This window comes from Lactuca sativa, chromosome 2 (assembly GCF_002870075.4).
Source record: "Lactuca sativa cultivar Salinas chromosome 2, Lsat_Salinas_v11, whole genome shotgun sequence".
NCBI lineage: Eukaryota > Viridiplantae > Streptophyta > Magnoliopsida > Asterales > Asteraceae > Lactuca > Lactuca sativa.
Window position 1 is genome coordinate 182,266,400 of NC_056624.2, and position 72,089 is coordinate 182,338,488.

The following is a 72,089-nucleotide window of genomic DNA, read 5'->3' on the forward strand; positions in this document are numbered from 1 at the left end:
GCTACCCCACATGGTCTTACATCCAATGCCACGGCTTCCCCCGGGGTCTTCATACAAAACATGCAATCACATAACAAAACACAAAATGTCTAACATATATATATATATATATATATATATATATATATATATATATATATATATATATATATATATATATATATATATCATAATCACATAATGGGCCGGCCTTGGTGCCTTAGACCCATAGGTATGGTGAGAAGACTCACCTGCCACGAATGATGAACTGACACTTTGCGACCAAATATACCCCATGAGTTGCTCCACTCGACTGCCTAAAAAGTGTCATACCATATCCAGTCATTTCCCCAAAGTCAATCATGGTCAACTACAGCCAAAATCAAGTCAACAGCCCATGTTGACCCTAACTCGCCGAGTACAACTAGTGACTCGCCGAGTTTCCCGGGATAATGTCTACTCGCCAAGTCATCGAGGTGACTCGTCGAGTTCATACGGTCTTGATTGATAATCTAAGGTCATTTGTCGAGTTTCCTTGCTTGCCACTTGACACATCTACGAACATCCAATAGTTGGTGGAATCTTACTCGACTCGCCGAGTTGTTCCTTCAACTTGTCGAGTTCTAGGTAATCTTCATCCGGCTCGCCGAGTTGTTCATCCAAATCGTCGAGTTCATGCCTGCCTTCATATGACTCGCCAAGTCACCCCGCGCGACTCGTCGAGTCCTTTCAGATCTCAGGCCATACAGACTCTTTTGAGCCATGCAATGCTTCCAAATTACAGATCTAAGCTTCTAAGGCATGCTTTCCACTTAAAGTTGCAAACATCACGTGCATGCGAGGGGAGGCACATACTAGGCACAACTGATAACTTTATGCATCCAAAGGCCAAAAGGAGTCCAAATCTTAAGTTACAACTTCAGATCTTGGCTTAAACACAAAAGCCCTTTATTAGAATCCATGCACAAGAGGGTTTTGGGTGGAAATAAGCCAAGGAATAGCTTAATACCTTCAGGGACTGCTCCACAGAAGTAGATATTGAATCCCCACGAGTCCTTAGCTTCCTCTACCTTGTTTCCTCAAGTGATTCCTTCACCAAATCCCTCCTTCAAGCTTATAATCACCAAGAAACACACACACATTCGAATCAGGGTCTTTGGGAGGTAAAGAGTTGTAAAGGGGAGGCTAGGGGAGGCTAATGGCCCCTTTAAATAGGGTGCAAGGCCCCGAAATCTAGGGTTTCATCTGTCAGCATCTACTCGTCGAGTCCCATCGGTGAGTAGGTCATTAAACTTCGCGGACAAACCCGCTACTACTCGACGAGTAGGGAGGCCAACTCGCCGAGTAGGTTCTTAAAAATTCAAACCAATATATCATTATTAGTACCTGAGGATCAAGGTGTTACATATAGATCTATACACAAGTGTCACGCTCTCCCTCCAGGAGACTCTGGTTATAATTTTAGGACTTGGTTGGTACTTAGATAAGTACTTGAAGTGTGTCTCACAAATGCTATATTATGATTACACGTAGAATAATGAAAAGTTACTTTGAAATGACTAAACTGTAAGTATATATCTTATAAACTATATTCAATATAGTTTATATGTTTGTTTACCGTAATATATTCTGAATATGTAAAATAGTGTATATGATCCATAAACTATACCTATTATAGTTTATATGTTTGTTATCCCTTTTGTAATATGAACTTTGGAAACAATATGTAAGTTTCATAAACTATACCTATTATAGTTTATATGTTTGTGTATTATTGAAATGAAAACCTTTGACTAATTTATAAAACCTATAATATGATTGTTCCTTGAAATTCAATATTTATGTCCAAATGTTACTAAAACTATTTGCAAAAATTATATTATTGTCTAACAAATTTGAAATCATTTTATACTTATATAAATATAATATTTATATAATTATGATTAAGTACAGAGTCGAATAAATAATTCAACCCCAAGCCCACAACCAAACAAGGAACAGGAAATGGAGTCAAATTATGAATTCTAAGCCAATTGAACCGAAATTATATAATTTATACATATACAAATATATATTTTTAACGACGGAAACAATTAATAAAATATTGAAAACATTTAGATATTAACACAATTTTTATTGTGTTACACTTGTATTCCCTCCCCCCCCCCCCCCCCTCTAAAACAGTGAAAATTTATGAAAACGTAGGGGTATGAACTCACCTCGGGTACGTGTTCTTGGTTAGGTACGGTGTGGTTGCGATGATTCTCGGGATAGAATACGTGTAATTAACCGTATCTAATTATAGTTTACACATAATTATATGCATAAATTAGATAGCTAATAATATTAACATGATAATTAACACTAGTTTGTATAGATCATTTACTAATTGTGGAGAAGTTCTTTTTGAAAGTTTGAAGGTTTCTGGGTTACTGCTTGTAGATGTGAAAAAAATACCAACATCATTTATGGATCCAATTAGAACATTTATATATCAAATAAGCGATGGGAGAAAAATGATATTAATCTTTGATCCCCAAAATACATGGATTCGGTTAGAATAGTTATACTAACAAATCATAATAATAGGATGTTTATAATACTAAATCAATGTTTTGGAGAGTAGTTATCAAGAGTAGATAACGTCCAAGGTTGATCCACACATAGTAGGATCAGACAATTGTTAGACTTCCAAAAAATCAACATTAAGCAATTTCTTTCTACTTAGGTTAAGATCAACACAAAAAAGGGATGAGAGAGGCAATAGTAAGCGAAAAGCTTCTTTTATAGTATGATATAGATATAGATATTGATATAGATATAGATAGATATAGAGATAGAGATAGATAGATATATAGATAGATAGATAGATATTATTTATATGCTATGAATTATGCTCTTTAAGTGTGTGATCATTTAAATTCTCATATGAACAACAATTGAGTTATTATTTTTTTCATTACACTTTAATTCCAACACATATCATTATTAATTAGCTTTCAGTCAAGGGAAGCTGGCATCATCAAAACTTGGTTAGAACCCTAATTACAAAACACTTTCCACCAATAACTTGTTCGGGTATTTGGAGATTATATCCCTAGTTTGTTGATCTTTATGTTTTTTTTCAAATAAGGGCATGTAATGGATTATGCCACTTCACTTTCTTCAACAAGATCTTTCTTTAGGAACCCAAGCACCTTTCTTCACTTTGCATTTGCTACACTTTGCTGCTCTTGCCATTTTCTCATTTTTTTTCATCCCCTGTATTCCCTATAATAATTTTCTCGTGAAATTTAAATCTAACATGAGTTCAAAACATAGAGAGAAATTGAAGTTAATTAGGGATGTACAAAAAATAGAATTTAAGCCCAAAATCTATTGGATTTGAAAATCAGATTTGAATCAAACTGAATTTTGTAAATCTAGATCATATTAATTCGATTCACCGGGTCTAAACCAAATCTAAATCCTGAGGCCCAAATTAGATTTACCCCCAGAATTTGAACCATTTTTGGCCCAAACCCATATCCAAATCCATCTAAATCCATAAAAGATGTATCTATTTATGGATTTAAATACACCTAATTCTACTCAAAACTTGATTGGGACTAGAAAAGATTTTGGGTGGATTTATTACATTTTATATCAGGGTCTATTCTATCATGAAGGTGAGTTTTCTTCACTGTACTTGTGAGTCGAAGGTACCAGTGCCGACCCACTAGATTTTGTATCCTGGTATATTGGATTGATGTTATGTTGTTTAGATGATAGATTGGTAGAGTTGTATGATTACCTGTGTTCATTGATTATGTAATAGATTGGTAGATCTGTATGATTAGCCATACTTGTTGGTTATTGATTGTTATTGTATATGTCGACATGTTATGGTTTGTTGGGTTGAGGCGGTCCTGCTTTGTGCTGAAGGCCAAGATACCCAAGGTGGTCCGGATAGACTGAAGGTCTGAGAGGCAGTCCAATCATGCCGAAGGCCCAGAGAGCGGTTCAGATAGGTTGTAGGCCTTACGAGGCGGTCCAATCAGGCTGAAGGCTCATATATGCATGTTGTTATATGTATGGTTGTATGTGGTACTTTAGGGGAACTCACTAAGCTTTAGCTTACAGTTTGATTTTTATGGTTACAGGTACTTCAGAGGACAAAGGCAAGGCGAAGGCTTGATCGCACGTCCTTCGGATTTTTATGAGATTTGATTTTGGGATACTCTGATTTATGATTATGACTTTTGAGAACTATGTTTTGTAAACATTTATGGTTTTTGGTTTGTTTTGAAAATGAAAAGTTTACCTTGACTTTTGGGATGTTATATGCTCGTTATACAAAACATTCTAAATGAAATTTGTAGTACTCTTCGATATGAAAATGACGATATAAAGAACGTCTAAAACAGAGCTCCTAAGCGAAAGATACAAACAAAACTTGTTTCCTAAGCTTGATATGCAACGTCTTTCGCAGTGTAATCTTTATAGATTTGTAAATTTTAAATAGAACGAGAATTTTTTGTCATAGTCTAAATGAAAGTTGAACTAATCTTTGATATGAAATCATCGATATAAAAAGCATCAAAACAGAGCTCGTATGTGAAAGATAAGAAAGAAAGTTGGTCCCTAATCTTGATATGCAATGTCTTTCGCGGTGTAATCTATATAAAATTGTAAATTTAAAATAGATTGAGAATTATCTAACGGAGTCTAAATGAAAGTTATATTACTCGTCGATACGGAAGTGGGGACATAAAGAACATCGAAAATAGAGTTCGTGCGTGAAAGATACAAAGCAAACTTAGCACCTAAGTTTAAGGCGTGACACCTATTAATACAAGTACTATTTTGGTTCATTCTTGCTCAACTTTTCTCCAAATTCTATCTAGAATTTCTTTCATTTCATGTCCAATTTTTCTTAAGTTCTTAGAATAATTTAGCGAGGTTTTGCGATGTCAGAGAGCCCGATGAAAAGATGTTTTGGAGTCGAATTTCTGCCTGTGACTTTCCAAGTTTTTCGCTAAATAACCTATAAGTTGAGTTATACTTATCGTACTTTAAGTATAAGTTATATTTATGTTCGTAGTCGTTATTGTGGACTTATAAATAAGACTTATCAGTAATATCAGTCATTATACTGATCGATTTACTTACGATAGCGATATTTAGGCTAAATCTGTGAGGTGTTTAAAGTGGATTTTACAAACAGTGTATCTCTATATAACGAGTTGTTCATATATCTGATACGATCTTACTTGGTTGTTCTTTATCAACTATACGTTAGTATTCTTTTGGGATTATTAATAAATATGATAAAAAGATTATAACGATTAAACTTTATAAATACGAACGAATGATAAAGCTTAGTAATATTTGTATTCAGGCCATTTTAAAGGGAAATCTGAAGTGGCAGTCAAAGTGGTGACTTTCCCGCAAATCTTCCACCTAAATTTGGTGATTGTATAGTTACTTTCATGAACACAATTTAATACAAGTAGTTATTAAAAAACATTTTTAAGTATTTGTTGAAAGTTTATATGTTAATTAAAAGTTTATTAATTGCAATATTTATTAAATGTATATTTGATAAGATACATTATGAGAACCAAAATATTGTTTTTTACATCTTAAAATGTTTATATGATACTATTAGTAATAATCTTAAAAATAAATATTATTACTTAAAAGATTAATATATATTAAAATATCTGATACTCTGTGTTAAATATATACACTAAATTACAATAATGTTGTCTAAATAAAATTAGTATTAAAAGTTGATTTCAGGGATTTTAATTTTGTCTATGTTTAAAACTAAGACGTATAAAGGATGATTAGTTTCGGTTAAGTTGTATAAAAGTGTAGTCGTATATAGTATTATGATAGTATGGTATAAATAAAAAAAATGGTTTCAAATATTGATTATAAGCATTATAGTCCTACCTACTAATGAAATAAGATTTATAAAGGATGATTAGTTTGAGTTAAATCGAAAGAATGTTTAGTTATACCTTGTAACGTAAAAATATTACATAGGCAGGAAATTGTGTTGATTGCAGACATTGTAATCTTGTCTAGTTATATACTAGGACTTAAAGTGATGCTTAGTTTAATTAAGTTTGGATATTGGGTAACATCATATAAAGGGTATGTACGATAGGAAAGGAGAGTAGAACTTTGTTATGTGACACTATTATGTGTCGATGTACAGATTATGTAGCAAAATAAGATATAATACTCCATTGGACAACCATATACGGTGGGTCCGGTCACGCAGCTGTAACGGTATGTCTTGTCATCCCCCATAATAAGATGACAACACTTGATTATTCTAGATGATCTTGTGAAATATGTTGCTAGTGTGGACTTATAACCCACAGACGTAGAAGAAATGGGATATCATATTCATCAAATACTCTGATGGCTTAAATTGCCTTTATGACTTACACCGGCCAAGGAAGCCGCTAGCTGTGTAGTCAAACCATTGCTCTAACGATTCACCATGCGAGTTGATTTTTACTGATAGTCGTGGACTATGATCTGTGATGATCGGTTGGGATGGGTATGCATGGGTTTAAGGTTTTATTAATATCTAAGTTATGAGATATATCTATATTGTTTGGTAACTAGGTTTGGTCATTATAAATTATTATCATAATAATATTATGGGGTTAAAAACCCTATGTGTATTACCAGTTTTTTCCAACCCGACCCACTCAAATTATATACATCATAGGTAACACGGTTAAAACTGCTAGAACTTGATTATGATGTCGGGTGATTAAGAGACAACCAGTAATAGTAGTGTTCAGGACGATTAGTTCTTTACATTGTAACATATGTTGTGTATTGATTATGACATCCTTATGTTTTTGTATTTTGAAACAACATATTTACTCAAGATATTTTAATAAAATGAAACAATTTCCACAAAATATTTTATTGTACTGAAATTTTCCACAAACAAAAATATTATGATTTTAAATGTAAAGAAAACTTTTTTTTTTTTGTTTTGAAAAATAGGGATGTCACACATTATGTAAAATAATAATTGATTTATTGACAGTTGACTACTTATACTACAACGAAGTTATTTATTTGATTAAAATTTTAAAATATAGTCTCTAAAAATTTAAAATTTTGATTTTAAAAGATAGTCTATAATTATTAATGAATTTAGAAGAATGCAACAAAAAGTTACTTTAAAAACATCACATATGATATATTTTACCGAGTTTGTTAGATTCATGTAACATGTTTTTCACATGGTTTGAAATTTTTTAGGTTTGGTAATTGCCAAATTGGTTTAGAAAATGGATAACATGTAACTAAAAGGTGAACTCAAAACTTGATATATTTCACAAGTCATCGTGTTCAACTATTAAATACCAGATAATTTTAGTTTTGTATAATCACACAAAAAACGATATGTAATTTAAGAAATTGATTATCTTTTTTTCATAGTCTAAAATTACAATCTAATTGCAAAATACCTTTACATTGTCAAACATGATTTCTTACATAAATTTTATTTTGCAAAAACCTTGCGAAGTTCTCAAGCATGTCAAAAATGCTTTTTTTTTATTACATAAATTTATGTAATTGCAAATTTATTTTGCCATAATTCATGGCTTAAAGGTGTATGCATTGTCGTTTGTTTCAGTCTTTTTTTGAAGACCGCATCCAACATGTTTGATGTGAAGGATAAGTTAAGTTCCAAACTTGATGATCATTTAGGATTGCATCTCGTCATCTATGACTTCTAGCCAATTATCAAATTCTGGATGTGATATGACATCTTAGAAGTAGAAAGGCTCATGATGATCCTCTAATTCCACATCATTCGTGAGAGATCTTAATATCTCAAGTTTTTGATATATACTTTACCATTTTTGTGAATGTATTGAGTTTCCCTTCGTACCTCTATAACAATTTGATTGGGCTTATCATAATATTGTGATGAGCAGTTAGTACCGAATCTCGATCCCGTACCGGTACCATACCAGAACTATGACTAAATCGTACCAAATTTAAATATATGGGGCAGTATTCGGTACTCTAAAATCACAAAATTTAGGATTCGGTACAATTGGAACCGGTACTGAAAACCGATACCATTCCCGGTACCATTACCAATAATTTCAATTCGGTTTGGTACTCGAGATTGAATTTTGAAAAAATTTGGTTTTCGAGAAATTAGGAGCAGTATCGATCGGCACCAGTTCTTTCCCACACACATCCCTATCACAATGCTCATTAATGCTAGTAAAAGGTGTTGTATTATTTTACTCTTGAATTTCTTCAACGTCAATGTTGCTTCCACTTGCTTTTCATAAAAAAAAGAGACTTTTATCTATAAACCTATCATTTAGCAACATACACTTTGTTCGTAGCAATGTCGTAGAAGTAATATCTTATAGTTTCTTTTGGATGTCCTACAAAATATAGTTTTTTGGTATGTACTCTAGTTTGTTAGATTTTTCATGCTTTACATAAGCTTCACAACCCTAACCCTTCAATTAAGTCAGTCTAGGAGCACACCCGTGTCGTAACCGAGATGTATTATTCACATTCTTAGTTGGAACCATGTTGAGAATTCACACAACATACCCTAAGGTATAACCCTAAAAGGATAAAGGTAGAGTGGACAAACTCATCAGAAAACAAACCATATTCAAGTAAGGTATGATTCCTCCATGCAAAATGGTAAACTCAATACTTAGGACTATGTAAATTTAAGATGAAAACATAATAATTATGATATAAGAGTTCCAATATGCATATGAGATAGTAAGGAAGGCAAATTCAGAAAAAACATGTCATTTGGGGTGAAAATGAAGAAGTTATGTCATTTTGAAAATGACATGTTGCTAGTTTTTTGTGAGTGCAGTACATATCAATATATGTTTGGATTATAGAACTCATGCTTTTGTGCAAAACAAAGTACTTTCTTGATTCTTAGATGTAGCAATGACAATGTAGAAAAAAGAACCAAATTATATAGTGTAACAGCTCAAAATCTCAGGTATATTTAAATTATGTTTTTGGGTGATTTAAGAGGGGACTCGGCGAGTTGGAGCCTAGACTCGCCGAGTAGGATCGCAGACTTGGTCGCGGGATCGCGACTGGACTCGACGAGTCCAGGTATGGACTCGGCGAGTCGACGCTGTTTAGCGGAAACCCTAACCGTTCAGGTTTGGGACGTATAAAAAGGACTCATTGGCCGTCATTGTTCGTTTTAGCCTTCTGAGAAGAACCCTAAATCGATTGTGTGCATCTGGAGCAAGGATCTTAGGCCATTATTGATTATAGAAGAGTGGTTGTGCAAGGAAGAGAAGGGATTGGCTAAAGGAGCAGCAAGGGGGTCACATTCTGAGGATTGGGGATACAGAGAATACATCATCCAGGTAAGAATTCGTGTATGCTCTGCTATATTGATGTATTTATGGATTTAGGGTTTATGGAACCCTTGTATGATTAGATTGACTGATACCCTAGTCCCCTAAACGAGTGTAACCCTGTATTGAGACCTATGGAGGTCCAGAATGTCCCATGTCTATGCATTTCGGGAATTGATGAAGGTTTTGGATTGGAATCCTTATGCCTTAGGTCAAAATGTAAAATATGAATCACATGGTGTATCATGAGCACTGAAATGAGGACTTCACGTGGTAGATCATCCTAGGAAGGCCAGACCTAGGAATGGTCGAAGCAGTTCTGACCTTAGGATGCAGTTTGAGCGGTTGCATGGCATGGACTCGCCGAGTTCGATGAGCAGACTCGGCGAGTAGCTTGAAGATTAACTGGGACTCGTCGAGTTGTTCTTCAGACTCGGCGAGTTGAGTCGGGGTGGCCCCGCGATTCTTCCAGGAGTAACTTGTCGAGTCAAGGAGGATACTCGACGAGTAGATAGGGAATCCCAGAGAGTTGAAGGACGTCTAGACTCGCCGAGTCGCCATGGCACTCGCCAAGTCCGGTCGAGTTGACCGTCGACCGTTGACCAGAGTTGACCTAAGTCTGACTTCTTAGGGATAGTCACAGTTAGAAGATATATGTGTTAATGAGATATGTGATGTTATAGGGAGGTTGTAGCTCGTCGGATTGTGCATGAGTGATTTCAGGATTTGTTAGCTTTCAGCATTCACGAGGTGAGTCTTCTCACTATACTGTACCCGGAAGGGTTTGACTGTATGACCGGAAGGTCAGATATGATATGTGATATGTATGCTATATGTGGTAAGATATTTGTTATATGTGCTATGTATGTTATGTGGGCCGGAAGGCAATGTGTTATGGGCCGGAAGGCGAATATGTTATGGGCCGGAAGGCGTGGTATTGATGACCGGAAGGTCAGGGCCTGGAAAGGCGTATGTGCGTAAGTGGTATATTGGGGAACTCACTAAGCATTTATGCTTACAGTTGTTATGTATGTGTTTCAGGTACTAGCGAGGACCGTGGGAAGGCGCCGGCGTGATCGATACACACTGAAGAATGCTTTTATGATCTTGGGATTTTGAATATTTGTATTTGACAGAATACTTAAACTAATTATGCCTTGTTTTGAATGAAAATAATTATATTTTAAAAATGAAAAATTTGTTTGATAATTTGAGTTGTTACATATAGAGTTTGTATGTAAATGTTATGAGGGTTTAAATTTGGTTATGGACTCATGCAGTATGTTAACCAAGAAAATGGAAAAAATTAGTTTAATTCTTGAGTATGTGTGTGTGTCTATATATATATATATATATATATATATATATATATATATATATATATATATATATATATATATATATATATATATATATATATATATATATATATATATATATATATATATATATATATATCAAGTTATATAAGTATTTCTTAATAGTAAACAAGTAGTTTATAATGCATGGAAAGATTCTTGGAGCATATGTAAAAAATAAGTGATTTCTGAAATTTCACAAAAATGACAAATTGCCTATTTGGAGCCATATAAGTTTGAATTACATGTATGATAATTGCAATTTTAATACTTCAACATGTGTCAGGATTAAAAAGAGTACAATGCAAACAGATTCATGTCGATTGGAGTTCATATGAGAAAGTTATGATGACTCTAAGTATAGGAAAAATCATTTTTAGAAAAAAATGGGCTTGGAAGTAGAAAGTGACTTGACTGAGTCGTGGTCAGGTCGGATGGCATGGACTCGCTTGGCCGTGTATCTGAGGCACGTGACATGGTTAATAGGTGTTAGGTTTTCTATGCAACTATACACAAATTTTAGGCAACAAAAACAATTAAAAAATAATCCTAAGTGTAGATGCACCCTAGATCTAGGTTTTATTATTATGTTGACCTACTTTGAAAACTATGAATATAAACTAACAAGAAGGATTATATTTCTAACCTTTCAATTATAATCATATATACTTGTGACTCCAAGAAGATCTTGAACTCTTGGTTGCTATTGGAAGGATCTAGCACCCAAAAAAAGAATGCCTATAAAGGCTCACACACAAAAGATTAAAACTCTAGAAACTTTAGGAGAGAGGAGAGAGGCTTGTGAAATATGAAAACCTTGACCATAGGGAGAGTAGGATCGAATTTAATGAAGGTTAAAAGGGTCTCTATATAGCCGAGGTAACTTTCAGATAAAGTTGATTTAAATTAATTAAATAATCAGATTTAATCAAGATTCAAATTCTTTCCTTATCTGTTACATGGATCGATTTTGGAAGCTCAATGAGCTCCCTCAAAACCGTCCACCTCTATGGAGGATCTTGAATGTTATTGTGCTCAACTATTGAACAATTAACATTCAACGCCTGTACGTTTTAAATAAATCCAGATTAATTCTAAATTAATTTCAAATAGCTTTTAACTAATTTATTAACATGTAATAAATTAATAAACAATTTATCTCACTCTCTCAAATCGTTTTTTAGTTATTTTAGCTCTTGAGGGCAACACTAAAAGGACTTTGCTATGATTCCCAAAGTTGCACCAATCAGTGATGACATTGGACACCTATTTCCCACAGTCTCCCACTTGGACAATTCATAAACTACTAGTGGTCAAATAATCTCCGAATAACGAACAAAGTGTACCTTCTACTACAATTTTCGTACTCTGATCTAATCAATAGTCAGCCCTTAGATAAGTGATCAATTATTCATTTGTTTCTACATGATATCATTGTGAGTTGAGTCATGGATAATAAATCAAACTAACAGTTCAAACTTTAGTTTCTCGAGTTCTAATTGTGAAGATCAAATCAGACCACTAATCGAACACATCAATTCAGTTCAGTATAGGCCTAACACTCTAATGTTATCTTTAAATAACCTAGGGGTCCACAATATCGTTTTTCCCATTGAGGCGAAAAGGAACAAATAAACTTCGACTGTATATTTTTTGTCTACTCATCAAATCATGCATACACTTACCTGTTATGATCACCAGTTTATGATAGGGTTAGAGTAAGACTAATACACAACCAACTTATATGCAAAGAACATAATATATCCATGTTTTAAGAAGAAAACATATTATCATCTCAAAATTACTCGTGATTGAAACCATGAAGTAATATCTATTAGTGCGAGTTTCTCCAATAACCAAATCTTTATTAAGCACTCTTGAACATTAGTTGCAATCACTAGGCTATGTCTAATTAATATAGACAATCTACTAACACTTCATGGAAATCTTAACTCAGTACTTACTCCCAAGAGTATGATCGATTGTGGAGTTTGAGTAAATTAATCGTCGGGAAGTGAGGATCTAAACACTCTAAAAAGAAACACAATAAATTAATTGTAGGTGGAAACACACTTGAATATAAATAAATCACTATTATTTAATCACCATTACAATTATAAAATTTATCATTGTTCTAAATGTTTAAAAATAATCAACTAGCTACCAAACTTAACATTATCTTTCCTTGGTGACCCATTTTGTGAACTAACCGGCCGGATTCTCCTCTGACAATACTTACTTCATAACTATATCTCCATCCTTAAATCTATCTCAAATGTAGTGGAACTTGCTCTTTATGTGCCTTGACCTTCCATCATCTTTAGGTTCTTTAGTCAAAGTGACTACACCTTCATTATCACAAAATATAACCAATGGATCTTTGTTACTTGGAACAATCCTAGGTAACCTATGAAGTTTCTAATCCAGGTATCTTCCTTGCATGCTTTACTTGCAAAAAAGTATTCTGACTCGCATGTAGATTCTGCCACCGCCTCCTCCTTGGAAGTTTTCCATGTCATCTCACAAAATGAATAACCATCAAGACTATGACTTTGAATAATCTCTATTTGTTTGGAAACTTGCATCATTATATCCCTTCACAACAAGCTCTTATTCACCACCATACACAAGCAACATGTCTTTCGTATTTGTTAAATACTTAAAAAAAATCTTGACAGCCATCCAATGACTTAGATCTGGATTTTCCTGATATCGACTAACCATTTTCAAAACATATGATACATCAGGTCAAATACATTTCATATTGCATACGATCGATCCTATAGCCGAAGCATATAGGATTCGACTCATTCTCTATTGTTAATTACTAGAACTAGGACATTGAGACTTTCTCAATTTAATACCAAGTATATATGTCGCTTCCCCTAAGTAATTCATAGCAAAACACTTCCCAATCCAAGCTTTTACATTTTTCAACTCACGAACATTGTTTCCTATAAGTAGTATGTCATCCATATACAATACTAGGAATACAACGAAACTCCCACTAGCTTTGACATATAAGCAAGACTAATTCGAACTTCTCGAATATCCATACACTTTGAATTTCTCTTGGAAGCATGAATTTCATCTTCGTAACGCTTGTTTAAGTCCATAGATAGACCTCCCAAGCTTAGACACTCTATTCGGATACTTGGCATATTCAAACCCTTCTGATTGTGTCATGTACACATTCTTTGAAAGTTTCTTGTTAGGGAAATATGTTTTAACATCCATTTTCCATACCTTATAATCATAAAAGGAAGCTATGACAAGAAGAATCCTAATAAACTTTATCTTAGCTACTATTGAGAAGGTTTCCTTATTTTCAACTCATTGAATCGGAGTGTAACCTTTTGCCACCAGTCTAGCTTTGAATGTATGTACTGTAACGCCCCATCTCTGGTATGTTGTTCCCGTGGCATTTATTTAGAAGTTTTATAGAGGGACTCAGCGAGTCTATGGCCTGACTCATCGAGTAGGGTCGAGTTTTCGAGCACGTGTTAGTCGGCGACTCGGCGAGTCCATATTCGGGACTCGGCGAGTCTGCCTGCCAGGATGAAACCCTAAATCCCCGGGTTGCTCACTATTTAAGCAATGTTATGTGCCCCAAACTCGCCTCCTTCACCCTCAGAGAGCAGTGAGAAACCCTAATCCATCCCTTGATTGATTTAAGTGTTTTTGTGTGGATTCTTAAAGGCTTGAAGAAGAAGAAGAAGAAGAAGAAAGGAAGAAGAGGTGTAGAGCAAAGATCCAAGGTCAAAATCAGAGTTCATTGAGGTATTTCTCGGAATCCTCCTGTTTTATGCTTAAAACCTCCACTAGATCATTTCTAGGGCTAGTTTGATGTATTTTTCCAACCTTATAGTTGTATGGATGCCTTAATAGGTTGAGATATCCCTAGATCTGTTCATTTAGGAGTTGTAGAGCCCGGATCTATTGCCTTTTTGAAGTTGCTTTGCATGAGAACCCTAGATCTAGCCTTTATCATGCTTTTTGAGCCTTATAACCTTCTTGGATGCTTATGGACACGTAAAGATAGAATCTTTACGTGTTAATCGAACTAAGGAAGCCCATATCTATAAGTTTTAGACGCTGGATTCAAGCAGAATCGAGTTTAGAGTAGCTGCATGGATGTGACTCGGCGAGTCGGAGGAACGACTCGGCGAGTCAAGTCGCGAGTCCCGATTTTTCCCCCTTTTGAGTGATGTCGAGTGGGAACATGTGAGTAAGAGAGTGGACTCAGTGAGTTGGAGGGCAGACTCAGTGATGGAGGGACTCGACGAGTTGTTCATACAACTCGGCGAGTCCAAGGCAATCTTCTTAGCTCAAGAACAACTCGTCGAGTTGTTCATATGACTCGGCGAGTCGGATGCAGATTGTTTGAGTTCTTGAATCGAGAGGGTACTCGTCGAGTCGATGCCATACTCGACGAGTAGCCACGACCAGGGTTGAGAAGTGAGACTAGGGACTCGGCGAGTTGGCATCCCAACTCGGCGAGTCAGGTCAACTGTAGGTTGACTTTGACCAGGAGAGTTGACTTTGACCAGGGATAAAAGAGTCATTTTACCCAATGTAGTGTTTAGCATCTGATTGAGTGTGTTTATGGACTTGTAGTCGGGGAGATACTGGAGCTGCAGCAGTTAGCTTCCAGAGCCATACACACAGCAACCAGTTCACGAGGTGAGTTTCCTTCCAGTAGGAACGGGTCTAAGGCCACAATGCCGACCCGTTCAGTTAGCGGTAGTTTCTGGACTTCGGTCCAATGCAGTAGTTAGTATGTTTGACGCCTCCATGGCTCAGACAGGATTTATGTGTTTATGCTAGTTGATATGTTATGCTATGTTGTGTTCAGTTATTCAGCTTCGGACATCGGTCCGATGTAGAGGACGGGGTCCCAGTCAGCTTCAGACTTCGGTCCGATGTAGGGGACGGGGTCCCAGTCAGCTTCATACTTCGGTCCGATGTAGGGGACGGGGTCCCAGCCAGTTTCGGATTTCGGTCCGATGTAGGGGACGGGGTCCCAGTCAGTGGGCAAGGCCCAGTATGTGCTTTTTATGTATTGTATAGTATGTGGTAGTTTGGGGGAGGTCACTAAGCTTCGTGCTTACAGTTTCAGTTTTGGTTTCAGGTACTTCCGCAAGCAAAGGGAAGAGCTCGGGATGATGGCATCGCACACACCACAGCTTCAGTTTTGTCCTGGGAGTTGATTCAGTTTCTTGATATGTTTGGATACAGTTGTGATACAGTTTTTCTCATAGTATTTTATTATGGTTTTTGAAACACGCAACATATGGTTTTATTATGTGGTACTCAGTTTCGTGGGTTTTGTTATAATAAAAATCGAAATTTTTGGGTGGTATTTTTGGGTCGTTTCATGTACATTCCCATCCATATCGGTCTTCTTCTTGGAGATCCATTTACAACTATTGTCATAAGACCAGGTGTAGGATCAACCAAATTCCAAACTTAGTTATCCATCATGAACTGAATTTCGTTGTCCATTGCCTCTTTCTATTAGGCGGCCTCAAGGTTTGCCATCGTTTCCTTGTAGTTAGTTGTCTCATCCAGATTGACCAATGTCCTATCACCGATCAACATGTTTCCTTCACTCATTATATGTAAACCATAAAACTCGTGAGGATTTCTAACTCTACCGGACCTACGAAGAGGTAAGGATATGTCATTAAGCTCAACTTGTGACAACTATAAAATTAGGCCACCGTTAAACAAATAGTGTTAATCTAATCACTGTTGTAATAGACTTAAAGAGTATATAAAATATGGTTTTTTTTGTTTATAGGGTATTATACTTTGAAATACATCCAAAATATCAATCGAGTCGTGGATTGATATGAATCCCTAATAAACGAACAATTTCAATATATATATATATATATATATATATATATATATATATATATACGGAATGGGTTAATACATATGATTGAAAGAGATATATGCATTAGAAATTATTACATTGTATCGATAAGTTCATCACATAGTCCATGAAAATAGGAAAATTTAGACATAAAAAACGTCGAAAACGGAGTTCGTATGCAAAAAATACGATTGTTTTAAGAAAACGAATAACCGGATAACAACTCACTGCCTGATAGGTGTCAAAACTCGACTTCAAATGAAAAACAAGACGTCTTAGGAAATGAATTCTTATTCCCGATCAATTTTCATATGAGTCTCATTCAGTTTAGGAAATTATCATTTTCCTAACTTTTTATGCCCGAAAATACCCCGAGCTATTGTGGATAAGGTTGGGCGCTAAGATTAGCCTTTTTCCCTGAGTAAACTTAGTATGATCTGTAGGATCATTTCGGGTTATGTATCAAAATGTTATTTCTATATTATGAATCAAGTTTTTATGTAGTATTTGATTTAAGAGCTAACTTTTCCGTCTCATGTCATACCGACTTTTTTATGAAGTGAAAGTTCGTGATAATAAACGGATAATGTTAGAAAACACTTTCAATCGCTTCTATAGGATAGCTATGCTATTTCTTTGTAACTAAAAATTGAACCTATTTTCTTAGAAAAACATCTAGTATTTGATTAAATTAACAAAAACGTTGCCACTTGAAATTTCCCACGAGCCTGTCGCATGGGCTGGACAAAATTAAAAACTAGTTTCTATTGTGGACCGTCAGATCCGATTCATTTCAGACCGTTGGATTGATTTGGGATTTATTATAAATAGGAGGGAGGGGCTCCCATTGTCTTTTCACCTCTCTCCTATCTCTCTCCCCTCCGATCTCTCTCCCTCTCGGTTGCTAGAACCGCCGCAAGCCATTGTCGTTCGTTGATCACTGCCTCATCGGAAAACCATAAAAGCGTCAGAGCAACCAGCTACAACCCTTTTTAACATTGACTAAGGTCCGAAAAAGCTCCCTCCGATCAGCCTACACTGACTAGCAACCTTTGACGAGGCCAACGATGTCGACATCCACCACCGCCCGCTGCCGTCGTCCGTCGTCGCTAGGCACTTTTCCGGTCAAAATTTCGAGTGGTTTCCGATCAATCTCCCATTGAGTACTATTCATTCCAGCCAATATCACTTTTTACTGGTCAAAGTTACTATTCATCGGGCTGTGAAACTACCAATTTCTAGAAAATCATATTCTCTTCGATTTATCACATACGCTTCAACCAAGTGAGTGTCACCGGTCATGGACCCATTTAAAATCTTTTATAGTTTCCACGCGCACGAGGGGGGGGGGTACATGCAATAATTGTATTATTTCTATTAGGTTTACAGAAATGTTATTAAAAGTTTATCGAGAATCTGTTAAACAATATATATATATATATATATATATATATATATATATATATATATATATATATATATATATATATATATATATCTAGTAGGTTTGTGATGTAAATAGTTATACTTCAATACCAAATTTAGTGGTAATATCATAGAACCTCAGACTAAGGAATGTTTGTAGTATTGTGTATTACAACGAGAATAATAACCAAAAACTTGTTATTAGAGTTACGGTTATTAATATACTTTAAATTCATGTGAGCCTTTTATTAATCAAACTAAGTATCACTATACTTAGAAAGACATCTGGGTTATAACCGTTAATTATTAAGAGCATGAGAATTTTGTATAGATCTATATAAGTTGACACCCCCACCTACAGTTACTTGCTACAACCCTGGCGGTTGAGTCGCATTGGGTGATAATTATCTTTTTACTATTTTTAAGCCCTAATGAAGCGTCAAGAGAGGCATATCAGTTCGAACTAGCTCGGTTATGGCAATCAAAGTGAATGTAACATATGTATAGGAAACTTGAAATACCTATCATATATAAAGGAATATAGAAAACTTGAAACACCTATAATGAATATCTTTTTCTCAGGAACTTAGTTATGAAAAGTTAGGATAATAAAGATACATTATATATAAGATAGAGAGCTATCTATATATCCAAATAATGCTTTTCGGTCTCGAAAAGTATTTATCAACTCTAATATATCTATACTTTAGGGAGGAAGTATGTTTTGGTTTAGCTATTACAAACATGTGAACTGACCAACTTTTTAGTTGACACTCTTTCAAAACGCATGATTCTGAAGGAATTAGACCATTGGAAGAAATACTACAAGGAGGATCATGGTACTGCAGTAGTCTTTTATATTTAAGTACTTCTCTTGTTTCTTATCTGTTAAGGCTTGTTTTTTACTTTTCTTGTACGATATACTAATGGATATTGTAATCTACTATTGCAAAGAAAAAAAGTATTTATTCTACTACTATATTGTTATATGTTCAATGTATGTTTGTTACTATGATCCATGATGTCGTCTCATCGCCCGACGTTTCTACCGCCTGTTGGGGTGTGATAAATTGGTACCAAAGCTACTAGATATAGCTGATGGGTTTTACATGTATTAATGTGGATAAATCCTTAACACTTAAGGGTACATCAAACCTAAAGATCTAAGTCATAACATTATTGATGTAACATTCTATTGAACAAAAAAACCCTAAGAAGACCCTAGGTATTTCGAAAATCAGAATAAAGTTTACGGTTTACATACCTTGTTAATTGTTGTAGTAATCAATCAAGAATCCATTCTTCTTTTATTTGGAAGCTAGCACCACAAGTGCTGTGCCTCTAATGGTTTACACCCAACCCTAGCAACAATAAACTTTTGAAAGAAGAGAGGGGATATGAAATTTTCGGCTAACTCTTGTGAAGAAGGAATGGACGAATTTGGATCCCCATGGAAGTTTTATATAGGCGATCATAGGAGTTATGGATAAGGCACTTTCCTATGATAGGCCCTAATCCCTAAACTTTCTCCCTAAGGTATCCAAGACACCCTTAATGTAACATCCCCAAAATTCAAGGCCAAAAATTTCATTTTTAAACAAGTTATTACATAAACCATCATTACAAAAATATTCATTATAATATCTCGTGTCAAACCAAAGTGTCAGTAATCAAAACATATTATCATAAAACCATATCAGAGTGTAATCCCAAAGATCTCATGTGCGAAAAACATAGTGTGATGCGCTGCGATCGAGCCGGCTCCTTTCCTTGAAAACAAAGTACCTGAGACCAAAATTGTAAATCGTAAGCACGAAGCTTAGTGAGTTCCCTAGATACCACATACCATACAAACCAACTGATCCATACATGCCATACATAGCCAAGATCCATACATAACCAACATATCCATAATCAAGTAAGGTGCTTTGTGCCAAACATAGTCTTGCTAAGGTGCTACGTGCCAAGCATAGTCTTGCAGTTATGCCACGTGCCACACGTGGTCTTCTTGGTCAAGCCTGGGGCCACTCCCTGGGTCTTACAGACAAGTGCCAAGGGCCACCCCCTAGTCTTTCATGCAAGTATCACGAAGACAACTATACATACTACTCTACTAGGCTACTCCGCATATAGTATGCCAGGAGCCACTTCCTGGTCTTTCATACACAATAGCATACAGTGCGCCAGGAGCCACCTCCTGGTCTTTCATACATATTGCCTAGGGCTAACCCCCGGGTCTTCCTATCATACATAATAACATACTGTGTGCCAGGAGCCGCCTCCTGGTCTTTCATGCATTATGCCTAGGGCTAACCCCCGGGTATTCCTATCATACATAATAACATACCATGTGCCAGGATCCTCCTCCTGGTCTTTCATGCATTATGCCTAGGGCTAACCCCCGGGTCTTCCTATCATACATAACATACTTTGTGCTAGGAGCCGCCTCCTGGTCTTTCATGCGTAATGCCTATGGCTAACCCCAGGGTATTCCTGTCATACATAGACTAAATGGGTCGGCATTGTGGCCGTAGACCCATACAAACAGTGAGGAGACTCACCTCGCACTGCTGAACTTTGCTGATATTCCTCTGGCTGCTGTCCGACAACTCTCTGAACCGCTGCTCCCCTAGCTCCCCGAGCTACTAATATCAATATAACACTTAGTTCCAAACTGAACTCTATAAGTAAAAATAAGTCAACTCTGGTTGAAGTCAAAGTACTGGTCAAAGTCAACCTTCCAGTTGACTCGACTCGCAGAGTCCGTAAACTCAGAAGCTCTCAAAATACGACCCAACTCGCCGAGTCACCCCAGGACTCGGCGAGTTTAACGATCTCTGAGTCCCATCCTGTCCAACTCACTGAGTCACCACTCAACTCACTGATCTGCGTTTTAACCAGAAGAGGTTGGGGGTTCTGCGACCTAACTCGTCGAATCCAAGAACAGACTCGACGAGTCCTAGGCAATCTTCAATAGACATGTCGAGTTCTTCTTCCAACTCGCCGAGTCCATGCACATATTCATACAACTCGTTGAGTACACCCATGTGACTCACCGAGTCTCTCCAGTTCTCAATCCATACAATGGATTTTCGAGCCATGCAGGGGCTCCAATCCATAGATCCACTGTTCTACAGTCTAACCCTCACATAAAGTTGTAAATTTTATGTGAAACCAAGGAGATATAGGCCCAAAACACTCTAGGGCTAGGGTTTAAGACAAAGGGGCTTCACCAATGACTCATTGACTGCTGCTTTAAGACATTATGGACCATCACAACCCTATATCTGAAGTAGCAACCTCAGATCTAAGCCCCAAACCCGAAAATAGACCTTAATCTTGCCAAAATAGCCCCAAATCTTATTCAAGAATAGATCTAGATGCAAAAAGGGTGAAGGTAACAACCTATTACTCCAAGATGACCTCCTACTGAAGAATAATCCAAATCTTTGTAAACCCCCTTGATCCAAGCTTCTTGATCTTCAAGATATTTTCACAAAAACCACTCATCTAAGCTCCAAATTGCTTCCAAGGACTCTCACTCACAATTTAGGGTTTCTGGATCTTAAAAGGGTAGCAAAGAGGCTGGGGAAGGGATGTAATGTTCTTTAAATAGGGCACAACACCTGGGATTAGGTTTTTCTCGTCCAGACTAGACTCGCCGAGTCCACTAGCAGACTCGCCGAGTCGGTCAATTACTCTATGCCCTGGATCCCGCTCTGACTCGTTGAGTTCCTCCCTGGACTTGACGAGTTGACTCTTGACTTAGAGCCTTTCATTTCTTTTCTTGGTCTTTTTGATTCTGGGTGTTACAATGTAAGTCCCCAAAAATGCTTGATGTATCAATCATATCCACTTGATGGTGTGTAATCCCAATCAAGTGGATGATGCAAGATAGAATGGAGAAGAAGAAGAAGAAGAACTTGATGAATCTATGATGTATTAATGATAAGAATGAAGCTCCAACATACAAGATCCAAAAAACTTACACTAGTTCTCTCTCTAACTTTCTCTCTCTAGCACATGCATATGACAATGAATGCTCTCTTGACACCCCTCCCCTCCTGGACACGATATATATATATATATATATATATATATATATATATATATATATATATATATATATATATATATATATATATATATATATATAGAACGATAACCCTTGGCCCAAACTCAATACCCAAACCGAAAACACATGCGTTTTCGGTCCAAGCTACAAATAAACCCAATAATATTTTCGCTCAAGACTAAAAACAATAAATGTTTAGAAAAGAAAAGTATAAACCATATTTTTGACTAGGCCAATCTAGGGCGACAACATCCTTATCAAGACCGGCATTTGGAAAAATACCAAGACGGACGACCTAGTCATTATCATGCATGGTTATAACGGCTCATATAGGGATTTGATACCAAAAGTTTAACCATTTAAAGGTAAACTCTTTGAGGGTGTCAATACAAAGCTCTTATTTAACGATACAAGAATCTAAACATTGCTATAAAACAGAAAATATCAGATTTTCTGGGGAAATTATTCATATATACTTATCAGTTATTCAAAATACAATGAATCTAAGCTACATTTATATAAGTTATAACTATGAAATTCACACATGCATTTATACTTTATTTTTACATCATTTTTAGACAATTTATAGAAAATATCGGATTTTCTGGGTTTTTATGAAAGATACAAAAACTTTTACTCAAACATACTTATGAACTCACCAACATTATATACGTTGACCGTTTTCAGAATAACTTGTATTCTCAGGTAATCGTTAAGCTGGAAGATATGCAAGCGTGTATGGTTTTATTTATGTAACCTCACTTATCGTATCATGAACAATTAGAACTTATGTATTTTAACAATGTACTTGATGTGAACTATGATAGTTGTGTTATGTAATGTTGGTGATGAATGTGTTACGTTTCATGTATATTCATTGTGATGATTATTCAATTGTTAGTCACACGAACCCCCAGACGTTTCCGTCGTCTGGTTCGGGGGTGTGACAATACCCAGACCGAAACCCATGAGTTTTCGGTCCAAGCTACAAATAAACCTAATAATATTTTCGCTCAAGACTAAAAACAATAAATGCTTAGAAAAGCAAAGTATAAATCATATTTTTGACCCAACACTACATAATGAATATGATTATTTGGACATAAAAGTAATGTATTTCTACTTTCTATTTCATAATAACTACTTGTTATTACTATCTATGGGAGTAGTAAAAATGGGGTGTTACAACTCTCCCTCACTTACAAGGATTTCGTCTCCGAAATCTAACTAAATAACTGTGTGTAGTTGCTCCTCATCTCTTCTTCTGTTTTCCAGGTCCATTCCAACCCTTTCCGGTGCTGCTAGGGATGAGATTTAGAACCGAAAAAACGGATCGAAACGAAACCGTTAGAACCAGAATATATAGAACTGGCTCCGGTTCCGGGTTTAAAAATTGGTTTTATCCAGGTTCTGGGTAATCCGGGTTTGGGTCCATCGGGTCCTGGTAAACTGGGTTTAAAAACCGGAACCAATGTTAGGAACCGGAACCACTTTTAGAGCCGTAATCGGTTTTTGTGAAACGTTAAAAAGATGCATATCTCATTCATTTCAACTCCGATTAACATGCGGTTTTTTCCAACGTGTAGTTTAGAGTTTGTGCATGATTTTAGACTATAAGTTTTCCATTTTTAGTTTTATATTCATTGACTTACAATCCCCTAAAGTCGAGATATCAAAACTGAAAGTTTTTAGTTTTTTTGTTTTTTTGTATTCTGTGAAAGTTTTAAAACATGCATGTCTAATTCGTTTGATGTAGGATTTACATATGGTTTTTTCCAACTTGTAGTTTAGAGTTTGTACATGAGTTTAGACTATAATTTTGTCATTTTTGGTTTAATATTCAATTATTTACAGTCCCCCGAAGTCGGGATATCAAAACTGAAAATTTTCAACTTTTCAGTTATTTGTTTTTGTATTTTGTATTCTGTGAAAATGTTAACACATGCATATCTCATTCGTTTAAAGTGGGATTGACATGCGGTTTATTCTAAAGTGTAATTTAGAGTTTGTACATAATTTTATACTATAATTTTGTCAATTTTCGTTTCATATTCAATGAGTTACAGTCCCCCAAAGTCGGAATATATCAATATGAAAATTTTCAAAGTTCAACCCACTAACTAGTAAGTAATTACCAAAAAATTCCGGTTTTTCTGGGTTTCCAGTTCTAAATCCACTTTATCCGGTTCCAACCTACCCATTTTGATGTTTCTGGGTTTTTTGGTTCTAGACCCACTTTACCCGGTACCCTACTCGGAACCGAACCAGAATCGGTTCCTATATACCGGTCCGGTTTCCAGTTCTACAAAATCTCGTTAACCGGTTCTGGGTTTTCTAGGTCCGGGTTCATCCAGTTCGGGTTTGGATCTACTTTCATCCCTAGGTGCTGCCACTGAACTTTCACTAGACTGATTACCTTATTGCGTAAGGTCTTTGTTTTCTTATCTATGATTGCTACCGGTCTTTCAACGTAGTTCAGGCGCTACCATTCTTTTTTATGGGTTTAATTTACAAGTTATTGGAAAATCTCAAGAACCATAGTTTCGATGAAATACTTGCATGAAGATAGTTAATGGAAAATTAAATATCGTTGACATGCTATTAAGATAAAATAACATCATTAGAATCTTAAATTATGGATTATCACATGATAAGATACTCATGAAATGGATTATGTAAACATGTTATTTATTAATAATATGTATTGAACAAATTCCAAGAACTGGTAATTTTGATTTTGAATCGGAAGCAAGGAAGCTTAGATAAATGTAATAAAGGATAAATTGAAGGACATAATTACATAAACATGTTATTGAATATCATTAACATGTTTTTAGTTCATAAATTGTATACAACTTCTTATATGGGTCAATAGTTATAAAAGTTGTATAAACTGAATACAATAACAAAAAAATGATATTACTTGAACCTATTGAATTATATGATTATGAGAAAAGTGCATAGTGACATTATAAGAATGTCATCGAAAGGCAATGGAAGATAGAATCGTTGTCTTGTTTATGTAGGATTGATTTACATATGTGGGTTATATTATTGATTTTGAAAATTGTATTGGAACAATTCAATATGATTTTGGCCAGGTATTCAAGATCAAAAACAAAGAAAAGGATTAGGACAAGAACAAGGTCAAGACAAGTAGTTAAATAACCTAACCACCAAGGTGTGTACATATGAAGTTTTCCCTTTTCAGGATACATGACATAAATAGAATATATCGTTTACAACTTCGTTATAATGTTATAAAGTATTTTGATCATTTTGAAATAGTTTAAATATATGTAAAGCATTTTTAATACTCTTGAATGTTATTAATCTTCATTTTTATGATTAATTAATATAATTTAATATATAACATGATACTATAAATATTGGTTATTGCATTTAAGTTATAATTAGTAAATTAAATTATACTAAAAATTTATAAATATTAAATTGAGAGGGACTAAAATTGACAACCAAAGTTCCACTCTATTCTGGTACAAATAAAAAGTATTACTTTATATTTGGAATAATATTATTCATAAGTGAGATTGAAGAGGTGTTGAAAGGGAAATGATGTAAGAGGTACGTCGGAGATGTTTTAATAGACCTAGAGAGAAATATATAAAAAAGTTATATAAAAGTCATTATATTTTGGTCACATTTGTATTTTCACCATTGGCAATCAAAATATTCCACTAAAACCACCCAACTCTGACAAAAAAATTTCCATATCCGAACACTTTGTCCGCTATAGCAAAGTTAAAGTTGTCATAATAGAAAAAAATTGTAAAAAATTGTTGCGTAGATTTAGTGCAATATTTTGATTCACGACATTTAAACCACAAAAATAGAAAAATATAATGGCTTTTATTATATTGCCCTAAATTTATTAAGCTCTTTTATTAAATAATTGGGCTAAAGCAAATTAAGTCGTTTAATGGGCCAAAAGAAATAAAATTAATAGTTTGACTAAAATGCAAAGTGTGGGGAGGAAGAAGGGTATTTTGGTCAATGAAGTAAATGAGGAGGCTAGGGATGAATTTAATTCACAAAACATGGTAAACAAATCAATAACGTATCACTAAAAAGCCATAGGAAGTCATCAAACAAGGATCAAAACAAACAAATTCACATGAAACAATATATCCAATTCATGGAGATGATCAAAGCAAGAACTCATCTACAACAGTAGAATGAGTACCAACTTCTCTATAAGATGTTCTTGTGATGAACAAAAGATATAACAGGACATAGGATTTAAACATTTCATGTATAACAAGAAATAACAGAAGCAATTGCAAAATTGTACATGATGAATATACATACAACAAGATGAGTGAAGTCAGTTTCCAGAAGCACTCAGTATCTCCTCCATTTTATTAACTTGTATTAGTAAAATGCATCTGGGAAATAACCAACTTTCTTCATATGATCACTCAATCCATCAACCATTTGATATATCTTATCAGATGCAGGATGCAAAGTATTTTTTACAGTAAATTCATGAACTCCATCTTCTAATTCAAGTAAACTAGCTCCTGATTGCTTTTCATTCCCAATGTTCTTCATCTTCAACCTTACATCCGCCACACTACCCCATTGACCAGTTGCAGCATATATGTTGGACAACATCGAATAGTTTCCAGCATTTTCAGGTTCTAATTTAACCAAATGTTCCAACACTTCTTGAGCAAGTTCCACTGCATTATAAAGTCTACAAGCCCCTAAAAGGGCACCCCATATGATCACATTAGGTTCAACTGGCATAGTGCATACTAACCTGTATGCTTCTTGAAGACGCCCTCCACGCCCTAAAAGATCAATCACACATCCATAATGTTCAATTTCGGGAGGAACCCCGTAGTCTCTTTCCATTGTGTAGAAATATTGAATCCCTTCATCAATATAACCACCATGAGTACATGCACATAGAACACCAACAAATGTAACTTTATCTGGGGTGAAGCCTTCTTGTTTCATTTTGGAGAAAAGCTCAAGTGCTTCGTTTCCATGTCCATGCATTGCTAACCCATGAATCATGGCATTCCAAGATACTAAATCTTTCTTAGACATCCCATTAAAGATGCTTAATGCCCTGTTTAAGCTGCCACATTTGGCATACATATCAACTAATGCGTTTTCAATAAGGGTACTACAGTGATGCCTGTTTCTTTTAATAGATTGATGCACTCGTTTACCTAACCAAATTAAACCAGACTCTGCACATGCAGCTAGAATACTGATTATAGCCCCATCATCAGGGCGATATCCTGCTTCCTCCATTTGTACATATAAATCGGCTGCTTCCTTTGCAAGCCCCTTTTGTGCATAGCCAGATATTATTATGGTCCAAGAAACCATATTCTTGACAGGCATTTTGTCGAACAACATTCTTGTCATATCCATATCTCCAGCTTTGCTATAACCTGTGAGCATGGTAGACCAAGAGACAACATTTCTCTCAGGCATTTTCTCAAACAGTTCAAATGCATCGTTTAACTGTCCTGCTTTAGCATAACCATCCAATATGGTGTTCCAACTAACCATATCACGCTCAGGCATTTCGTCGAACAGCTGGCGTGCTTCGCTTAGCCGATTCAATTTCACCAAGCCACCGATCATTGTGTTCCAAGAAACAGTATCTTTATCTTCCATCACACTGAACACCTTCTTAGCTGCACCTACACCCACCAAACCGCACCTCGAATAAGAATCAATCAACGCATTAGGCACGTAAATATCCGAAGAAAAACCGAATTTTTGGATATGGCTATGAATCATTTTGACCAAATGAAAATCATTCTGGCCGGAACAGGCCTTCAAAAGGAAAGGATAAGTGAAATTATCAGGAAAAACACCGGAATTTTGCATCAAGAAAAAAATCTCAAAGGCTTGGGCAGGCTGAGAATTGTGAACGTGAGCTCTAATCATAGTGTTGTATAAATGGACGTTGGGTTCGTGGACTTGGTTAAAGGCTTTGATGGCGCAAGGGATTTGGCGGCAGAGAGAGAAGGCAGTGATGAGTTTGGGGATGACGAATGGGTCCTGGTCAAGACTGGATTTGTATATGAGTGCATGAACTTGCTTCAGTTGTCTTAGATCGTTGCATTTATGGAGGTCTGATAGTTTCTGTTCGAGGAGGCGGCGCGTGGATACCCAAGCCGGTGCACGAAACGGGGCGGGCACTTGCATTCTGCGGGATTACGGAGACGGAAGAGAAGCAGAGGGCTGAGATCTCGTCCATGTACGATAACCATGATATTATCCAAATAATTGTAGAAATATGTAATAGAACAGGATATAATATAAAAAAAAAAAAAGGCAAAATGTATAAAAAAATATTAAATGTAAGTTGTTAAAATTTTGATTTTGATTTTTAAGATCTATTCTACAAATAAAAACCGATTCCCGATTTCATCTTTTAGCTCTTAATTTATTACATGATTTTTGTTCAAGTGATTGTTCGTTGAGAAAAATCTTGTAGAGCGTCACAATTTCATCAATTTATCTTGATTTAGGCAAGAACACCCACATAATAATCATCAGAACACATTTATAATAACCCATTTTTGATCTCATGTATTTAGTTATACATGATCAAAATGAACTTTTTTTTTAATTAAGTTGTTTTCTTTTAAATTTTAACGTTTTATAGCAACAAAAGTTAAGGTTCATGTTTAAGAAGTTAAATTTGAGTATGATTTTATTTTGATAGGATCTTTTGATCCCGGTCCGATCTTACGATCAAGGTCTTGCAAAACGTAAAACGATCTTAAGTCAAATCTCGATATGTACAACCTTTATTCAATGTATATAAAATCTGATTTTTGACATTGTATTTTTTTTTCAATTAAGTCATTAACTTTATATTTTGTTGCAAATTTAACTTTGTTTTATATGTTTCGATTTCTTAATTGTTGATCATGGAAACAAAGTAAATGACTTACACATATAATATGAGTTGACAAAACTTTAGATTAAATTGAATCCTTGTATAGATATGTACTCATTTTTCCTTATTTATTTTTTCTTTTTTTGTACTCACTTTTCCTTGTCTCTCTTTTTTTTTCCTCTAAGAGCATCATAATTTTGTGTAATACATCATCTCAAAATAATGTAAAGAAGACAACATAGGTTTCCTATAAGAGATGATATTGTAAACAAGTCTTCTTGTCTTGCTTACACCATGTTATGATGACTAACAATTTGACTGACCTTAGAAAGCCATTACAGAAAATTATGATTATTAAGAAAAGAAAAGAAAAAGAAATCAATGGGAATAATCACAAATCTACATAATGGTTTAATTTAACCTAAATGTTTGTCAACTCTTATCATATGTGGAAGTCATGTCAACTTTTTGTGCGTAGTCAGTAAGTGAGTAATATAAAACACCTAAAACAAACTGAACAATTTATTAAATTTGCAACAAAAATGTAAAACTTAGTGATTTAATTGAAAATAATAATAATAAAACACAATGTTAAAATCGAATTTTTATATAAACCTAGTGTCTATTATACAATTGACGTAAAAAAAGATAATTTTTTTTTTCAAAATATAGTTAAAATTTAGCAAATATTAAAATTAATTATTTGTTTTAGAGAAAAAGGAAAATATAGCTAAGGTATAATAAAATAAAGAAAAAAAATTATACGTATTTTTTGGCAAGATATTAGGAAAATTAGCTATATTTTCCTTTTTCTCTAAACTAATAACAAAAACTAAAAACAGCTAATAATAAAAATATTAAGGAAATTAGTTATATTTGCTCTCCATATGCATAGTTATCTTTTGGCAAATTATAAAGAAATTAGCTATATTTTCCCTTTTTTTTAAATAAAATAAAAAAATCAAAATATCTTATATTAAATTAAAAAGATATAATAGAATGAAGTTCCAGTACATAGAAAGAAATTTTTATTTTGACTCTTACTTCTGAATATTTAATAAAATAAAACTCTAATTATGTATTTTTTCGTTAAGATCGTTATTTCATTCATTGACGACATATAAAAATAATACAACAAACTTTGGGCCAAGGATAAAACCATGGGTCGAAAATTACATAACATGTACAATAATAAATATATAATAACAGTCTTTGTAATTTGAATGGAAGGTGATTGTCTAATGTTCAATCTCGACCTAAATTCCATAATAAAAAGAAGCAAGTCATTTACTGAAGCTGTTAACATACTCGGAAGTAGGTTTTGCCCGAGAAATACACAATATCCTAAATTGGAATGATGGGTGTTAAGGAACCATCCCTATCAACATCAGAATATGTTGTATGCGTATGAGACGATGAAGCAAAAAGTTGTAATCTAAAATTTGTCGTACCGCAAAACATAACGAATAATTCTTTTTAAAGTTGCGGAGTGTGTTTCTTGTGGACACACATGCACAAACAAATCTGTTTGACCGAATAATTTATGTTTGGATGTGTAAATATGAGGTACCAAAGGGCCCATGCTAAACTATGATATAAAGATGGGTCCTCGGTTCATGGAGTCGAACCATCCAGCTTGACGAATATGTTATATGGGATGCGAGGAGTCTTACAATTAAGTATATTAGCCCTTCCTAAAACTCCCAAGAAATATCTTTGATGAGACAAAAGATGTCATGGATGCCACGAGAGACAATGGTACCAAGAAAATAGTTTAAGTTACTAAGGTTTATCATTGAAAATTCGATACCAAACATGGCTGACACTATCTTAGAAGGTCGATGGAAAAAGCTATCAAAAATAGCATCAACATATAAAAGAAAATAAGTTGTGTGAGAGCCCATTGATATATTAATATTGAAGAATCATAAAGTCTATTAGTGAACCCAAGTCTCGAAACAAATACAACAAACCAATGAAAACATGCACATGGATCCTGCTTGATGTCATAAAAGATTGAGTTTTTGAACCTGCCACGAGTAATCTTAGAGTAAGTTGAGGAGATTGGAACAACTAAGGATGGTTGACCGAATAGAGCATATAGAAATAGATTATCGATGGATTGAAGTGGTGGTGGAGAGGTCGATGATGTGGCAACGAGGGTAGGGTTGTTGGTTGCTGACGTAGCATTGTGTATCGTTGGAGATGATGCGGCAACCGACATGGTTGTCGTGGTGGGTTAAGGTGGAGTTGTAGCTACTGATGGAAGAAGGTGGTTGGTCGAGTGGCCACACACATAGCTGGGGAGGTGGGCTACTAATATGGCGATGTGTGAGGTGTCTTGAGGGTTAGGTGGTGGAGTTGAAGTGACATTGTGGTGTTCGATTATAGGTAAGTGTAGGGAGTGGTGGATATGTTGTTTGCATTGTCGGATGTATCTACACAATTATACAAATGAGGAAGTTATGTGTCATATAGCATTGTTTCATCAAAAGTGAGATGACGAGATATGATATTTTTCTTGGTAGCTAGTTTTAGGCACTGATATCCTTTATGATTCGAAGGATACCAGAGGCAAACATGGTGTTGTTCATGGCACAAGTTTATGATCGGTTGTTAAGTGGGGGTAGCAACTACATTCAAAGACACGAAGGTACGTATGTGTATGTGTCTTGTAGTTGAAATTAAGAGCTCGTGGTATGTCGTATCATTTTCTAGGGTGATGGACGGTAGGATGTTGAGAAAGTGAGTGACAATGTGGAGAGCTTCTACCCAATGTATGGGTGGTATATGTGCTCGGTAGAGAAGTGTATTTTTCTCATGAAGATCTTACTCCTATTCATAGACAATATATAAGAATAATACAACAAAGTTTGGATCGAAAATAAACCCATGAACGAAGAATTACATAACATGTACAATGATAAATATATACTAACAAAAAATATATACTGTAAGATCAAATCACGCTTTAATCAAACTAATTTTTTTAATTGTTATTATTTTAGAAACATAGTATTCATAGTTTTGGATGTCATTTTAATCCACAATCTTCATGCAAAATGCAACTTCAATGAAATGACAGAAGTTTCCCTTTTCTAAGACTAATCGGTGTGGGCAACGCCCACTCCCTTATGAAGACGTGGCCCCAAAAAACATTGTGGTAACGACTACACACCACCCAACCTAGCTGTTTTTGCATGTTATGTGGCCATCCACAGTGCTGGTAACGAAGGACAACAAGAGTTTTTGGATGAATGTGACCGTTATAGGTCCGTAAATTGTGAGACTTATCCTCCCGTTTTGTGCGTACCGATAGGGGTGAGCATTTGGACCGGACCAGACCGAACCGTTTTTTTGGACCCCCGTCCGGTTCTCGGTTCTAGGATTTCAACAAAACCGTTTCGGTTTTTTTTTTTTTTACTGGTCCGGTTCGGCCGGTTCCGTGTAAAAACCGATTTTGAACTGTCTTTTTTTTTTTAATATTGTATTTTGTAAAAAATTTTAAACAAGCATATCTCATTTGTCTTAAGTCGGATTAAGATGCGTTTTTTCCAACGTGTAATTTCGAGTTTGTAGAAGATTTTACACTATAATTTTGTTGTTTTTGGTGTTATATTTGATGAGTTACAATACTTTAAAGATTAGATATAAAAGCTGAAATATTTAAGCTTTTCAGCAAGAAATTTATATATTCTGTGAAATTCTTTAAACAAACATATCTCATTTGTTTTAAGTCGGATTAACATGTGGTTTTTTGTAACATGTAATTTAGAGTTTGTAGCTGATTTGAGACTATAATTTTGTTGTTTTTTGGTACTATATTCGATTAGTAACAATGCTTCAAAGATGAGATATCAAATCTGAAATATTTCAACTTTTTAGCAAGAAATTTAAACTTTTGTATTCTGTGAAAATCTTTAAACAAGCATATCTCATTCGTTTTAAGTCGGATTGACATGCGGTTTTTTCCAACGTGTAATTTAGATTTTGTAGATAATTTTAGACTATAATTTTGTTGATATTGATGTAATATTCAATGAGTTACAATATTCAAAGATGATATATCAAATTTGAAATATTTCAACTTTTCAGCAGGAAATTTACACTTTTGTGTTTTGTGAAATTCTTTAAACAAACATATCTCATTCGTTTTAAGTCAGATTAAAATTTGTTTTTTTCCAACGTGTAATTTAGAGTTTCTAGATGATTTTAGACTATAATTTTGTAGTTTTTGGTGTTATACTTAATGAGTTACAATCCTTCAAACAAATGATATAAAATATAAATAATCAAAGTTTAACTGATCCAAATGGCACAATAAACGAAAAACGTATTCATTTTTACGAGTTGTATTGTATCAAAACCAAAAAAATATTCATTTTAACGAGTTGTAATGTATCAAACCTAACAACATATTCATTTTAACAAGTTGTATTAAACCCAAAAACGCATTTTAACAAGTTGTATCATATGCATGTAAAGTTGTACCGGTCCAAACGGGTCCAAAAACCGGAAAACCCGGACCTGGACCTGGACCCGATAAGTCTTATCCGGTCCGGTCCACGGTCCAGAATATTCTCCGAAACCGGTCCGGTCCAAGAGTCGGTTCGTTCCAAATGCTCACCCCTACGTACCGATAACAATGAAGAAGACAATAACTTTTCGGTTTGGACAGTTGTGGCCCCTCAAGTTCCACATTCTTATGAGTTAAACCCCTAGCCAAATTTGTCTTACATATATGATTTCAAAAAAAAAAAAAAAAAAAAAAAAAAAAAAAAAAAAAAAAAACTATTTGGACCTTGGACTTATATAATCTATTTATTATTATTATTATTATTATTACTATTATTATTATTATTATTAAAATAACATGTTTTATTAATTTATATTTTTTTTATAATTATTTAACAAGCAAAAAAAAAGATACTATGACATAGAAATCAAATGGTGATATGATATGTTGTCTATTTTCTTCAATTGGTGTTATAATACCACGATGACATGGCTGGTGAGATAACAACTTTTGGATATAATAACTCACATGTTGTCTATACTCAACAACCTAAACAATAAGCAATTATGATTGATCATTTCACAACAATGTTCCGGTAGATATCATGGATCTTTTACGTGAATCTTGGTTAATTTGCCGACTTATATTTTGTGGCTTTATTAGATCTAACCATTTAAGGTGTAAATATTAGTAAAATCAAATAGCCAATGCGTTTGTTTGCTTTTGTAATAGATAAGAACTTTTAAGTAGGACTTTATGTGTGTATGTCAATAACTAGTAAGAATTACAAGATATAAACAAGACATTTAAAGCATTTGGTAAGAGATTTATTTTTTTCTAAACAAATGGTTGGTTGAAGGTTAAATGATGGTTTACTTGAAATGTCTATGAAAGAAGCTATCTTTTTGTAGTATGTTTATATTTTGTGGAATTACTAATATTTTTGAGAGACCAGTTAAAATGTTTGAAGTGTCAAGGACAAGTACCTAACTTGAATTACTCTTATGGATTGTCTATCTATATAAAAGTCGTTTATATTATTGAATTAATCTCCTTTCATCTCGATAATAATTACAAGAATATATATATATATATATATATATATATATATATATATATATATATATATATATATATATATATATATATATCTTTACTAACTTATAAAAGAAATCATACTATTTCTATAAATAGATCCACTAAAATAATAATATTTTTTTAAGACGTTCAAGTCTCTAAACGTAAAGTACAACTAATCATGAATAAAATAATATTAAATTTAAATCATCCAAACATATAAGCTTAAAGTATAACCAAGTAATGCAGCATACGTATAAGTTTTTAATCCACCCGTCCAATCTTTTCCTAATATATCGGTAGCTTCATAATTTTTTGATAAATTTTGAATCGATCAAACCCAGATCTTAAGATAAAATTCTGAATTCAAAATTCAAATACTCATTAATCCGGTCCATCTTCCTTATATCTGGCGTTCGCTCTCTCTCTCTCTCTCTCTCTCTCTCTCTCTCTCTCTCTCTCTCTCTCTCTCCTTTTAAGAAAAACCCTAAACATGGCTCCAAGCATTCATCTTTCTACATTTATCCATAGTGTATCAGATCATGGCTCTCCTCATCCGCCTTTAACCTCATCCTCTATCTCTAGCCATGAATATAAACTTCTCCATCAATTTCTCATTATGTTCGATAAGCCAAAGTTCTTTCTCGCTACATCCTCCCTAATCCTCTATTCCTACTTTAACTTCGGCTTCTCACTCGAGTTTCATGTTTGTTGTGATTTTTAGCAGATCCAATGTTCGGCTGTGAGAGTAAGTAATCTTCGATATAACTGATTTCACATACGTATAGGAAGTTCCCATCACCCCCTTTCCCTCATTTATGTTATTGCTTCTATTGAATCAACAACTTACAACTGTTAGGCGTTTGTATTAATTTCGATGACGCATGCGCTTTTCTAGAATTTGAATTCATGTTCAAAACTTCAAATTCCTAGATCATATGATAATACTACTGCAATAAGTGATACTTTACATCGGGAGACCTAAGTTTTTACCTCTTCGTACTGTTTAGAGTCATTAAATCAACGCCTCTACATCAAATATCATATTTCAAGCAGATTACGTGCATAAACCTAATTAGATTTGAGCTTGATTATAAACATTGATGTAACTCTCGCTGTAGGTTGTTCTTGAATTGGATGAAACTCTGGTATGTGCTTATGAGACTTCCAGTTTACCTGCCATTGTTCGTAATCAAGCCATAGATGCTGGATTGAATTGGTTTGAGCTAGAATGTCTATCTTTAGACAAGGTAAGAATGTCTATCTTCATCATCTACTCATCTTCTTTATCATCTATCATAAAGATAAATAACCAAACATAACATTCAAACTTCTGATTTGAAGGAAAGTGAAGGCAAACCCAAAATCAACTATGTAATAGTATTCGAACGTCCTGGATTGCACGGATTTCTTACCCAACTCAGTTTATTTGCTGATCTTATTCTATTCACTGCAGGCCTTGAAGGTTTGCTCACTGCTTTTCATTTTGTTGATTTTTTCAGCTTTAGTTATTAATTTATTACATGATTGCAGGTTATGCTAAACCACTTGTTGACAGAATAGATGCTGAAAACAGATTTAGTCGGAGACTTTATCGCCCTTCAACAAGTTCCACGTAAGTTTTTAAAGTACAATGTTCTAAATTCTAATAAAGTATAATTTGAAAGTACAATGATGTAATTAAGATAAATAGAAACTGCTATATGTTGCATTTAGCCATTTATTATCCTATCTCTTTCTAGATAATAATATAGTTGAAGGAAGAGGTTAAACGTTTTTAATTTTTGTAGGGAATACAGAGAACATGTGAAGGATCTTTCTTGCATATCAAGAAACTTCTGCAGAATTGTGATTGTTGACAACAATCCATTCAGTTTCTTATTGCAACCAGTGAATGGAATCCCATGCATGCCTTTTTCTGTTGGACAACCACATGATAATCAGCTTCTTGATGTCATTCTCCCACTTCTGAAACAACTGTCTGAACAGGGTGATGTAAGGCCTCTACTCTATGAAAAGTTTCACATGCCTGAATGGTTTCATAAACATGGTATCCCTAATGGATGGGTGGGAACATATGGGTAAACTTGTCATTTGTACAGAGTAGAAAAAGCTTTTTGAGGCACCTAAACATGGTGGTAATTTGTCGGAAGCACCACATTTTGTATAGTTTGTCTGTGTAACACTTGTTTTTCAAGGTATTTATTGTTGTAATTTGGTAAATAGTTTGCTACAATGGGTGTTAATTTTATATGATACTAATTTTGAAGTTCTTTAGTATTTACGTCTGTTTTAGATGAGTACATATTTGACTTCACGTCATTTTATATTTTTTATCTTGAAATAACAAAAGATGATTGCGTAATAGTTACTTTTGGTGGGTCCAAAGTAAAAAATTGGCCATCTAGCCCCTCTCTCTTTCTCTCTTGACCGTTGACCATCAGTTGCATTTTCTCCAATTACAATCTATGTATATCACATTCAACCACTTAAAGAATGACAATTTTTCTCCAATTCTCTAATTTCATTCCAAAAGTTTATATTATATTTCAAATGGATTCTAATTGTGGCAAATCCAAAGAATGGGTTCAAGCCAAACATCATATTTTTTATTTCAAAATTCAAATCCCAAATTATAACTAATTCCCTCAATATCACCATTGTAGTCATCTTCCGATGCAACATTTGTATAGCTAAATTATAGGGGAGACAACTCTCGACCCAATCGGTAACTCGATATTGACCCAGCCTGAAAATAAACGGGTTTAGGTTGAGATTTAGATCTATACAAATGACTTTTGATGCATATTATCCCGTTTAATCCTCTTTTATCAATACCATATTGTTACATAATATTTATCTATCAAATAGGTTGTGTAATGACACCATATTTATATACAAAAGTTTTCGGCATAATGTCATTGATGCGGAAATAGTTGATGGTTAACATGCTGGCAAGAGGCAATGATGACACTTTACACCTCCATTGTGATGTATAAAAATAGTTGTGTGATTAATATTGTACAATCAACCATTATTAATTATATGTATGTTGTTTTGAGTTTGTTTTTTTATTATTATTATGATCGGATGACTAAAAGTATACAAAGTTGTTATTGAAAATCTTAATAAGTTTTAGACAAAATTACATAAATAGTTTTTGTGATTTCCCAGATTCTTATTTTTCGTCACGAAAAGAAACTAATTGTCGAAAAAAAATATTTTACGCCCGTCGCTTTGCACGGGTAGACGGCTAGTATATATATATATATATATATATATATATATATATATATATATATATATATATATATATATATATATATAGGTGAGTTCAATTGAGAAAATAAAAAAGGTTGAGAATGGGGGAATCATTCTCAGCCACTCATTTTATCTAAGCATAAAAAGACACGGTGACAAGCTTGTAAATATGAGAACAACCTTCAATCTCAAATACGTATCTGTAGTTCAAACCCATTCATCGTTCATCATCCGAATTTCTTCTCCAACTTTCAACAATCATCCAGATTTCTTCAATTAAACCATCATCAACATCATCCAGTGCTAAATCATCGATCTTCGTCAATAATCAACGATTCAACAATTAACAACAAAAATTCGTTTTTGGTTCTTTAAATTCAACCTTCAATTGTGCTTGAATACGATCAGATCTTCAACATCTATGATTAATTATACTCCCAGCGTTATTAGATCAACATCATCGATAATCAACAAAAATCCACTTCATATCATTCATTCAACATCGATTATCAAATAAAACTTCAAAATTGAGGTTAGAAAAAAATCAAATCGTTTTTTTTTTTTTGAAAAATTTCATATAATTCTCTATCAATCTACTCTTTTGTAAAATTTAAATAATCAAAATATCATGTTTTTAACATTTTTAAAAAAAGTTAAATTGTATGCACTCCAACTGTTTGATGAAATGCATAAACTAAATTACCACATTATATTCATATATGAATATGTTTTCTCAGTATATGATTATAAAAACAAAAAAACACATATGCAAGTCTGTATGTTATTCATATGTGAATAACATATAAAAATTATATATATTTGTGAAAATACCTTGTAATATTCATATGTGAATATATTGTGTAATATTCATAAGTGGATATATATCATCTAATATTCACAAATGAATATACTATGTAATATTCACATTTGATATACCATGTAATACTATGTAATATTCAAATATGAAAATATTATCTAATATTCATAAGTGAATATACCATCTAATAATCACAAGTGAATATACTATGTAATATTCATAAGTGAAAGCATCGTCTAATATTTAAATATGAATATTCTATGTTTATTATATGTTACATTCATATATGAATGATACTTAAATTGTAAAAAAGAAAAATAAGAATAATAATTATAGTTTTTATTCATAACTGAATAACGAATGTACTATAGTAAAAACCTGATTCATTTTTATTCACTTATGAATAACGATAGCTGAAAATATAAAAAAAAAATTATTTTATCTTAAAACTATATCAATATGGATGTCTACTTGTAGAGAACAAAAAATCATGAATTTTGGTATATTTAAAATCATTTTCCGATAAAAATAGCTTCTTAAAAATTAAAAAAAAAAAACGAAAAAACAATGTTTTTGTATATATTAAGGTAATGATTAGCATAGTTTAAGGAAACATGTTTTGTTGGAAAACACATATCTATTCCTTTCCAATTTCTGTTGATACGACGGAGGCTTTTGCGACAAAAATAAATGAGTGACTGAGAATGATTCCCCCATTCTCAACCTTTTTTTTCTCAATTGAACCCTCCTATATATATATATATATATATATATATATATATATATATATATATATATATATATATATATATATTAGAAAATAGGGGATGAATAGATTGCTTGGATTCTCTGAAATTCGTGATTCGCTATCAAATTAAAGTATTTCGATGGTACATGTCGAAAACTCAATTGAATGAAATTCAGAGAATGAAATCTGAGAATGTATGTGAAAATGTTCTTCAAGATATATCAGAAAAATGACCAAAAAACGGATATATCATTCCTGTCTGAAAACTGTCAATAGACAGTTACAAACTGTCATAAAACTACCAAACCTGTCATTAAACGGATCTCAGGGAAAAAACGGTCAACTTTCTAAAATTGGATTTTCGATCCCAGCCAGGGGCTGCCGCCCCTAGGACCCTGCTCCCAGAGGCGCTGCCCCCGACCCCCGACCCCCGTTCGTTTAGGGGTTTCGCCCCTAAATAACAATGTACTTTGAATCTTGAAAAACTTGAACAAGTGTGCACTCCTACACCATCCTAACATGTTCAATATTCAACAAGATCATTTTTGGTCAACAAATTTAATCCTATTACACTTAAATAATATTGATGATATAAAATCACCAACAATATATATATATATATATATATATATATATATATATATATATATATATATATATATATATATATATATATGTATGTATAGAGTTAGGTTCAAATGTTTTCAATATCTATTGTGTGCCTGTATGATTGATTCTGGACCAATCATTTTAGTTATTTTAAGAAAGTAATTAATGTTTATTAAATGTTGAAGATGTAATTAATACCTATTATATCTTCAACAATTAATATGCATTAATTACTTTATTAAAATAACTAAAATGATTGGTCCAGAATCAGTCATACATGCACACAATAGATAGTGAAAACAAACTAATTTAACCCTATATATATATATATATATATATATATATATATATATATATATATATATATATATATATATATATATATATATATATATATATATATATATATATATATATATATATATATATATAAGACTAAGGCCAAGGGCCCGATGACTAAAGGATACAACAGTGGCCTAGATATTTGAGAAAATATACAAACATATACATATAATATATAAAGGGTATTGGTCATGTATTTTAGTAAATCGAGTGCTTATTTTATTTTATTAATTTAAAATATGTTTGGACCGGTTTTGGTTAGAGGTGATTAGCCCAAGCTACATGGTATGGATAAGAATTTGTTAATAAACAAGTCCCCATTGAAGAAATTCTTTGTAGATAGACTTACAAAAAAAAAGTTCATAGAGAGTTCAGATGCTATTTAGTGCAGATTTGATAAAAAGTCTTTATATGTTCAACTTTTTACTTGAAATGTCATGATATTAAAAAAAAAATAGAAAAACCGCTCATAGTTTATAAATTTTTTATGAAAACTTATTTACCTAGGATATCATGTTATATATACTTAAATTACAAGAACACAATTCATTTTTATCACAGTCAAGAACGGTCCACTCTAAAACAACCCAATCTTTTTATGTTTTATAATGATCATAAATTATATGTAAATATTTCTAAGTAATGATTTACATAAAAAAAACCAAATTATCATTAGCTTTTTTTGTTAAAAAAATGATAATGAGTTTTCAAATAAAAACAGATTTGTTTTTCTGATATCTACCTTAATATTTATAAGATAGGTTCTAAGGAATAATACTATTTTTATCTATGCTATCAATCTAATATTATATAATATGTATTTTTAGTTTAAATAATAATAATAATAATATATTTATAGATTTTTTTCCATGAAGCACAATGTATATTTGTATTTGTTAACATATACATTTGGAGAAAATACAACCACCATCTGCCAGCTTTACCTACACTCTTCCTTACCTAACCCTCAAACCCCACCAACCCTTGAGACTTTCTTATACTTGATTGGGTGGATTTAATCTACATTTTTCTTTCTCCATCCTCGCCACCTATTCTCAGTTCTCGTCTCTTTCAACTCAAAAATGGAGGCCACCAAGCTATTGGGATCCCAATTGTTTCCTGCCATGTCCGCCATTTCATCGTCAAAATCTCCCAAGTTTGCCCTTCCAATGTGGAAAAATTGCAACTTTCAGGTTTCCATTTCAGGGTTTCCAAACAATGGCTCCCAATTCCAATCAATTCAGCCCTCTGCATCCCTCGGGTACCCTTCCAATCCAAGACCCAAAAAAAAAATTTAATTTTTTTGTAATTTGTTTTATATAAATCACTTTTTACTCTGCTCGTGTTACGAGATCCTTTATTGCCTTATACTCTTCTATGGTTTGTTTCAAGACTTGATCACCGTTGTGTCAAAAAGCAGTTGTGATTTATGCCTCGATTTTAAGCTAGCGAAACCCGTTTTAGATGACTTGACACTTTGTAGCGAAAATCATGTATTATGCGATGAATCTTCCCTTCAAGTTTTAGTTTTATATGATTTTGTTTTCGTGTAGAATGAAGAATCCGACTAGAATAGACGAAAGTGAGATCTATACTCTTGACGGAATAAGAAGTTCTCTAATTCGACAAGAGGATAGCATTATATTTAGCCTTGTGGAAAGAGCTCAATATTGTTACAATGAGGATACATACGACCCCAAAGCTTTCTTCATGGATGGTTTCCAGGGCTCATTGGTCGAGTTCATGGTCCAAGAAACCGAAAAGATTCATGCCAAGGTAAGTCTATGAAAAATCAAATGATTATATATAAGAATTAAGATAAAATTTCTGACTGATTCCGAAACAGGTTGGGAGATACAAGAACCCTGACGAGCATCCCTTTTTCCCTAACGACTTGCCTGAACCTATGTTGCCACCATTGCAGTACCCACAGGTAAAAATTTCATCTTTATTCGTGTTTTAGGATCTAAACGATGACAGTTTCTTGATATGTATGTATATATAGGTGTTGCATCCTAGTGCAGATTCAATCAATATCAATCGCAAAATATGGGATATGTATTTTAAAGATCTTCTTCCTAGACTCGTCAAGAAAGGAAACGATGGTAATTGTGGATCAACTGCAACCTGCGACACCATTTGCTTGCAGGTAATAACCAGTGCAACTTCTCATCTTTTTCATCACAATTCACAAATGACTCTAAACCTTCTAATTTCCTGAAATTGTATACGCAGGCCCTCTCTAAACGGATCCACTACGGTAAATTTGTAGCAGAAGCAAAGTTTCGAGCTTCACCAGATGATTACGAAGCTGCCATTAAAACACAAGTAAGGATTCTCTCATCTGTGTACAAATCTTTCGCGTCAATTGCTTTCCGTTGTATGAAAATGGTTTCAAATTTATGGAATTTATTGATTATGTGTGCAGGATCGCGGGAAACTGATGGATTTGTTGACATATCCGATTGTGGAGGAGGCGATTAAGAAAAGGGTAGAAACAAAAGCGAAGACTTACGGGCAAGTGGTTGACGTGAAAGATTCACCGGAGCCGGTGTACAAAATAAACCCAAGCTTAGTTGCAGATCTTTATGGGGATTGGATTATGCCCTTGACTAAACAAGTTCAGGTCGAGTATTTGTTGAGAAGACTTGATTGAACCATGGAATTTAAGGTATTTTACACGATCAATGTCATGGTGCTTCTGGAAGTTTCAATCCACATGATATCTGTTGTCTATTGTGTGTTATAGGGATCAAAGTTATGGATATACGATGGTGAGATAATAATAAAGAGATAGTAATTTAGTAAACGTCATTGTGTAGAAAACTATACAAATGTTTAAACTGAAGCATGTGTTGGATACCGGTTCTAAAGTTTGTAAATCATTTATGTTGGTTAGGTCGATTAAGAATGGCAATTTACGATTTCATTAATGTGATTCTTATTGTTATGAAATGGTTGGTTTTCTTTGTTTATTAGCACCACGTTTGACTCTTGATTCATTTAATGTAATCCTAGTAATTGTTTAAACATACACATATTGCTATATCACATAGATATCATATTTGAAATGAAGAGAAATTATTGACATAATGTTTTTTATTTAGTATACTTTTGGGAAACAATTTATTAGTGCATTGTGTTTCTTATTAATGCATAGTTTAATGAGAGAGTTGAATGATGTGGTATGTATATGTTATTTTGACATTCAATGAATATGAAGTTCAATGGCCAATGGGAAAAAAAAAACATTATAACTATTAAATATATATTCTATTGAACTCTATTGAATTCAATGCATTGTAGGAAAATTAATGTAGAGTTGTATAGTAAGTAAAATGATGATGTGTCAATCTATTAAACTCTAGTAAATATAATGTATTATGGATGCCCTAAGGCATAGTAGGGGTTTTAGATGATATGGATGCGGTGTGGCATGTGGGTGTGAAGGTAATGGTTACAGAAAGTGTTAGTTTCGTCTATAGAATCAAGGAAAGTGTGTGAGGGAGGGTTATTAGGTGTCATAGAGTCGTAAGGAAAGACGATTTCATTGAAGGTAAGATGTCTCGATATGATGATTTTAGTGGTGGCAATGTTGATGCATCTATATCCGCAATGATGGAGTATTTAAGGAAGATACAAGGGGTGGTTCGTGGTGCAAATTTGTCAGGGTGCTAATATGTGGGTATCAAAGACATCTATTGCAGTTTGCAGATGACTATAGATGGGTTATCAAACGTTTTGATTCGAATCGGTTAGACGTGACATTTTACTAAACCCAATAAAAGCCTTATCAAACCACTTGGGTTATGGTGATTTGGTAAGGCATGTGGAAGATATGGTGGATAACCTATTGATCCATGTTCAAATCCTAGCACTACTAAGCCCTTGTGGCCATGGAGGTTCGTCTGCAGTGACTCCATGGCATGAGGCAAAGCCTCATGTTTGCAACGGGGGATTAGTCGGTGCGCGAAAGCTGGCCCGGAAACCCTCGTTAGGGAAGTTCCCTTTCCAAAAAAAAAAAAATAATAAGACTTAAGTCTTAAAATATTACTTTGATCCACGAACCTATTTATTTGCAACTAGCAATGGATGTTTTAGTTATTTTTCAAATATTAGACAAATATATATATATATATATATATATATATATATATATATATATATATATATATATATATATATATATATATATAGAGAGAGAGAGAGAGAGAGAGAGAGAGAGAGGTAGGTTCAAATGTTTTTCACATCTATTGTGTGCTAGAATGCACCAATAGAAATTTAGTATTAATTATATATATATATATATATATATATATATATATATATATATATATATATTAAATGTTATCCATACTTATAACTCATTTTTATGGAAACTAATTAAATTCGTCATTAATGTCAACAATAATATTCTTTCAGAATAAATTCATATCTAGAAGAATGAGAGTGTATTGCAGCAGAATGAGAGTGTATTCTAGTAGAATACACTCTTATTTTCATATTTCATACAACTTTATTGTATTTTAAGTGGTTAAATCTTGAAACAAAGTACGAACTCATATATAAAAACCTAGATGCAAATTTATTCTGAAAGAATGTTATTGCTGGCATTAACGACGGGTTTAACTAGTTTCCATAAAAAGAAAATTATAATTATGAATATCATTTAATATACATATAATTATGGAAATTATTTAATATCTATAATTATTTAATTAAATAATTATTTAATTTACTAAATTTCTATTGGTGCATTCTAACACAATAAATGTAAAAAACAAAATAACCTAGTCTTATATATATATATATATATATATATATATATATATATATATATATATATATATATATATATATATATATATATATATATATATATATATATAACAAAATATATTTTTCAATATACATCAAAGTATATTATAAGTATTTTATTATGTGTCCTTTACATCATGTGGTGGTTCAAAACCTACCAAAATTGTTTACACATATTTATTCCGTTGTAAATATGAACCACATAAATGGATGCATATTTTTAGTACTTCCTTCGATACTGTACTATTATTTTTTAATACATTTATTACAAGCTTTTTCAGACTTTATTATATATATTTATTTTAGTTATAAATCAATTTTGAAGTACTATTTTTCTCGATAGACACAATATAATATTATTTATATGGAGTTTTTGTGAAATTGACTTTTTGAGGCCAATTTACACCTACTTGATATTGATACTCTTTTGAATTTGATACTTTGCCACTAGTTTTCCATTTGCTGTTTTAACTTTAAATTTGCTTTTTGGGCTACATTGGCCCATGACCCGAAAGACAACCCGAAAAGTATTCTTTCTATTTCTGACACTCAATTTGTGGCATAAATAGAAACGAGAGGTCTGGAAGAAACTCGAATTTGTCAGTCTCAGTACTTTCGCATACGGAAGCAGAATGAGAATCAGCCGCAGTAGCAGGTGGTCGACGGCGGTCGGAGTGCTGTTTTGCGCCGTGGTTATGGTGATGTTGCCGGATGTCTCTGCCAAACGATTCATCGTCGGAGGAAATATGGGCTGGACTTCCAACGTCAACTACACTCTTTGGGCAGGAAACCAAACTTTCTACCTCGGCGATTGGCTCTGTAAGTAACACATGTGCATATAATACACTCAGATCTACTCTTATATGCTTCTCGATATATCTTAATTACTATCTGTTCCCCTTCATCATGCATATATTTATCATTTATCAGTAATTTTGAAGCTAATTAAGCTGGATATTCAGCAGAATTCGTGTTATTCTCTTGGACTAATTGTATATAATTTGAAATAAACGAATACGTAATGTTTGTGATCATGATTATTTCAGTGCATTAGTGATTGATTTACTGTGTTTGTTAGGTAATTGATATGTTAACAGCATTCTGTCGGCTGTCGCCATACTTGTGCTCATTTCCGGATTATAGAATGTTGATTTGGAACTTGATAACTCTTTTAAATTTAATCCTTTAGAAAATTCATTAAAATATCAACATTAGTATAATTAATTAACAAAATAATTGAATATTTAATTTATTTCAAAAACAACTTTTAAATAGTATCAATAGTTCAATACAACATTAAGATTACATTAATCTATCATTTTTTCTCTTCTAAATCGGCTCTAACTCTCTACTTTTCCTAACATGTATGCACAAATTTATGTTTCAGATTTACATTTTTACAATAAGGAGACTTATTAAACAAGGGTATCATTTTTTAGAAATCAAAGATAAATGTACAACTTAATAATGAAAATATTGTTATTAAATTATTATATAAAACTTAAATTTAAATTCAATTTACTCATAAGTTATTTATTTTTCTAATATACAAATCTATCTATAAATTAAGATAATAAACCAATTTAATAAATTATATAATAAATCAATCATGTTAAAGGATAATATTTTCCATTTGTAGTAAGACCCACAATACTACTGATATGGTCATATATATGGCTTTGCAAATAGGCTTTCATACTTGAAAAGAAAAGGTGTTGACCTTTATTTGAGAGGTTGGTATAAATGGCCTTAGGCTCAAGTTATTGTTTTTTTTTAATTTATAACGAGACCCACAATAAAGACATCATCTTGCAAAGAGGCTTTAATATTTAGAAAAGGGTGTTTCCAGAATTGTTTTTAAAATAAGTAACAACCTTTTTATTCTTTCATTCCTAATTAACTATATAAAAAAAAAAAAAAAAAAAGATTTCTAATACATACTTCGTTTTGGTTCCTGTTATAGATTTTGTGTATGACAGGAACCAAAACGATGTACTGGAAGTCAACAAAACAAACTACGAAACATGCAATGCTGAGCACCCGCTTCACAATTACACCACGGGAGCAGGAAGAGATGTGGTGCCACTCAATGTGACACGTGATTATTACTTCATTAGCAGCAAAGGGTTTTGCTATGGAGGCATGAAACTACATGTACACGTCATCAATTTGCCACCACCACAAGCAGCAACTGTAAAAAGCCATTCCTCGAGATTTACTGCTGTTAAAAACCAGCTTTTTATATCCTTGGTGGTCGCTGTTGCTGCCATTTGGGATACTTAAATGAAATCCTACAGAATGGGTAAATGGTAATTTTGGTTTTCGTTAAAATTTATTGTTCAGTAATGTGCTAAAGTGAAAGAAGAAATTAACTTTTATTTTAAACTATATCATGCTTGAATTTCACTTCTGTGGAATATGTTGTAATATTCGAAGTATATATATATATATATATATATATATATATATATATATATATATATATATATATATATATATATATATATATATTGATTTGTAAATGGTTTGTGTAACATTTTTCTTTGGCTCTTTCTCAATCTTGTTTAGCGTTTCTTAAGTGGCCCAAATCCCATTTTTATAGTTTAAGGGTTTTCATATAAAAATAGTGGCCAAGAGCCCAAGATTGACATATTGAAACTTTAGGTTCCTTTTTTCAAAAGCAAAATCTATTATATATTAACTTGTATACTTTATAAACATTTTGCTATTTTATACGGAATCCAGATAACAATGAAATGTCATGGACAAGTTTGAATTGATTAAGACAGTTTACCCTCATACTACTAGATTATTTATGTGGAGGCGATTATATCAACATGTACTCGAGGTTCACAAAACCAGGCCTTAATCATGTCCAACACAAGGTTCATACCTAGATTCAAATTCAACTTATTACCTAGTGGCGAAATAAAAACCCAGGCCTTGACCCTTAATCATGTACAGACATCTATTGGACTTGTATCCAAGAAGTGAAGAAGTGGCTAAGAGTAACCAACAATTTGTTTATGTTTTCTTTATACGAGGGGTGAAAAGTTGGTTTGGTTTGATTCAGTTTGAAAACCGTGAAAACCATATATTAAGGTTAAAATAAAATCCAAAGTTTCAAATATAAATATATAAAGTTTCAAACATAAAATATAAAATCCAAACATCAAAAAAGGAAGTTCCAAACCAAATGAAAATAAATGGTTTAAAATATATTGTAGAACAATTTATATTATAAATTAGTTAAGGAGTAATAGAAACATACTTCAAAACCATAATCACACACACTTTTCGATAAAAGTTAACTTTTCGGAGATGGTAGGCGTATAAAACCAAGAAAAGCAACATTTTTCTTTATTCAATCTTGAAAAACAATCACTTATCTAATAGCTAAAGTAGACATCAATGAAAAGAAATGATCTATTTAGTTAATTTTTGGATCGGTAGTCCTTTTTATCAAAGTTTCCTTGCATTTTTTGTCCCTCCACAAATTGGAAAGACTAAAATACGGTTAATATATTTATTTTTCATGTTTTTTTATAACTATTTTATCATAAATAAATAAAGAAAATCTCTCTCTCTCTCTCTCTCTCTCTCTCTCTCTCTCTCTCTCTCTCTCTCTCTCTCTCTCTCTCTCTCTCTCTCCTGGCGAGCAAACAAACTAACACATTAAAAATAGTAAAGCCTGCTGATGTGCCTCCGGTTTCGTCCTCCATATTAGCAAAGTTGAGTAACTTCTTCTAACAGTGGATTACCGAGAATCAATCACAAACTCGTAAGCCAGTTGTCTGGGGAGGGGCCTCGGAACAACTCTCTGACGATTAACAACGTAAATTTTCAAAACAAATTTTTCATTTTCAAAACCATCATTTTTCACAAAATAACATCAACGTATTGTTTCAAATGTATTTATCACAAATCACATCTCCCCAGAATCCAAAACATAAACTCCTCAAGTGTGTAAGGATCATGTCGGCGCCTTCCCGCGCTCATCACTGGTACCTGAAACACATCACACAACAACTGTAAGCATAAATGCTTAGTGAGTTCTAGGGATGAGCGTAGGCGGGTACCCGCCTCATTTGGCGAGAACCGGAACCGGCGGTTCCTAGAAAGTTAGAACCGGAACCGGAACCGGTCTAAGCAGTTCTTCAATTTTTGGAACCAGTCCTGGAACCGGCGGTTCCGGTTCCGGGAGCGGGTAACCCGGTTACATCAACGTTATTAAAAATTTTCAATAAAACCACAATTTATTTCGGTCGGAATCAAATAAATTCGGAACAAAAACGGAAAAAATCGGACCAATATTTTCTAAATCGGTCAAAATAGCGCACGCATATATTCATACTATATATATATATATATATATATATATATATATATATATATATATATATATATATATATATATATATATATATAAACCGGTTCCGGCGGGTACCCAGCGGGTAGCGGTTCCTAAAAAATGAGAACCGGAACCGGAACCACTTAAGGCGGTTCCGTAACTTTAGGAACCGGAACCGGAACCGCTTAAGGCGGTTCCAGTTTTGGAACCGGCAGTTCCAAGGCGGTTCCGGTTCCGAAAGCGGGTACCCGGTTCTGATGCTCATCCCTAGTGAGTTCCCCAAAATACCACATACAACACATACGCCACTCAAGGCTATAATACGACCCTCCGGTCGATGTGTCTCAGCGGGACCCTCCAGTCCCGTAGCTCGTTGGACCCTCTGGTCCCGTCATAGCTCGTTGGGCCCTCCGGCCCTGTCTGTATCGTTTGACCCTTCGGTTCGGTTTATAACAACATACAACATACACATAACACATAACACATAATCTCATACATAACACATAAGACCCTCTGGTCTACACAATATATCACTCTAGGTAACTATAGTGAGAAGACTCACCTCGATGTCTCGGTAAACATCTGTCTCGGAATAAATGTGATCTAGCCTCCGCCTAATCACACAAAGTAATACACTCATAAATACAACTGCACTCAACCCTAAAGGTCAACAAGGTCAACGGTCAACTTTGACCGGACTCGGCGAGTGCACTAGGGTGACTCGGCGAGTCTATACATGTCCACTGACTCTCTTGGATCCTCTCTTGACACGCCGAGTACTTCTCTGACTCGATGAGTTCCACCTGGCATGAATCGCGGGGCCACGACGACTCAACTCACCGAGTCTCAAGTACAACTCGGCGAGTTCCGGCTTGACTCAGTCCTCCCGACTCTCCCAGACTCACTGAGTCGTCCCCTCAACTCGACAAGACCACTCGCTGAGTGGTTACGGACAAACTTCATGCTACTCGCCGAGTCTGTTCTTCAGACTCGGCGAGTTCATGCCATGCATAAACTCAAACTCACTTCTGAGGTCAGATCTGTTCCATACAATCATAGATCTGGCCTCCCCAAGTATGATAATCACGTAAAGTCCAAACCTTGGTGCTCAAACAACATCTATTTGCTCCTATATGATGTTTTAGCCCCATATCTCATAACCCTTGGTCAAAACTCCCATGAATCCTCATAAAGCTTAAGGAATAAAGCTTCTCTGGACCTCTATGGATCCTATTTCAAGCCTCATCACAAATAGGGACGAAATGGACATCAAATCTAACCAACAAAGGGGTCAAGAAACCCTAAACCCCCATGTTCATCATAATAACAGAAAAGGGAGCCAAAATATACCTCCAAAATGATGCTCTGAGCTCCAAATTCGAAGGATGTCCACCTCCCTTGCCTCCTCTTGGCTAGAATCTCCTTTGTCTTGCCAAACAAAGCTTCAAAGGCTAACAATGGCCTCCTCTCTCTCCCAAAACGCTCAAGATCTCTTTAGGGTTTCTCTCTGGGGTTGGTGGCCGCAAATGACAGCCATAAGCCCCTTTAAATAGGTCTCAAACCCTGGAAATTAGGGTTTCATTAAACAGCGTGGACTCGCCGAGTCCAGACGCGAACCCGTGTGCAAAACCGCGATCCTACTCGGCGAGTTTAGACTCCAACTCGCCGATTCTCCTCACATCACCCAAAAATAAAAAGAATAAAAATAATACCTGGGAATCCGGGTGTTACACTATCCCTTTGTTTCGTTATTTCTATATTACCATGTCTAATGGTGATTGGGTCTCCTTTCCCTTCGTCATGACTTGGTATAACTCTGTGATGGTCTTCCTAATTTTGTCAAATGGTGGAAAGAGGAGTTATTTTTTTATTGACTCTTCTGCTTTCTCGGGCCCCATGGCATATGATGCTACTGCTGATAGGGGTTCTGATGCTTTGCCTGACTTATCCGCTGAAGAGCAAGAAACTGTTGACCTCTTGGCTCAGAACTATGTTAAGTGGGCAGACCCAGAAGAGGTAACCCTAGGAATGGCTGGCCTGAGTCCTCTTTGGAACAAACTGTGTAAGAAACCGGTTGAAATTATGACCGGTCGAGAAATAACTCTGGTATACCGTTTGCATAAGAAACGATTAGCAGACTCATATGTGGTCATCAAAGAAGTTGTTGTACTTGTTGGATTAGATGTCTAAGTTCATAACTATTTCTGGAATGTACTTGACCCGATTAGCATGGTTCATTAGGGTTGCATGACATTGCAACACTTGGATAGAATAAATGAGATAAAGGACACTTAAGGATTATTAATATATTATAAGTTCTAATATATTAATAATATTATTTAATTAGTATTGATCAAAGAATTAATTTGGAATTAATTAAGTGATCAAAAAGAGACTAACTAAATATATGGGGTTGATTGTGTAAATAATCTATTCTTGTATAGTGGGCTAATGATCCATGGTTTGTATGGATTGGGCTAAAACCCATAAGGTGCTCCAAGGATAGTCCATGGAGGTTACAAACCCATGGATCATGGAATATGGAAAGTCATGGCAATTAGGGTTTACATGGTGTAACCCTACTTGTGTCACAACTATATAAAGACCCCTTGTCTAGCAAAATTGGCACTATTACAAGCATGTAATGAGGGCTAGCTAATTTTGAGGTGTTAGTGAACTGCTCTCAAGGTTATTCCAAGTATTGTGGTGTTGTGTGAAACATTTGAGGCATCACACTTGAGGTGCTAGGCTCACAAGGTTCTCAAGGAATTCAAACAACAAAAGGTATGTTCTTCTTCAAGCATTTATGTTTAAAAGTTCCCCATGCTATGCTAGATAGGTTAAGAACCTTGGAAATCAAATTTGCATGTATCATAGTAAAACATAGATCCAAGGTTTATAGGGCAGCATGTACACCTTAGGAGTGTTAGAATGTTCAAAACCCTTCAATGGTATCAGAGCCTAGGCTTGTTTTCTTGATACTTGATGCAAATTATTGAAAAAAATCAAGTTTTCTGCATTCTGCAGCATGAACCCGCTGAGTCCATGGGGGGATTCGACTAGTCCATGTGATAGTTCATCCTACTCGTCGAGTAGGTTCGTGCACTCGACGAGTAGGAGCCCCAGAATGTAGATTTTCGAGTTTTGCTGCTGGAAATGGACTAGAAACATTACCCTAAACTGTTTTAGTGTTATAAAATTTGTTTTTGATGGTGTAATGGTTATGCTAATCCATTTTCAATGGCCATTATCAAATTTCAAGTTTTGTATGGTTTGTTTATAATTCTTGAAATTGTTGATATGAACATTCATGAACTTATGAGTTTAGAAGATCATAGGAATTATTTGTAACTTGCTTGTTAGTTTAATTCTTGATTTTGATGTGTTTTAATGGAATCCATAATTTGTCCTCAAGTTATGGATTACCAAAAGTCACTCTTTTAAAAGTCCATTATTAAACACATAGGTTACATAAAGTGAAAAGTCTCTCATTTTATTAATCCATTAACTCATAAGTTATGAAAGATGAAAAGTTTTGAAAGTTACAAAACTCGCCCTCAAGTTTTGGAACATGTAAAGTCACCTTAAAACTTTAGTTCCAACCCCTAGAATTTTAGAAGTTAAAATTCTACCCTTATACTTTATAATATTATAAGTTTAATAATAATTATATATGTATAAGAACAAAGTCGTTTTACCTTTAGTAGGCCTCATTCACAAAGTCGGTCTATAAGGGGAGGTATAAGTTTGTTGCCTATAAAATGGCAGCTTAATGGGTGTCCACTCTCACCCACCGTTTCCTTGACTGGTGGAGGGTCGTTAGTCGAACGGGTAGGACAAGGACTTTAAATCCTCATTAAAAGTATGATGAATGTAAAGTAACTAAATGTTTTTATAAATTCCCAATCTTAGTTACTTTAGGAAAACGTGAATAAGGTGCTAATCCATGAAATTACACTTTGCACTTTGCTTAAGTCATTAGTGGAGCGTGTGTGGTTAACCGGCACACTAACATGGACTTAACAAGGTAGGCAAAGGGTGGCTTAAGGTTTATCATAGGTCGGTGGAGCGCGTGTGGTTAACCGGCACATCGATTGAGTGATAAACATTAAGGGTACCAACTAATTTGCATGGTTACTTCACACCTTGTTTTGTGATCCTCGGCATCCCAGTCACAAAACCTGAAGGGCACACTCAAGATTGAAACATGCTATTGAAAAGTTCAATGAATCTCAAAGAATCTAGGAGTTTCAAAACCAATTAAAACCTAATCATTTATTTCGTTTTTCAAGGTGGAAATTGGTGAATCGTCATTCACCTACCTTCAAATATTTTATAGATTGGATTACAACATCCATCTTCTAAGTTATAAAATATTGTGTTGGGTCCTAGCCTTAATATTACATTTGGGTGTCTTATTAAGGACTATCTTTATATCTAATCTAAACTTTTCTTTCTTCTATTCAGTCTTCCAACAATGTTGCTTTTGTCTCAAAACCTACCGGCTCCTTTTCTCTCATGAACCTTTATGGGAGAGTCATATTTGATGGATCCAACTTTATGAATTGGATCGGGAACATCAGGATGGTCACTCGGTATGAGGAAAAGGAATATGTCCTCGACAAGGAGCTTAAGGAATTTGAGTCGTCTGCTACTCCTGAGGAGATCATTGACTACCAGGCACATGAGAGAGATGCTACCAAAGTGGCATGTATCATGTTGGCCACTATGACAACTGAGCTCCAAAAGTCCTATGATGACTACTACCCTTTTGAGATGCACCAGGACTTGATGGACCACTACCATCAGAGTGCTCGTCAAGAGCTGTATGAAATCATCTCCTCCATGATAACAACCCGGATGAAGTATGGTGAACCCATCACGGGCCACATGCAGAAAATGCAAAGGTATGTGGACCGTTTGTTGAAATTGAATGTGAACTTCCCCGAGGAGTTGGCAATTGATATCATTTTTCACTCCTTAACTTTGTGTTATGATCAATTCTGAATGACATACCACATGAACAAGGAGGAAGTTACACTCAACAAACTTCAAGGACTCTTGAAGACCACAAAAACCGGTATTAAGAGTAAATCGGTTGTTGCCACTCCTACTCCTATTGTGGCCCTTGTCTTAGCAATCGAGCAAGGCATAGGAAACAAGAGGAAGAGCCCTTCGAATGGTACCAAGGTGATGACTCCTCTTCAAGTGGAACCAAGAAAGGTTTCGTCGCTCCTTTTGCTAACCCTAAAGAGGTTGAATGCTTCTATTGCCATGAGAAGTCGCACTGGAAGCGAAACTGCCCAAAGTACCTACAAGATGTTAAGGATGGGAAAGTAAAACCCAACCATGCATGCGGGTATATACACTATATTGACTAATAACTCACCTCATTCTAATTCTTGGGTCCTTGATACAGGTTGTGGTATTCACGTATGTATTAATTTGAAGGGACTAAGAAGAAGTGAGAATGTAGAGCATGGGAAGATAAACTTGATCATGGGGAATAGGAAAGCATCACCTATCACCAAGATTGGAGTTTATTCTTTGTTGATAAGTAGTGGGTTAGTGTTAGATTTGAATAAGTGTTGTTACTCGTCCGAAATGGTGAGAAATATTATTTCCTTTCATGGTTTGTACAAATAAGGTTTTACTTTTTCATTTGATAATGAATGTGGTGGTATTAATGCTTTCTTTAATAATGTTCTTTATTTTAAAGCATTACCTTGTGATGGTGTATATGAGACTGTGTCGGTTGTTGATAACCTAGGAAATAACGTATTGTGTATCGATTCTTCCACTAGCTTGGATAAAGCATCATTATGGCATTCTCGTCTTGGACATGTAAGCAAGAAACGCATAGGCCAACTCCAAAAGGATGGAGTCTTGGAGTCATTTGACCTAAAGTCAGATGATAGTTGTGAATCTTGTTTGCTTGGGAAAATGACAAAGTCACCCTTCACTGGTTCTTGTGCTAGGGGTGAGGGTTTGTTGGATCTCATACATACTGATGTGTGTGGACCCTTCAGAACAGCCACAAGGTATGCTAACCGCTTCTATGTGACTTTTATTGATGATTATAGTACATATGGATATGTCTACTTAATCAAGCATAAGTCAGAGACCTTTGAAAGATTCAATGAGTTTAAACAGGAAGTGAAGAATCATTTTGGCAAGAACATTAAGATGTTTCGATCCAATCGAGGTGGTGAGTATCTTAGTACAAAGTTCCTTGACTATCTTAAGGAATGTGGGATTATCTCACAATTGACACCTCCCAGGACAGCACAGCTTAATGGTGTGGTTGAGAGGCGCAATCGAACTTTGTTGGATATAGTTTGTTCCATTATGATTCGAGCTTCGCTACCAATCTCATTTTGGGGGTATGCCTTAGAGATTGTTGCCCATATCCTTAATCTAGTCCCTATAAAGAAGGTTGCCAAAACACCTCATCAGATGTGGACCGGAAAAGTTCCCAATCTGGACCACATCAAGATTTGGGGTTGCAAGGCTTTTGTGAGGCGCGAGTCTCATGATAAGCTCGAACCTCAAAGTGAGATGTGTATTTTCATCGGCTACCCACAGAGATCCATTGGTTACCTCTTTTACAGACCCAAGGATAATGTGGTTTTTATAGCAAGGAGAGGAGTCTTTCGCGAAAGAGTTCATGAGCCAAGGAAACAGTGGGAGGTAAATTGACCTTGAAGAAATTCAAGAGTCAAGTGGTGAAGGAACCTCAAATCCTAGCAATCAACCTGAGGAGGGAAATCATGTTGATCCGACAGTAGAGTTTGTACCTATGAGGCGTTTCATGAGAGTTAGGAATGCACCTGAGCATTACTATGGTTTCCATATTACTGCGGAAGGTGATACACTTATCAGTGATAGCACACTGGTAAGTATGGATGAACCTAACAGTTACACGGAAGCCATGACAGGCCCTGAGGCTGCTAAATGGAAAGAGACTATGGACAGTGAGATACAATCCATTTATGACAATCAAGTTTGGAACTTGGTTGACAATGTACTAGGTCATAAGACAATTGGGTGCAAATGGATCTTCAAGAAGAAGACCGACATGGATGGTAATGTACACACTTATAAGGCGCGATTGGTTGCAAAAGGCTTTTCTCAAACTTTGGGAGTTGATTATGATGAGACCTTTTCACCAGTAGCGAAGATTAAGTCTGTTAGGGTTATGTTAGCCATTGCTGCATTTCATGATTATGAAATATGGCAAATGGATGTCAAAACCGCTTTCCATAATGGAAAGTTGGTTGAGGATGTTTACATGAGTCAGCCAGAGGGTTTTGTCAGTATAGAGTACCCTAATAGAGTGCGTAAGCTTGAGAAATCCATTTATGGATTAAAGCAAGCACCTCGCAGAAGGAATCTTTGTTTCGATGAGAAAGTCAAAGAGTTTGGATTTTCGAGGCGTGAAGATGAATCTTGTGTATATGTCAAGGCTAGTGGGAGTAGAGTTAGCTTTTTGGTAATGTATGTGGATGACATACTACTTATAGGAAATGACATCCCAACTCTGTAGGAGGTGAAATCCTGGCTTGGGAAGTGTTTCGCTATGAAGGACCTTGGAGAAGCTGTCTATATCCTAGGGATAAGGATTTTGAAAGACAAAAGTAAAAGACTATTTGGACTTAGTCAGAGTACCTACTTGGAAAAGGTGTTGAATAGATTCAGCATGCAGAATTCCAAGAAAGGAGAGTTACCGATCTAAAGTAACGCCAAACTGAGTAAGATTCAGAGCCCGAGTACAGAGGTTGAAATAGCTGAGATGACTCGAGTACCATATGCTTCCGCTGTAGGCTCGATTATGTATGTTATGACTTGTAATTTTCCTGATGTGGCCTTTGCATTGAGCATGGTCGGCGATATTAGGGGAACCCTGACAAGGTTCACTGGACTGTGGTAAAGAATATTCTCCAAACGGGCTTCAGAAGCTAATTTGTTTCATGCTCATGTGTTATTCCCTAAATATTCCTCCTTCTATCCCTTTGTTTCGTCATTTCTATATTACCATGTCTAATGGTGATTGGGTCTCCATTCCCTTCGCCATGACTTGGTAGAACTATGTGATGGTCTTCTTACTTTTGTCAAATGGTGGAAGAGTTCTTTTTTGTTGACGCTTCTACTTTCTCGGCCCCCATGGCATATGATGCTACTGCTGATAGGGGTTTTGATGCTCCGCCCGACTTATCCGCTGAAGAGCAAGAAACTGTTGACCTCTTGGCTCGGAACTATGTTAAGTGGGCAGACCCAGAAAAGGTAACCCTAGGAATGGCTGGCCTGAGTCCTCTTTGGAACAAACTGTGTAAGAAACCGGTTGAAATTATGACTGGTCGAGAAATAACTCTGGTATACCGTTTGCATAAGAAACGATTAGCAGACTCATATGTGGTCATCGAAGAAGTTGTTGTACCTGTTGGATTAGGTGTCTAAGTTCATAACTATTTCTAGAATGTAGTTGACCCGAATAACATGGTTCATTAGGGTTGCATGACATTGAAACACTTGGATGGACTAAATGAGAGAAAGGACACTTAAGGATTATTAATATATTCCCGTCTTCATAAGCTTTGATATCAACCGCCTCCTTTCCGATCAAGAAAAATGTGAAGATGGAGTAAGGCAGTGGGAAACCTCTGTCTTCCTCTACTAAAGGAAATTTGGTTTGGAAAAGATGGTTTCTTGGGAGGGCGTAATGAATCATCCTGATCTGTCGGTTGTTGGCTCCCCGCCGAAACGAAAGAGGCATGCTCGTGCTCCTGGGCTGAAGTCACAAGAGTCTGGAGGATCTGATACCCAAGCCCCTCTTACATCTGTTGAATCCAATGATCCTGTAGAGACTCGTACATTCTTTGTTCTACATGATTGCCCTGTGATCACTGACCCCACTTTAAACATGTCGAGGAGAATATATATCCTTCTTTCATCTTGCAAGACATGAGGTACTTGACCACTTCAGACTTCTCTTGCCGATCTCTCTTGTGGTATTTTTCCAGAAGGTTATTGTTCATCTCAAAAGACCAATATTCCTCATTGGACCTCTGCAATTCTAGAGTCATTGTGGTACAATGATGCAAGCAACTTTTGTTGCATAATCGTAGTGTTAATAGTAGGAGGCTAGTTGTTCAGGAGGAACAGTAAATTCATCGACTTAAATGAGTTTCTTTTCAAGGACATATTTTTTTCCCTTGAAGCGAAGAGTCATTCTAATGTTGTGAATCCAATCATTATAGTTGGAGCTATCTAAAGTCACTTTGGAGACGATGGAGAGTAGGGAGAAACCCAAGTGGTGGGTAGAAGATGATGGAGCAGAAGCGTCAACAGGAGTAGACATCTATAGATAAAAAGATGAACAATTTTAGTTAGATGACAATTATACTTAATAGTTTAACCCATAATAAATGATTAAGGCTCGGATCCAAAATAACAATTCACAACTAAGAAGAGGGATGTCGTAATCTTATCGCAAATTTATTAAGGTAGGTAAAAGCAATTCACCAATTTCAAACTATGAAATTCCTAGATCTTTTGAGATTCATTGAATCTATCAATGGCATGTTTAATCTCAGATTATGCTCTTCTATTTGTGACTAGGATACCGATGATCACAAACAAGATGTGAATAACCATACAAATTAGCTTGACATTCTCAATGACATTTATCATCTCATTTTAATGTGCCGGTTAACCACACGCGCTCCATTAATCAACGATAGAGTTCGAGATGCCCATTATTACTCTTTATAGTCACTATTAGTATGTCGGTTAACCACACGCGCTCCACTAATGTAACATCCATAAAATTCATGAAAATTTTAAACTTTTTAAACAACCCAGAAATCATCATTGTTTACAAATAGTTTTCAAAACAGGTTTAATATCAGAGTTTTCCCAAAATCATAAAACAAAACACGAGGATGTGCACAATCACATCTTCGCCTTCCGCGATCCTCTGAGGTACCTTAAACATAATCCAAAACTGTAAGCCCAAATCTTAGTGAGTTTCCCCCAAAATACCAATACATAACAAATAGCACATATATAATAACAACACGTAATAGGTCCACAACTAACATATTGGGTTACCCCTAAGACCACAGAATAAGTCTGGCTTCCCCTTAGCCCACAACTTATGTCTGGCTTGCTCCCTGGCCTGATCAGTCCTCAAACTGAATATCACTAAGCCCTCGGTACGAGTCTGGAATGCCTTTCCCGACCCTCAACTCGCATCTGGAATGCTCATGAGCCCTCGTTATGAGTCTGGCATGCCCTCCCCGGCCCTTATCTCATTTCTGGATTGCTCTAGGGTTTGTTGGCTAGAGCACGGAGCAGTACAACCTCAACACAACCCACACAATATGTCAACATGTAACAGATAAAAACATACACAGATAAACATACAATATCACAATTAGTCCTATAGATCTACCAAACTACTGAGACTAGCATATCAAAACTAGTGTGCATATCTATTCCATACTCAACATATCAACGGCTATCAGGTTATCAAACCAATGGGTCGGCCTTGGTGCCTTCGACCCGTAAGTACAGTGAGGAAAAACTCACCTCACAAGCTTAACATAACTGATAAGGCCCGACTCCGAATCTCAGCTCTCTACTCAATGCCTACATCCACCAAGTGACCAATTCCATCAAAATCCCAAAATACCCTCAATGTCAAACTTGGTCAAAATGTCATGAATTAAATGTCTAGGGCTTCTCATGGCTACTTCCTTCTAATGTCATGAATTAAATGTCTAGGCCAAACGTGGACAAACTTGGTCTCCGACCCTCAGCTTATATATGGATTGCTCTTGGGCTTCTCATGGCTACTTCCTTCTAATAAAAGGACCAAAATGTCATAAATTAAGGCACACGGGTGAATTTGAAAATACCTGAAAACCGTGGTGTTACAACTAACTACTATAAAGTATAATGTGCAATTTTATGGATTAACATATTTTTCATATTTTCCTAAAGTACCTAAGACTGAGATTTTATAAAAGATGTTTAGTTACTTTTTATGTCATTATACTTATTAGTGAAGTTATGTCATATCAAATTCGTTTGGCTAATGACCCTCCACCATAAAAGAGAGCGGTAAGAAAGAACGGATACCCAATGACGGTCATTTTATAGGCCGCTTCCTTAAACTCCCCTTATAGTATGGCTTTGTGAATGAGTCGTATTAGCGATTTGACTAGCTTAGTATTATACATATAGTAATTAACTTTTAATGTATTATATATATATATATATATATATATATATATATATATATATATATATGTGTGTGTGTGTGTGTGTGTGTATAAGATGTATTTTAAAACTTTTCAAAAATACAAGGTTTAAATCAAATTTTCGATATTAAGAAATTAATTTAATTTAAAATAAACCAATTATGTTTTTGATCTTTATATTTTAATTAATAAAATAATTAAATATAATTAAAACAGAAGGATAATTCACAAATTCAATATAAAGATATCTGATTACTAAGATAATTACTCAATTTTATATATAATTAAAAACATTATCTAAGGTAATTATCCTAATCAATCTATGAATTAAGCAAAACCAATTTTAGCTGATCTGAGGGTCCACCACGTCATGGTAAACAATTACCATGTCGTGTTCGGACGAAAAAGTACGTGAATTCGCAGATCATGTGGTGGAGTGAGAGAATGACGATTCTGTTTTCCTCCTTGTTCAAGTTCAAGCAATGTACATTTAATTGTTAGACAATCATACGCTCTGATACCACTGATGGGTTTTACATGTATTAATACGGAAAATCCGTTACACTTAAGGGTACATGCAACCTAAAGATCTAATTCATAACACTATTAATGTAACATTATATTGAACAATAAGAAAACACTAACCCTAGGTAGTTTCAAAAATTGTAAAAGTAACAACATACCTTTTGATTGATGAAGTAAACAATGAAGAATCCTTTCTCTAATAAATTGGAAGCTAGCAACAAAAATGTTTTGCCTCTGATGGTTCACACCCAACACTAGCAACAAGAAGCTTTTGAGAGAAGAGTGGGGATGTTAATTTTCGGCCTAGGGCTCTTGAGGATCAAGTGACCGAAAATTGTAGTCTAAAGGGTCATTTTATAGTGCAACTTGGAAACCCTAGGTAGACCTGACAAAACATGACACGACACGAGAACCCGTCATGAAATTAGCGGGTAAGGGTCAGAGATTACGACACGTTTATGTAAACGGGTTGACACAATACGACATGATAATTAAACGGGTAGGGTTAGGGTCAAGATTTTCAACTCGAAGATGACTCGAATATGATCCGTGTAATTATATATACTGTTGTAAAAATCCCGACCAGATCCCGATTAATCTCCGATTAATCCCTAGGCGCTACTCGACCAATTAGAGGGAGCCTAGCGATTAATCCTTGCATACATAATGAGTGAAACATTATAAAAAGATGAAAATTTAACATTTTGAAGAAGTTTTTTCTCAATGGAAACTATTTGAGGCATGATTAGTGTTTTATTAATCATATTAACCTATTTTGTTATCATATTAGTGGTATTTACGAACTTTGATATGATATTAGTCATATTTTTTTTTTTTAAATTCAACAAATTAGCAATTAATGGTACCCGATTAATCTCCGCCTAGCCGATTAATCCCTTGACCCTAGTCCACCGACTAGCTAGCGTCGAACGTTTTTTGCAACCTTGATATTATTTATTATAAATTTCATATTTTTATAAATATATTATATGTTATAGACTTATAGTGGGTCAAACTCAATAATTATAAGTAATATTCAAAATTTCAATGTTCCTTAATTTTAGTCATCCTCACCACGTATCCCTTTGCTCCCCCACTTTAACTCTTTTCATTTTTCCTTCTAAACTTACTATAAATTTTGTCATTCCATCTCATAACTCCAGTGTTTCATTTTTTCCTTTTTGCCTCCATAACTCATACTTTCCAAATTTTAAAATATTTCAACCCGACATGACACATCATATTTACAAGGTCTAAACCTTAACCTGAAATCCGACATAAAACCAACACGAAAATAAACGGGTTGACACGGCACGACGCAATAATTAAACGGATCAGGTTAGGGTAAAGCCCTTTCAACCCGTTTAATGTCTTGACATGACACGAACCCGAAACGACACGAAACGTTTGCTAGGGCTAACCCTAAATGAATAAAATAATATTTATTCTATTTAGTGATTATTCAGCTTCCTATTTATCTGCAATAAATATTTCAGATACCATGGAATAGCCTAATTTCGTCCACCTCCTTCCAAGGAAGGTTCTGGACTCTCTTGTTCAACTATTGAACAATTGCACTTTAACCCTCGCACTTTTAATTAATACAATTAATCCCAAAATTAATATAATTAATTTCTTATTATTAATTAATTAAATATTACTATTTCTAATTGATATATTATTTTCATAACATATTAATAAATTCATTTATTGTTATTTATTAATCATATAATAAATCAGTAAATCAATATCTCTTTCTCTCTCTCTCTCTCTCTCTCTCTATATATATATATATATATATATATATATATATATATATATATATATATATATATATATATATGTATGTATATAAGTCATCATATTCAATTACTAGGTTTGAGGGCAACCCAAAAGGACTTTGTTAATAGTTCAAGATTATACTAAATCAGTTATTGGTTTAGACACCTAATCCAACAACAACCCCCAAAGTGTTAATTACATTCCATTAATAAGTGTAACTCCTAACGTATTAATTAAACTCAAGTTCATGAATTCACAATGGATAAGAGACATAAGAATGTATTAATAACTTGATTTTATACATGATTTCATCAGTTTCAAGTATATACCAAGGATTTCAATTTGAAAGCACTTTAACTTAATTGATATCATGTTTTCCAAGTTTAGTCTAAGAGTCTAAACATGATTCATTTTCCTTAAACCTTTTATATACATATTCTAGTCTAGGTTTATGCAAGTGTGTACTCCACGCCTCTTTGCTTGCATTATAACCATGATTTAGAATATCATTGGCACAATACAATCTCCACAACTCAAATAAAAACAGGTGAATCCATTAGAGCAACCCGACCATTGTGACTCTAAAATAACCAACAATACTCCCCCATTTTAGAGTTACCATGAGATTACATTTTAACGAGTTTAACAAACCAAAAACATGCACATAATGAAAATATCAAAACAATTGAATTCTCATTTAGTAATTTATATATTAAATTACCAAGAATCGGGGCGTTCTTAAGAATTGAACCCTTCAACCCATTTTGACTAGCTGGCTATAAACTACATACATGTTTTACTACTCAAGAAGTAAACCTTAACACCATTGTAAAGTCGTAAGTCCTAATCCTCTCATGATCGTATCAACGGTCAAGTCCAAAACCTTCTTGAAGCATGACTAGACTTCAGAAATCACATATGTAACTCCTTTATATCATGTACTTACGCATACATTTTATTAAAGGATCTATTGAGAAGCAAAACTTCAACATGGCCACTTGTAGAACTAAACACATACCTTGGGATGATTTCAATAATGTGTTCCAATCTAACAACAACGAGAAAATCACATTGAATTCATCCCCGAATGACTCATTCAAGGGGAATTGGGCATCTCATCATTGAAAATTAAATGGACTTTAATCCCATCCTTATTCCAGAATTGTACAATAAGTCTCTGGCCAACCCTTTGGTATTGTGATCTGCAAAGTTTTGATGAGTTATCACAAAATCAAGTGAGATGATTATGACCATGATTGAATCCTTAATCATGTTATGTCCAACACCCAGGTATCTAGACTTTCCATTATAGACTTGGATATAAACCTTAGTTAATGTTGCAACATTATCACATCTAATAGATATAGGAGCAATAGGTTTAAGAATTAATGGTATTTCAAACATCAAGTTTCATAACCTCCCAACTTCCTTGCCAGCAGCAGCTAAAGCTAAAAATTTGTAACACCCAAAGTTTTGAAGGCCAAGAAAGGAAAGAAAACCCTAATTTTAAGGGGAGACTTGGCGAGTCCAAGGAGGAACTCGGCGAGTACGAGCGGGATCCGGGTCAAGGAGTAAGTGACCAACTCGGCGAGTCGGCCAAGGAGACTCGGCGAGTCTGGTCTGTGCAAGGAAAACCCTAATTCTGGGAGTTGTATCCTATATAAAGGGTGTTATGTCCCTCCCTCAGCCTCCATATCATCCTAGAGAACCTGTAAACCCTAGATTTCGTGTGAGCTTCCATCATTTGAGAGAAATAGCTTTTGAGGAAGGAAATTTTGGAAAGGAACTTGAAGATCAAGAAGGTTGCTTCAAAGGAGAGGTGTATATCCGAGATCTACTTCAGTTTGTGTTCATCTTAGAGGTACTAAGCTGCCATTTTCCCTTCTTTGCATCTAGGTCTATTTTTCTTATGAGATTTAGGGGTTTTATGGTTGATTGAGACCCAATTCGAGTTTAGGGGCTTAGATTTGTTGTTGCCACTTCAGATCTAGTGTTAGGATGGTTCAATATGTCATAAAGCATCAGAAGATGAGTAGTTGGTGAAGCCCTTTTGTCCTTAAACCAAACCCTAGTATGTTTTGAGCCTAGATCTCTTTAGTTATACGTAAAGTTTGCAACTTTACGTGGGGATCGAGCTTTGGAAGTATGGATCTATGGTTTGGAGTCCCTGCATGACTCAAAAGTCCTCTGCATGTTTAGAGATCTGAATGGACTCGGCGAGTCCTTTGAGTGGACTCGACGAGTAGCATGAAGACGAGGAGGAACTCGACGAGTGGGATGAACAGCTCGTCGAGTCAGATGATGTTGGGCAGGAACTCGGCGAGTTGGATGAACAACTCGGCGAGTCTGTTGAAGGTTGTCCTGGACTCGGCGAGTCAGGTCGCGAAACCCCAAACCCTTCGAGTTGAGACTCGAATCAGTGAGTCGAATGGAGACTCTGTGAGTTGGATAGGTCAGGAGTCGGTAATCGGTAGACTCGGCGAGTCATGGACTGACTCGGCGAGTCGAGTCGCAAAGAGAAGGAATCTGAACATATGAACTCGGCGAGTCAATAGGGTGACTCGGCGAGTAGGGTTGACCTGGAAGGTTGACTTTGACCAAGACTTTGACTTTGACCAGAGTTTACTTGGTTGTCTTTCGGGGGTCAGTTAGACTCAGTGTTGCTTTGACATTGGTAGCTCGGGGAGCGAGTGGAGCAGGAGTTCAGAGAGTTATCGGTCAGCAGCCAGAGGATTATTAGCAGAGTTCAGCAGTGCGAGGTGAGTCTCCTCACTGTTTGTATGGGTCTAAGGCACCAATGCCGGCCCATTTAGAATGTGCATGAAAGACCAGGGGCGGCTCCTGGCACACAATATGTTATTATGTATGGTTGGAAGACCCGGGGGTTAGCCCTAAGTAATATGCATGAAAGACCAGGGGGCGGCTCGTGGCACACAGTATGTTAATATTGATGATAGGAAGACTCGGGGGTTAGCCCTAGGCAATATGTATGAAAGACCAGGAGGTGGCTCATGGCGCATTGTATGCTATTATATATGAAAGACCAGGAGGTGGCTTCTGGCACACTGTATGCTGTTTAGCTAAGTAGAGTAGTATGTACAGTTGTCTTTGTGATACTTGCATAAAAGACCAGGGGGTGGCCCTTGGCACATGTCTATAAGACCAAGCGGTGGCCCTTGGCACTTGTCTGTAAGACCCAGGGAGTGGCCCAGGCTTGACCAGAAAGACCATGCGCGGCGCGTGGCGTAATGGCAAGACTATGTTTGGCACATAGCACCTTACTTGATTATGGATAAGTCGGTTATGTATGGTTCTTGGCTATGAATGGTTTGTATGGTATGTGGTATCTGGGGAACTCACTAAGCTTCGTGCTTACGGTTTTCAGTTTTGGTTTCAGGTACTTTCGGTAGCGGATGATGGAGCTCGGGATGATCGCATGGCACACACCATAGATTAGTCAGCCTGGGAATGTTTTACTCTAATAATGAACATGTGTTTTGAAAATCATTACTTTGATTATGCTTCAAATCGATGATTTTACTCTAAGTGATATTTTATTAAAAGAAATTTTTAGTCTTGAATTTTGGGACGTTACAAAATTAAAATTCCATGGTTGAATTTATTATGCATTTCTGTTTCTTTGATGCCCAAGAAACTGTATCTCCTCCCAAGAGGAAAGCACAACCACTGGTTGAAGAGTGATCTTCCAATTTGGAAATCCAACTTGAATCAGAATAGCCTTCTAATACGGAAGGATATCCCAAATAGCTCAAGCTATGATTCATAGTACCCTTGAGATATTTGAGTACTCTATGTATTGCTTTCTAATGTTGATCGTTAGGATTACTAGTGTATCTACTCAACTTCCCAACAACAAAAGCAATGTCAGGTCTTGTGCTTGTCATGGCATATGTCAAGCATCATATGACCTTTGAATACTCTAATTATGAAATTGGTTTTCCAATATTTGGCATAAGCTTTACTTGAGGATCCATGGGAGTACTAACATGTGAACAATCATTAAAATTGAATCTTTTTAACATTTTATCAATATAGTGTGATTGAGTCAAGGATAAGCCTTTCTTCAGCCTTCAGATTCTAATACCAATAATCACATCCACCTCCCCCATATCCTTGATAAATAACATAGATGAGAGCAACATCTTCACCTCATCTACTTGAATTTGGTTTGTTCCAAAAATTAGCATGTCATCAACATAGAGGCATATGATGACACCTTGTCTAGTAGTTTCAAACCTACTACACACACACTTGTCATTTTGATTTAACACAAAACCAAAAGACAAAATCACTTCCTCAAAATTTTGATGCCATTTCTTAGGAGCTTATTTCAGCCAATAAAATGATTTTACAAGTTTATAAACCTTATGCTCTTGTCCATGCACGACAAACCCTTTAGGTTGAACCATGTAAACTTCTTTATCAAGATCTTCATTCAATAATGCAATCTTGACATCTATTTGATGGATCACAAGGTTATGGAATGATGCAAGGGTAATCAATAACCTTATAGTGGAAATTCGTGCTACAAGAGCATATGTATCAAAGTAGTTAATTCCAAACTTATGCCTAAAGCCTTGAATGACTAACCTTGCTTTGAACTTTTTGATAGTCTCATCCACTTTCTTCTTCTTTTTTAGGGAAATCTCCAGAAAAGTCCCAATATTTTCGGAAAAGTTACATTTTAGTCTCAATATTTTTTTTGAACGAAAAAGTCCTGAAAACGGGAAAAATTTTGCGGTTTAACCCTTTTGACCGGTTGAAACCGGTACCAAATTAATTTGGGACTATTTCGTTAACTAACCCAAAATATTGGGACTTTTCTGTAAACAAAAATATTAGGACTTTTCTGCAAACAAAATTATTATTGTTATTGTTATTGTTGTTGGTGTTATTATTATTATTATTATTATTATTATTATTATTATTATTATTGTTGTTGTTGTTGTTGTTGTTGTTGTTGTTGTTGTTGTTGTTGTTGTTGTTGTTGTTGTTGTTGTTGTTGTTGTTGTTAGGACTTTTCTGCAAACAAAGAACATACACTGATTAGGGCAGAAAGCTAATTACATAGTCGTTGGTGAAGCCAGGATTGAGGTAGATAACATAAGCATGTTAAAAATGATGAGATTTATCTAGAAAAAGAGTTGTCTGCCTTGGGCTTAGTGATCAAGAGAAGAGACCAATGAAGAAACTAAAAATGAAGGATAAATCACCAAAAAGATCAATGTGTTGCCAATCGAGCTAACAATACAAATATCATATGCATTTTAAACAACTTTGATGATTTTTAATATACTATTGTCCAAAGACTCCATATTTGGCATATAAACGGCCTCATATTGCCATGGTGCCACCACCCTCTGTGTCACAAAACCTCATCTACCCAATCCATGTCACCTTTGTTCTACAGTCATTGCCACCATAGACAGAGAAACACATGCACTTTTTGGTTGGATAATTACAGACTTGTCAAACTGGTTAAAAAACTAATAAAATGGAACTTGTGAATAACGAATAAATGGTGGTCATTGTGGTAATTAATAGAAAATTTTAATAAATAGTGAACAAGCAAAACAAAAGCTAGATAAACAGATTAAATGTTTTAATGTTTTATGCTTATAATGTTGATTTGAAGTAGAATGATATTAAATTACTTTAGAAACAAAGTGAAGTAGGGAATGTCATTAGACTATTAACAACAACAAGAAGACTGTACATAGTAACAACTAGATACCACATTTATATTAAGGTCATCATTGATCTTATATTTTTATATGTTTTTGCGTTCATAGTAAAAGAAGTTACCATACTACACATGATCAGGCCATATAATAGAGCTCATTCTACTGATTAAGATCATCAAATATAAAGCAGGTAATTTTACATAGGTTATCTTAATAATAATAATAATAATAATAATAATAATAATAATAATAATAATAATAATAAGGGATTTGTTTGCAGAAAAGTCATAATATTTTTTTATAGAAAAGTCCCAATATTTTGGGTTAGTTTACAAAATAGTCTCAAATTAATTTGGTACCGGTTTCAACCGGTCAAAAATGGTCAAACTGCAATTTTTTCCGGTTTTTAGGACTTTTTTGTTCAAAAAAAATCTTGGGACTAAAGTGTAACTTTTCCGTAAATATTGAGACTTTTCTGACAATTTCCCTCTTTTTGAAGATCCATCTACAACCTAATGGTTTTGAACCTGGAGGTAGATCAGATAATGCCCAAGTGTTGTTTTCAAGGATTGGTGACATTTCATCATCCACAGCTTCCTTCCAAAATGTAACATCCTGAGACTTCATTGCCTCCTTAAAGGTTTTTGGATAATCCTCAACACTGATACAATAAAAGTGTTTTGATCCATGTTCATCCCTTGAACTTTCCACCGAATATATCCGGTGATTTGAGTTAAGATCTCTATTAAGGATTCTTTGGCTTCTCCAAAGAGGTACCACCCTTTCCACTTCATCAGAAAACTAATCATCAAGCTCAGACTCAACATTTGAAATTTTAGGATCTGCCCTTTGGGTTGTAGAATCGGCCCTTCGGGTATCAGAGTCATATTGGCTTTCCAGGTCTCTAGACCTTGCAACTGATGAAAACCTACTTTCATCAAATAGTCCATGATATTTTCCTAAAACAACGGTGATTGGTAGAGGACGTTTAAATCATTGTTCGAATCGGATACACCATATAATTCATGCCAAAACCATAAATCTTGTGTTGCCACCATTTCTAGTATCATGTTGGATACTAATGATTACCCCCTCGTGTATTGGCCTCTCAATTTTGTTGGACAATTCCTCCAATTCAAATGTGTGCAATTAATGCTACCAAGAATTTCCAGGGAATCCATGTTTGGCTTCGTGTGCTTCGTACAAAAGTTGAATGTCAGTGAGTGTTGGACGACATAATTTTCCGACCTTATACAGTTGGATAACACCATAACATAATTTTTGAAGACTTTCATGTGAAGTTCTTTCTTATATATTCATATACTCATCAAATGAGTCCAAGATGCTTCTGTATGCTATTTGACGTATTGTTGAGGTTCATTTTTGTAGCGCACTGAAACTTTTCTCATTTCTTGCATTTCATATTGTTTAAAAAATGATAATTCTTCTTCATGTCACCAACAAGTCACATAAACAAATGTTTGCTCGTTAGCAAAGGTTGAATCACTAGCAAAGAAATCTCAAATTAGTAGTTATTCAACCTCTAGACGATCTATGTTGATTGTGTTTCTCATATGAATGTTGCTTGAACTCGCATTATTCTAAAACATAACTTGTGTAGTACGAGATAATGCAACTAACAAATTAGTGTTGCTAGGTTCATCATCGGATGGAGATGAACTTTAGGGATTATTTTTCATTACTATTTTTTCGGATGTTTTAATTCATTTTGTTGAAAGGTTATAGAAAGAAAATAAATGTTACTCAAGAAGGTTGGAATAGAATTGTGAGAAAATAAAACGAAGTTGATATAGATTGAAATAAAATTGAATTGAGGTTTGACGGGTATATATAAGTAAAAAAAATTCTACTATATTTTAATTTTATGTTAAATAAAAAATTTATAATAAAAGAACTATTTTAAGTAGTTTTTAACTTTTAGTTTTTATATAAGTTTATATATCTTTAAAACCTAATAGTTATTTTTACCGTACAAAAAAAAATACCTTTAATTTTATTAAAAACAATTGTTTGTTATCTAATTAATATTTTTAAATGCAGTGATTAATTAGAAATCGAATGATTTTTATATTATTTTATTCATTTAACCCAAACAAATGGTTTTAAAGATTTTAAAAGACAAAATTACAAAAGTATCCTTATGGTTTGCTAAAAGTCATAAAGTCGGTCCCTGCTAATTTTTTTTAATGCAAATGGTCCTTATGGTTTGCAAAACTTGCACAGATTGTCCTTTTTATTAACTCCGTAAGTATTCAACCGTTAGGATAAGGTCATTTTTGTCTTTTCAGGTATAAAGAAACTAAATTGGTAATAATTGGTAAACCACATGAAGCATTTTTGAAGTTTGTTTGAAAAAAAAAAATTGGCTTAATGAAAGGGGAGGACTTGAACTACATTCATATTTGGTTTATAATTTCCAAATACTAGTTTATATAATAAGTTAATAACTAGTATTTGGCTTATAATTTCCAAAGTTTATATAATAACGAAACGTTAAAACATAAACATTAAATAAATTATAAAAAACATTTTTTACATATTTGTTTTAAATAAAACAAATTGTATTTTAATTGTATTATAAAAAAATTACAAACAATTTGTATGTATTTTTATGTATTTATTTTACATAAAATGTATTTTTTTTTTTTACTTTAAAAAATACGTTTTCGTAAAATATTTTTTTATATCTTTAAAAAATATGTTTTCGTATTAAAATTATGTTTTCGTAAAATATTTTTTTACGTCTTTAAAAAATACGTGTTCGTATAATAATAATTAACACCGATTTTAAAACTATCGATCCAAAAGAATTTATATATTTTTTATGTCATGAGTAGTGTTAATTATTATTATTTACGAAAACATATTTTTTATACGAAAACGTATTTTTTAAAGATATAATTTTTTTTTTACGAAAACGTATTTTTTATACGAAGTCGTATTTTTTAAAGAAAAAAAAAATACATTTTATGTAAAATAAATACATAAAAATACATACAAATTATTTATAATTTTTTTTATTATACAATTAAAATACATTTTGTTTTATTTAAAAAAATATATGTAAAAAATGTTTTTTGTAATTTATTTATTGTTTATGTTTTAACGTTTTCGTTATTATATAAATTACTATTTGGAAAATATAAACCAGGTGTACATGTAGCTCCACTGGTTAAAGCTTTGGCTGGAGGTCTCAGGTTCGAGCCCTCCCCCCATCCTTCAGCCAAAAATTCACTTTTTCAAAC

The 72,089-nt window shown here is 34.5% G+C and overlaps 4 protein-coding genes across 4 annotated transcripts; 3 read left to right on the forward strand and 1 right to left on the reverse strand.

Annotated features, from left to right (window-relative positions):
- Window positions 1-26,367: 26,367 nt before the first annotated feature.
- Window positions 26,368-28,437, reverse strand: LOC111920058 (pentatricopeptide repeat-containing protein At3g29230). Its single transcript, XM_023915632.3, has one exon. The coding sequence runs from the start codon at window positions 28,306-28,308 to the stop codon at window positions 26,506-26,508; it is 1,803 nt and encodes a 600-aa protein (XP_023771400.1). The 5' UTR covers window positions 28,309-28,437; the 3' UTR covers window positions 26,368-26,505.
- Window positions 28,438-35,094: 6,657 nt separating this feature from the next.
- LOC111920098 (uncharacterized) lies at window positions 35,095-36,744 on the forward strand. The gene is made up of 5 exons (XM_052769005.1): window positions 35,095-35,307; window positions 35,723-35,851; window positions 35,946-36,066; window positions 36,135-36,216; window positions 36,392-36,744. The coding sequence occupies exons 1-5, from the start codon at window positions 35,095-35,097 to the stop codon at window positions 36,684-36,686; spliced, it is 840 nt and encodes a 279-aa protein (XP_052624965.1). The 3' UTR covers window positions 36,687-36,744.
- A 4,610-nt stretch (window positions 36,745-41,354) lies between these two features.
- LOC111920056 (chorismate mutase 1, chloroplastic) lies at window positions 41,355-43,353 on the forward strand. The gene is made up of 7 exons (XM_023915631.3): window positions 41,355-41,639; window positions 41,932-42,154; window positions 42,225-42,311; window positions 42,384-42,527; window positions 42,614-42,706; window positions 42,807-43,049; window positions 43,128-43,353. Exons 1-6 carry the CDS (start codon window positions 41,461-41,463, stop codon window positions 43,032-43,034), a joined length of 954 nt encoding a protein of 317 aa, XP_023771399.1. The 5' UTR covers window positions 41,355-41,460; the 3' UTR covers window positions 43,035-43,049; window positions 43,128-43,353.
- Window positions 43,354-45,760: 2,407 nt separating this feature from the next.
- Window positions 45,761-47,606, forward strand: LOC111920055 (lamin-like protein). The gene is made up of 2 exons (XM_023915629.3): window positions 45,761-46,015; window positions 47,160-47,606. The coding sequence occupies exons 1-2, from the start codon at window positions 45,829-45,831 to the stop codon at window positions 47,477-47,479; spliced, it is 507 nt and encodes a 168-aa protein (XP_023771397.1). The 5' UTR covers window positions 45,761-45,828; the 3' UTR covers window positions 47,480-47,606.
- Window positions 47,607-72,089: the final 24,483 nt, after the last annotated feature.

Excerpts from the sequence above, each read along its gene's own strand:
- LOC111920058 (XM_023915632.3), bottom strand. The coding sequence starts at position 28,308 with ATGCAAGTGCCCGCCCCGTTTCGTGCACCGGCTTGGGTATCCACGCGC.
- LOC111920098 (XM_052769005.1), top strand. The coding sequence starts at position 35,095 with ATGGCTCCAAGCATTCATCTTTCTACATTTATCCATAGTGTATCAGAT. Across the intron at positions 35,308-35,722 it reads GCTTCTCACTCGAGTTTCAT|GTTGTTCTTGAATTGGATGA; the intron begins GTTTGTTGTGAT and ends CTCTCGCTGTAG. Across the intron at positions 36,217-36,391 it reads CGCCCTTCAACAAGTTCCAC|GGAATACAGAGAACATGTGA; the intron begins GTAAGTTTTTAA and ends TAATTTTTGTAG.
- LOC111920056 (XM_023915631.3), top strand. The coding sequence starts at position 41,461 with ATGGAGGCCACCAAGCTATTGGGATCCCAATTGTTTCCTGCCATGTCC. Across the intron at positions 42,312-42,383 it reads CACCATTGCAGTACCCACAG|GTGTTGCATCCTAGTGCAGA; the intron begins GTAAAAATTTCA and ends ATGTATATATAG. Across the intron at positions 42,707-42,806 it reads AAGCTGCCATTAAAACACAA|GATCGCGGGAAACTGATGGA; the intron begins GTAAGGATTCTC and ends TTATGTGTGCAG.
- LOC111920055 (XM_023915629.3), top strand. The coding sequence starts at position 45,829 with ATGAGAATCAGCCGCAGTAGCAGGTGGTCGACGGCGGTCGGAGTGCTG. Across the intron at positions 46,016-47,159 it reads CTACCTCGGCGATTGGCTCT|ATTTTGTGTATGACAGGAAC; the intron begins GTAAGTAACACA and ends TTCCTGTTATAG.